Here is a 69,211-nt window from a genome sequence, read left to right on the forward strand (position 1 = left end):
CTCGACCTGGACCCCTCCATGTTGGACTCCATATGGAAGCCCGACCTCTTCTTTGCCAATGAGAAAGGCGCCAATTTTCACGATGTAACTACGGACAACAAGCTGCTACGGATCTTCAAAGATGGGACGGTTCTCTATAGTATAAGGTGAAGTGTTTATCATAATATTAGACATTGTAAACAGTTTTTCAAAATGTTTTCAGTCACACAAAACCACAGTGTTTGCAGTTCTGTCCAATATTTGAATCAGTTATTTATAGAATTGATAAATCAAAAGTTAACTGAATATAACTAAAATAGGTTTGAGTTGGGCACTGGAGGTCTGTAGCTGAGGTAGGATTCAGAGCTCAGTTGAAAATGATGCTGTAGAGAACCAAAAGCTCTGAAGCATAGACCACCCCAGGGCATGTTCACTTATTTCTTTTCTTACATTTCTTCTCAAACATCAAAGAGCCTCAATGTAAAAGACACAGTTTTAAATGGATTTTATCTCATCACAATCACTCCTTTGAAAAGGCATTATTCACTGAACTACAGTACATCCCCATGCGCAATGTAGATTTTCAATAAGGGAAGACTGATTGGAAGAGGGCATACTAATCTCAGGGGCATTGTTAAGAGACCAAAGGGAAGTGGGAGTCCTTTTCATGTTGGTTTCCCCACACCAAGAATACCGGTCTTTTGTAAAAGCATTGCAAGCCTGAAAAATGCAATCTATTCATGATGGATGACATTTTAGAGGCTCAAAATTCTAGCAAAACTAAGTGCAAGATATGAAAATATGTTTCATTTCATTTCAATATAACTTCAATCTCTCACCGCATTCAATTTTCTCTGCTCTGATGTGACATGTAGCAGATCAATTTTGAGTCCATTTATGGAGCGGCTCGAGGCCGAGCGGTGCTCAGGTGTGGAGGCAGAGCAGGTCAACGGGAGAGATGAAAGGTGGTTAGCCACTTTCTCCATTTCTGAGAGAAAAGACAGAGAGAGGACCGTGGACCACAATGCATCACAGAAACAATCCCTTGCAGTAATGAAAGCGTGATAGGAACCTGCTGAAGGGAGTCCTACATGATATGTCACAGGGTATCACACAAGAGAAAGAAGCACACAATACTGAGATTGAAAAAGAAAAAGGAATGACTGACTGGGATTTAATTTTTTTAAGCATTTGATTTTCAATTCATGTGTCCAACCACTAGATCAAGGTTTAATAAATAAATTACTTTAAAGTTAAATTGATGTAGTCCATTCAATGTATCTTACTGTATCTCTTTGTCTTGCTTCTCAGGTTGACTCTGATTCTGTCTTGCCCAATGGATCTGAAGAACTTTCCGATGGATGTCCAGACATGTACAATGCAACTGGAAAGTTGTAAGTGTTACGCCCCTGAAAAATCTGGTGAAATAATCATGAAATCATTTTTTCACAGAGGAACCTGTAGCCTGTAGCCATTTTTTAAAGCACACAGCAATTAACATACGTTACAATTCACTTAACAGATGCTTTTTATCCAAAGCAATGTACATGTTGCTCAGCTGGGGATTGAACTTTCAACCTTTTGGTTGAGAGGCAATGACTCTACCAACTGAGCCACAGCCGCCCAACATATCTATTAGAAGGAAGAGAGAGAGTAGAGATGTAAGCGCTATCATAGCAACCATAAAATAAACAGAATTTACCATCAACTTAAATATAATTTCTTCAAATATTACTCACTCTAAATTCATAGTTTACAAAATATTCAAAATACAAAAAAGCCATGAGTTCTCCTCACTGACCAGCAGGGGCTCTGCTAGCAAACAAACCCTCACAGTACTGCTTTACAACTATCTGCTAAACTCAGCTTTAACCTATCCATAATTCTAGCTAAACACTCAAAAATTGTAACATACCTGAAAAATGGGAGAAATAATCACGAGTCATTTTGTAACATTTTGTCACCGAAAACTTTTGCTGACTGAGGAAAATGTTGCAATTTCACTTTGCTTGTTGGTGGAGACAGAAGCAATCGATCTCAGAACAGAATAAGACCACTGTGAAGATCACAGATTAACTCTATTGCAGTTAACAATAGAGGATGGAGTATGCATTGTACCGTAATACACACTGTTCAAGCATTTTAAGCATTTTGAGTATGTAAAGGTTTTACTGTTTATTCATGTCTGATCTGTTTACCCTTATCAGATTTTAGAATAGTTGCAAACCAGTTATTTAATAGCTTTCAATGCTTGTGTAGCCTATCAGTTAATTATCTTTTCACCTGTCACATGAACATTGACTACTTCTTTTAATTAATTTTTTTTCTTTCTCTCTCTAGTTGGCTACACCATGAATGACTTGGTCTTCGAGTGGCTAGAGAATGGTGCGGTGCAGGTGTCAGATGGGCTCACACTGCCTCAGTTCATTATGAGAGACGAGAAGGAGCTAGGCTACTGTACAAAACACTACAACACTGGTGAGAGAAAACACACACACAGACACACACACACACACACGTGTTTGTATTTCACAGTGCTGTCACTTCTCCTCATTTGGTAACTGATCAAACATGTGTTATCTAACAGGTAAATTCACCTGCATTGAAGTCAAATTTCATCTGGAGCGACAGATGGGATACTACCTGATCCAGATGTACATCCCTTCCCTCCTCATTGTCATCCTCTCATGGGTGTCTTTTTGGATTAACATGGATGCTGCTCCTGCCAGAGTGGCACTGGGCATCACCACTGTGCTCACCATGACCACCCAGAGCTCAGGCTCTAGAGCTTCTCTTCCAAAGGTTAGCCTTGTTTAGTTGTTTCATCAGCTGATATTTTAAATCTTCACATCTGATATGTGGCGCGCCACGCTAATATCAAATCTTTATGTCTTAATCCTCTACTGAAGGTGCAAAGATAGGAACGTAAAAGCACCAAGGGTTGTACGCATTTGGGAAAAATAGTATTACAAAATAATATAAATAATGGCACATTATTCATGCTTAAACTATAAGGTTCACCCAGATGTTCAGACATAAATGGAATATGAATGGATTTTTTTTGGCATGCTATTTTATGTTGTTGCAGGTTGAGTTTAAACCCTTCCAACATCAAAAACCGGGAACAGACGCAGCTTTGTTATAGAAAATAACACAATTTTCTCTCTTGATTTGGTGGCACGAATCACATTACTTTTACATATTTAATATGTATAAGGATTTCTGATGTCGACCAGCTTAAAGCAAGACTAGACAAGTATTGTTTGTAATCATATTTTTTAAAAATTAACTGGTATATTTTAGTATGGGCTTTGACCAAAACTGCAACTTTTGATACTTTCACAGTTTTAGTTAAACATTTGGTTCTGATAAAAAGAAAAACAGAAAAAGGAAAAAAAACATGGAGGCTGACACGAAAGAAAAACAAACCAGGCAAGGGGCAAACAAAGAGTAAAAGTCAGGAAATCAAGCAGTGGTCCCGGCTTAACAAAGTGCAAAAGCCAATAAGGCAGTTACACTAGTGAAAGTCGATCAGTGCAAATACTGCTGGAGTTGTCAGCAGGACTGGTGGGCAGGTGATAATACTGGCACGAAAAGGAAAAAGCCAAGCCAGAAAAAATGAATCATTGAATGAGGGGATCAGGAAGGTTTCATGACAGATAATATTAATCGTGTAAATGCTAATTAAAGTTGAAAGATAAAACAGGGTAAAGCATCAGCACGACACCTAATCATTATTGTTTATGTATCCTTCATGGCATAATGTATTGGGTATAAAAATGTCTAAATATACATAGATAAATATTTGCTTTTTTTAAATGTGCATAATAGGATACTAAAAAACATTTAAAAGGCAAATAAACTATTTCTCAATAGCTGTATATGATGGCATTCCTAGCATGTATACAAAAGTCAGAATAAGATTATACTATTATTTGTGCGCTGTGTGTTATTTGTTTCTCTGAGTATGACATGCTGACAATATTTGACAGACAGAGAACTGAGTCAAAACTCAGACAAGTATGAAGCCAAAATAGAAATCAACACAAAGTTGACAAACCAGCAATCAGTGAAATATATGTGGGATGGTTTATGACTGTTTGAAGTACTTGGGTGGGATCAGTGGTGTTTACATCATGAATATACCCTGCATTAAACATTTGTATCACAGTACTGATTATGTTGGTACATTACTGACAATGTTGATACTGTGCTAGCTTATTTTCAATCAGGGTAAACTGTGGTGCACATACGTATAGTGAGCAGTGAGAACAGTTCTTGATGATCAATCACTCTCCACATCAGCACCAAATGCCTCAGCCATGTCACAGAGGCTCTCATAAAAGACATGTATACCTATAAATATTTAAAGAGAAGCCTTTGAGAGGCTAGATCCATGACAACCATAACTCACTATGCTTCATGTACCCTGAAAAAGCTGAGTTGTTTTCTTCACATGCTAATCAGCCGTCATGACATTAGCGGGTCACACTGATGAGCAGGAAAGGCTCTCAATTGTCTTCTTGTTTGCTCATAGAAAACAGATCAAAACCAGTGCTAGAGGTACTGATGCTACTGTTGCCTTTCTACTGATAATTAAAGCAGCAATTATTTCCCGCTGTGTAAGTCCATGCAATTGCTGACATTCCTGGCAGCTCAAATATACTTGTTGGCAAACACTTATAATTCTAATTACAATAATTAAGGAGCTCCAACTCGCATAAAAATCAATATTTAAAAAAATAATTGTAGATCTAAAAGATCCAGGACTCAGAATGAATACAGAAAGGTGTATACCAATATTTAAAGTCAAAGCACACCTTCATACTGCACTTGAACTGTTAGCTGATGCTGTCATCCTGGGGTTCTAAGAAAAGAAATCTGTTTTCTCTCCTAGGTCTCTTACGTGAAAGCCATTGATATCTGGATGGCTGTGTGTCTGCTCTTTGTATTTGCTGCATTGCTGGAATATGCTGGGGTTAATTTTGTCTCCAGGCAACAGAAAGAGTTCCTTCGCCTGAGGCGAAGACAAAGGAGGAATCACAAGGTAGGCTTTCAAAGTTTACAAGGTTGCTGTTTGGTTACCTAACTTTTTACTAGCGTTGTTGCTCTCTGGATAGCAGGGTCAATTGGTCAGATGCAGCACATTTTTGTCTTGACTGGAATCTCTCAGTAGCTATAGAACTGAATTTTTGGCAGATATACACAATACGCTAATCTCTACAAAAATATATCTGAAGACTTACATAAAATATAAAGGGTAGAAGATTTCTGGGGTTGGAAGGATTCTTGTAGTTATCATAGAGGGATCACTGTTCCTGGATGGATTGGCATGACTTTTTTTACTTGACTAAATGTCATAAAACCAATTTAACAATCCCAATTATTCCCAATGCTTTCATAAGATTTACATTATACTCAAGTGGTTAACCATTCATTAGCATTAGGCTACCTGGATAGATTTTGTCTTTGCATGTTATGAAAGTTCAAAGTGAAGTGACCATAAAGAATCAAAGCACATTTGAACTGCAGCCTTTTAAAAAGCCCAAGCATACTCTCACTGTTTCACATGTGGATGTTTTTTTCCAGGATGATGACATGCATGAGGGCCGCTTTAATTTCGCTGGCTACAACACGAATCAGTGTCTGCCAACGAAGGATGGCTCAGCTGTTCAGAATGCTGCTCCAGCTCCCAACCCTCCACCGACAGTCCCCAAAGACATCGACACCATGAAGAAGAAGTTTGTGGACCGAGCCAAGAGGATAGACACTATCTCTAGGGCTGCTTTTCCTCTGGCCTTCCTCATCTTTAATGTCTTTTACTGGGTTACCTACAAGATCATCAGGCATGAGGACATCCACAGTAAACAGTAAAGACTTCTTCCTGTGATAAACCTTTACTTCTCATTTCTCAGATTGAGAAATGCTCAGAAAGCACAGTGAGATGAGATGAGATAGGAGACTGTGCATTGAGAGGACCATGGTGATTATGGAGGTGTTCTTTCAGGGATTATGTATGTATGTTTATGCATTAAAAGGCGATGCTCTTGTGCAGATTACATGAACAGCTCTTGGGACAAAGATGCTTTTTTTGTTGATGTTGTACTGCTGCATAGTGTTTCCTGACTAAATCTGGATAAATGGTTTGAAGTCAACGATAGCAACATGCTGGAGAACACAAAACAATGTTTTTTTAAAATAATTCTTCCATGGTGTCAGTGCAACCAAGGAACAAAGGCACATTCCATGAATTTGTAAGAATAATGTAGCTTAGTCAGATCCCCAAAAACCTTTTGGAATGGCTAATAGGGTATTTCTTAAAAAGGATGTCTAGGACAGTTTTATATGTCTTGGCAAGTCCTCTCTGTTTCTTCTTCTAAGATATTCAGTCAGAAAGCACATACAGATGCATCCTTCAGACAGTTGGCAGCAACACACGTATATTTCAGGCATCAGTGTGATAAAAATCTGGATTCAGGAATTGGATACCACATTTTTTCTGAAATACCGGAGGCCTTAGATATCAAAGCTAAGATGAGATGAAATGCTGTGCTTCTCTATTTTTGCAAGAATCTCCTCTTGTTCAGTGGTCTCACAGAGCCGAATGCAGTGTTTAAGCTTTTTCTACCTGTGAACAGATACCTGAAAGAACATGTTGTATTATATAAATCATATTCATGGCCAACTGATGTCACTTGAAAGTAAATGTAATTTTATTCAGTAAGAGTTAAAAATATCCTTAATCATTTTTAAATAATTGAATGAATCCACTCCTATGTGTGACAGGTTCATCAAAGTATGAAGGTTTTGAGCAGTGTGTAGGTGAGCCTACAAACCGGGGACATGCACAGCATTTATCAGTGTTGTCATTCGCCCACATTCATATGAATTCATTTATACTCCAGGTAAATATTCCAGGTATCTTAGATATGGTTTTAGAATTTGAGACTATGTTTTGTAGTTTTAGTCGGATTCAATATTTATTGTAATGGAGGGGAAAGTTATGTTCATATATATATATATATATATAAAACAAATGCTTTATGTACTTCTTCAACCTTTGCTGAGGACTGTTTACCTTCACATCGTGTTTTTCCCCAGATTGAAACATCAGTAAAAGACAGATTTCACACTACTGAGCAGCTAAAGGTCCTTACACTGCTGATGTATTGTGGTGAAGAACTCTTTCTTGAATGCTATTTAATGAAAAAAAAACTGTTACACACTGGTCTTTTCATCAATAAAATTGACTGTGCACTATATTTTCTTTATTTCCACGTCTCCTGTGATGGATAAAGTAGAAGATTCAGCTTTGTTTTGTGTTGTCATGCATGTGTTGAAGAGGTGGAACACATTGTTTTCTTCTCTTATAAGAAATAAAAAGAGGGATACCTTTCAAGAAAAAAACAAAAGCACATAAAAATGCTTTCTGTGCCTGGTCTCAGATCAGATCAAAGAATGTGACAAACACAGTCTCTTCTCCTCAGCAGGTTTATAAGTCAGGGTGATGACACACGGCATGGATCGCTGGGTGGCCTGGGGTGACACAGATATGATCTGACAGAGGGTTTCCATTAATGCATGATAATGGGGGTTATACCTACCTTTTCAATAGAAAAACTGAGGATTGTATTCACAGAAAAACAAAGGAATACTTTTATAAATCCATGCTAAAGATGATGCTTTTTTATTTTTCCATCTGCTGTAACTGATGTGAGTTTTGACAAAAACAGGAATAATGCTAATGTATCATTCTAAAAGAGATAGCAGTGGCCACAACTGCTCTTGATAAAATTGATGGTGTTTTGGTCTGCTCGCTTACAAAACAGCGACAAAAACGTCTCCTCCTTACTTTAACTCTCTGATCCAGGTCTACACTCCCTCCCGCCCACTACGCTCTGCCATTGAGAGGCGTCTGATCCAACCTTCACAACAGGGTCCTAAGTCTCTGACTAGACTCTTCTCCTCTGTCGCCCCCCGGTGGTGGAATGAACTTCCAAACTCCATTGGATCTGCAGAGTCCCTCTGCACCTTTAAGAAAAAGCTAAAGACCCAGCTCTTTCATGAATACCTACTAACTTAATGATGATGGTCTCCATATTATTGATGATGATGATGGTAATGACGATGGTTTTTGTTTGATAATGACGACTTATAAGATGGTTTCTATACTGATTAGAGCTCTCAAGAACTGCCGTCAATGTTGTGCTTTGCCTCTGGTCACTTCCTGTCAGCACCTGTGTGTCCAATCAGACTCAAAGCTGATCGTTTGCTCTTACTGACATTGTTCCCTTTTTTCTAGATCCTTGCTTGTGTTGTTCTTACTATCTGATGTACGTCGCTTTAGATAAAAGAGTCTGCTAAGTGAATTGTAGAATTGTAGAATCTACCTGCTGGCCAAGAAAAGGCTTCCAGAAAACTCACATCTTCAAACTTATTTTTTAAAGCCTTGCTTTAAAGGGGCTATATGTAACTTTCAAAAATACTGCATTTGTAGCGGAACCGCATGGCCGTTTGGCAAACTGCACCAGTAACCTGTTGCTCGCTCTCCTTCGCATGCTCGTCATACATGCTCGTACGTACACAAACGAGCATCATCATCGGCCGCGAAACACTGGATATTTACTGACATAATGTTTACAGAGGAGGTAAGTGGTCATACACATGTGAAAGTCTGTGTGTCTCCGGGAGAAGTGTGTGGAAGGCGGCCTCTGGCTATATCGGGAGTGTGTGATGAGTTTGTACTGTTGATCTCTGTAAGCAGAGCAGAGAGAGGAGGACGTTGAGAACATGCATAAAATGTAACTTTCTGGAGCTTTCGCGGAAAATACGACCCGGGGAAACTTTTTATACAGGCAACACAGATAGACAGTGAACATCTACTGTTTCACATCAGTTAACCGTTCGCTTATTAATGGGCGATAAAAAATTATTTATACATTAAAGTTACATATAGCCTCTTTAATGTGATGTCCACCTTTTAATTTAATTGCTTTCACTATTTTAGTTGGATGTGTTTATATCTGTTTTATTAGACTTCAATTGTTTTTCTTTGTGCCTCCTCTACCATTGATCATCTGTCTGTCTCTTCTCTGCTGTGTTTTTTTGTACATATTTTGCCCTCTTGATTTAACTCCTTACTGACTATTAATTGTCATGTTGTGTCTGTATAATGTCTGGATATCTGCTGTGTTGCCTTCAGAGTTTCCTGTTTTTGCTTTGATTGTCAAACATTTTGTAAACTCATTTTCAAAGGTGCTATGAAAGCAGAAGTGAAAGTTTTATCTTAGATGTATATCATATAGCACACTATTCATTGCATTACTTTGAAATGCAATGATCCTCTTTCAAGACGTGTAAGGTAAAATTTTAAAGCATACCCTGTGGTAGTTTAATTGGGAAAGCTGCATAAATCATCCAACTACTTTTTTAATGCTCATTGCACAGGGATTAAAAACTAATCAATTATACTAATCCTCACATGGAAGTACCATCCATTTCACCGCTGCAGCCTTAAATCATGGTCAATTATTATTCCTATTTCAATGTGCAAGGATGCAACAGTCGTCATGCAATCAAGTTCAGTATGGTGGCTTATGACAGGAAAATTATTTGCAGCTTATAATTGTGTTTGGGAGGGAAACAACTTTTCTATGATTCATTAAGATTGAGACAGGCTGCTTTACGAGGTCTGAGAGAGGCATGAAATGAGAGTTGCCATAGCAACTGCACAGTAATTGAGAAGGCCAGTGTGAGAGAAAAGCGAGAAATTAATGGGAGTTAAAAACACTGGTGTACAATTTTTGCCAAAATTGCATCTCTAAATATGACACTCTATTAAGAACCAGTCTATAAAAAGTATTTAAGCAAAAAAAACCTGCAGATTCTGCTGTTTTGTTCGGGGTTTATTCAGAGGATTAAGCTTCCATTTAAATCTTTAAGCCACATAAACAGGCACTGTGTGTAGGTAATATATGGGATACCTGCCTTAAAAATGCTGTAAACACACAGGACTACATGGGCAGAGTCGGTTGGTGGGGGATTGTATTCTAGCTCTAGTTATTGATCTTTACAGGGTAGGCTTGTTATTAATCGCTTTGAAGCAAGTGTCTATTAAGGCACACAGACACAGTTTTGCTCCGTGTGTAGAAAAAAAACTTCAAACACATAAACATAAAGCAGTGTCTGAAAAAACAACTTTTCAGTACAGCTAAACCATCTCCATGACGATTGCTTCTTAGGATGATGTGGAAACAACCCCTTTAATCAGACATAATAAAAAACCCTGCTCATAAAAATGTAATAACTTTTTTTTCTCATTTATTTTTCACAGGGATAGGTGTAGAAAAGTAGTGAGATTTTTGTCTGTTTTCTCTCAATAACCTTTAAATAGTTTATCTATCATTATGGATGTCTTCCTGTCAAGTGGTGTGACTTGCAGCAGGTAGGAGCGGTTCCTCTGCTGGCCAACACTTTGAGGCGTTTAAAAATGACTGTATCCTCATTGCTCTGTATTTTTAGAACTGATGATGAACATGTGCAGTTTTCATGCTTGACAACAGTGTTGTCTTGCTGTTGCTGCTCGGAAAATCAGGTGTAAAAGTGTGTTGTATGTTGAAGTGTAAACTCTTCAATCAGAATAAAAAAAGAATATTTAAACATGAGACAAGCTACAAATATTGTGTATTAGTATGACATCATCATATAGACTTCCTCTTAGCACCCCCCAACTGAACTGACCCTTAGCACCCATGATGATAAACTAAGAAACAAAAATGGTGGACCTTGTTTTTAGAAATGTCTTGTTGTATTAAATGTATCTTAAGCATTGACCCTGTCATTCAAGACAAGTTGTGTTTAATGTTTGACACAACTTAATGACTAAGGGCTTTTTAAAATACATGTCAATTTGATGGGCAAAACTGTCTAACTAATGGCTGCTTTAGAGCTATTATTACTCATTAGCCTCTGTCTTTGTTTGTTTGACTCCATGAGATTCAGAGTCAAGAGGAGAGGAGCGACTGTGACCCCGATCAATAACAGTCGACTGCAGGCTCAGACCAGACCAGTGCCCTCATCACACTGCATTGATTTAGACACGGCTTAGGGATACCATTCATCATTATGGATGTCCTGTGTTATTACCAAAGGTGCAATCTGTGAAACATATGTAAACAAAAAGGTCAACCCACCAGGTGAAAATAAAATGGTACAAAAAACTGGAACCTTATCAAAGTGACAATAGATAAGAACTCAATTTAGCATCATAATGAGTCATACAGTTGACGTTGGTCATGTTTGAAAAACAGCAGTGAAACAAATGTGTAAATTATTGTCTTTTGTAAAGCAAGACCTTTAACCCAGTTTTATTCTAGAACTCAAGCACTTTAATTATTAAGAATATCTGTCCAAAAAAATGAAATAAGAACTGAGTCCTTAAAGATTTAATTACTAATACAATTAAATACAACGATATCCAATGCCAATATTTTTGAATTACATTTTAGTTAGATGTAAATATAGATATCTTGAACCCTTTTCACAGGGTCTCCCGAAAAACTCTGGAGATTTGGCTATCCGGAGGTTCTTTAGGCTATGTGTGAATGCAAACAGACACATTTTTCGCACAGACTTTACCCAGAGTTTCTCCTCCAGACCCCTAGTATTTTATCCGCAGAAAGTCCGAGTGAGCTGACGTCTGAACGTGGCAGCGTATACATATTTCAACTCGAACAATAGAAAGAGAGTGACGTTTACATACAGTGACTGTCTAAAGTGTCTGCACGCCACCACTACGATCTCCGTGCACGCAATTAAACGGCTGCATTCTGTTTGTCAGTATGTTGTTCTCCTCTCTTTAGTGGATGTTGTCATTCCATTAGACTACACATAGTATTGATATAAAGGCAAATATTCTCATTATAATGTCGTGTAGCGGACTCTGTTGCTACGGCCGCTACTTCTGCGTTGTTTATTTACGTCTTACCTCAGGAAATCCCCACCCCACCCCCTGACAGGGAAAGTCCCCCGCTGTGAGGAGCATATGTGAACGGCTAGTTCGGGAGAATCTATAGATGCTATCCGGATATTATCCAGTAGTGCATATGTGAAAACTGCTTTGGTGAGTCCAAATTGCTTAAGAAAAATATTGGATAGTTATGTTTTTTTTTTTGTATTTTCAAAGTTTTTACTGAGTTTTAATCTTTTTTTTTTTCCTGGCAGAAATAGACTTCCATACTAAGGTAACAGTAAATGGCTGGCATCCACAAAAGGTGTGACAAGATGCAGTCGATTGAAAAATGAATGTGTCAACTTTCAGAGAGTTACATCAGTATGGGCTTTTTTTTATACTTTAAAAGCAGTGAGAGTATTTATCTTTGTTGTTTTCATTACCCATTAACGTGAGGGGACTTGAGCGGCAGGTAGAAACCCTGCAGTCTTCTCAAAACACTCAGAGTATTAGAAGTTAGCAGGTGATAAAAGGATGACAAACCTTATATTTGACTCTGGGTGTCAGTCAGCGCTTCAAGAGAACACCAGTACGACAGATTATCTTTTTCACAAGTGAGCCATTTCTTCCAAACCATTTACCACATCAGTATCATTAAGGCTGTGAGACCACGAGTTATGTACTGGACAGAACTCGCAAATCTTCTTTGTTGCTAGAGGTGACAGATGACTGTACAGCAGCAGATAAAGAAAAGGCATGTGTGTGGTTGTGGGGGGTGGGGGCTGTTTTCTGTATTTGAGGGAGTTAGGGGCAAAACAAGGTGTTGGAGTGTGATCAATGTGCTCAGCGGCTGATGTTGAGCTGTCAAAACTCAACAGGAAACGCTAACAGTAGCTTTATTTCCACTCTAATTCATTAGATTTTGTATTTCTGCTAAACTTAATTAATACACAGATGAATTATGTAACACTCTGAGAAACCATGAATATGGTACTTCGGGGTAATTATGCTTCAGGTATGTTTAGGAGAGTCCTCTGGCAAGAAAAGTGATAAATTAAAAGTGAAAAACGGAGAGAAAATAAAAACTTTCTTAAGCTAAACACTACTGTTCATGCTTCTACAGAGTAAGTGCATTCAGTAAAGATGACCTCATATTAAGTATAGCTTGATGTTTACTTGTAAAATGGCATTTAGACTAAAAGTGCATCATTATAGATGACAAATACATCGAAGGACTGTTTTTATTTACATCATTTCAACCACAAATAAATTAACCATGAGGGGAAAAACACTTAAAGCTTTCAGTCAATGCCAGCCACACGGATGTATAACCCCTTGCTCTACCATCATCTGCTGTCGTCATTCAGAGCACAAACTCCAGGATGAAAGCAGTCTCTATGTCTCCTGCTGAATTGCAAACAGCAGCAGAAGAGATTAAAGAGTGTTTTTGAACACAGAGAGTCTAACGGGACATGAACAGAAGAATAAACTGAGGGGTGAGCTGTATCACGCTAGTATTAAGGCTGTGATACCCCAAGAGACTGTCTGGTAGAGTAGGCACACACAGAGCTGAACAGACATAACAAAGCTCGCAACAGGGGCAGCTCTCAGTACAGTTGAAAGGCACACAGCATACATTATGATTACAGTTTGTGTTCACAAACAGAATTCACTTTGGGATTATTAAGCACATCTGCAGCACATTAGCTGAACAAAGTCCTCTGAGTGTCTAGAAGAGTTGCCAAATCTACATCAAGCAACACTTTAAACATATTTTGTGTTAGCCTACGATACCTCTCCATGTCCACCAGGGGGCTCAACCTCATCCTGCTCCTCTCCACATCCTCCTGCCACATCTCTCTGACCTTCTGTAACCCCCCTAAAGAACCTGGATCAGGGCTGTCCTCCTTTCCAAAGCTCTTCTTCTCCTCCTCCTCTTCACAAAGTAGTGATGACACACTCTCTCTGAGAGACATCACTTCTTTTTCCAGGGCCAAGGAAAATATCTGAGCTGCTTCTTGTCCTCTTGTTCCTTTGACGGGCTGGATTGAGCAAGAGTCAGGGAGGTAAGCCAAGAGGGAGTCCAAGAACTGGAGCATCTGTAACTGACTGCAGAAAAATATAATATAAGAGAGAAAAAAATGTATACATTATTTTTTTTTTATAAATTAAAATATGATGGTTGACGTCTCCTGGTGTTTTTTTTCATCATTTCAGTAACTTGTGTTTGTTGTGTCTGTTTCTCGCCCATCAACCTGTTCAGACTCAATATTACAGTCATTTTAAGCGTTCAGCTTGCCAGAAAAACCTCATCACTTTGATATTCAGTGGAATAACACTCTGACGTGCATCCTAGTCAACTTCAAAGCCTTGTCAACTTGGAATCAATTAATAATAATTGAGCAGTACCCACTTCTACTTGCCAAGCTACCTACTTTAGCTCCTTTAGAATAAATTACAATTATTCAAGACAGCAGCTGGTAATAGAGCTTGAACTAATACAAGGAGCCGGGATATCGTCGATTCTAAAGGGAAAGAAATCCTCAATTTACCACATTTTCTGTTTTACAGAGTTTGAGAATGAAAACCAAATCATCTTCTCACAAATCAACATAAAAAAGCCGTTCTGACAATTGAATATAAAAGGTCAAATTAAGTGTTATCAAAAGGCTCTCTCAGCAGATATCTAGTGATGGTGGAGATCATTGTATTTCGAGTGGTTCCCTCTTTTGTTTGTTTTTGTGCGCGGAATAGACAATCCTACTTATAACATGTTATATATCCAAAAACACAATGTAATCCCCACACACGCATGGAAAAAGGGCTGGCAGTGAGAGATATGCATGACAACCATGAATTAAATGTATTTTTAAGACATTAAAGACACACATTATCCATTGTGTTAAGTCCCAATTAAAGTTAAAATAAATTGTTTAGAAAAAGGACAAATCCATAGAACCCTGAAGACAAAAATACATCCTTTTACTGTACCAACTGAGCCCTGAACAGAATCTAAACCATTCAGACCGCTAACTGTGAAGTCAGTTACACTGCTGGTATCTGTAAATAAAAATGATTTACCTGGAGTGGACAGACAGCTCCCCTTGGAAAGGGGTTATCTGATGCCAGTGCAGCAGCATGGGAGAACATGTTACTGCAGAATTCAACAGTGGATATTGAGGGTTCACGTCTACCCTTTTACAACCCTCTCTCCTCTGAATCCAGCCTTCAATATCACTTAGGCTGTAATCTGGAGAGTCTATGTCGAAGACCCAGCGATCCAGCGCTGCCATCAGACTCAGCGAGTCCTCCAGAACCTCATCTGTGCACAAAAAAAGAGACAACAGTGAAAATCCAATGGTACAAATTAGGAAATCAAGTTGTAGGCATTTGTGATTTTACCCATTTTGAGTTCAGGATTTTGCAACAATCGTGTTTGAAAACCATTGCATACGCTCAAAGCAACATCACCACAATGCAGGACAGACGGTGTTTGGTTGCTCACAAGGGCAAAAGCATCTCGTCTCTGGACGTAATGGAGCATGACACGACACTTGACACAGCCAGAGTTCAACAAAGGTGTCAGTGTGGTCACAGCAGTCACAGCCAGTCTGCAAGTGTTGAGATCATTGGATCTGTTGGAACTGTGCTGCCTGCTTTTTTTTGCTGCAGGCTCTGGGAACGTGGAGGCAGAAGAGGAGGAGGATGAAGAGCTGGGAGAAGGGAGCCAGAAGACTTGGCTCTGGGTCTTGATGACTGCAGGCGCTGAGCTCTGGTCTGTCTCTGTCAGGACGGATAAGCTCACACTGGCCAATGGTCTGGAACAAAAATAACACATCACTTGAAATCAGATATCACATGAAATGCAGGTAACCAGACCAGAAATCAAAGAAAACAGGTACAAAAATGCAGTTTGTTTTGTAATATAGATGTCAAACAAAACCAATGTGTCCAGCCGGTGAGGTGCTGTACAAGTGCACCAATCAAATGAACGGCTTTGTTAGTTAAACCTCCATATAATATCAAAGCAAAAACAGGGACACGTAGAAGGAGTAGTCCAATGGCCTCTTGTTTCAATAAAAAGGAATTATGGATTAATTGCTGATATACAAAGTTATACTTAGTAGTACTTAAGTAGATTTTTTAACCTCCGGCCATGATCTAGCCACCTCAACATTGGCTCCATCATGTTTCGGTTCTGACAAACCTAAACAGGCAGCAATGATATAGTTGGGCAGCTACACAGTTGGGAAAAAAATGTTTTATGTAAAAATCGAGATTCTTATCTTCTGAGATTATGAATCGATTCATAACTTCCAAAAATCAATTTATTTATTTTTTTGGCTAATCAGACACTCCCTTCTAAGTGCTAAGGTTAGCTCTTTAACTCAGTAGAAGGCCAAATGGAACAGCAAGAAATTCAGCCAGATGAATGGAGTAGATCCTGAAGTATGTACTAATTCAAAAATAGACTTGAATTCATGGATCCATGAATCCAGAATCATTTTGAATAGAAAATAGATCTGAATTGAATCGTGACCCCCAAGAATAGAAATCGAATCGTGAGACACCCAACGATTCCCAGCCCTACTAGATATAACGATCAAGTGCTGCATTACTGCACAGACCTGGATCCACTCGACTGGATCAATTAATTTTGTGCGATAAGAATTTCAAAAGACTCAGAAACAAGCTTTTAGATAGAGATGAGCAATGCCTCGATTCAAATACAGAAAAATAAAAACAATCAAAATGCAAATTCTTGTTTACACAGAGCTGTCAGTGGTTAGTATCACTCCCACAACCAGTCGATCCTCAGCGATGCGATGCCACAGCTTGTCAACTTGAGGTTTTGAAGACACTGCTGGCATGTCTCGTTTCTTGTCATCCAAGCCTTCATCCTTTGACTCATCGTCACAGTCCCACAGAGCAACAAGGCCTTCCTGGACAAGGAGCGCAACCACTATAATCAGCAATGACAAGTGTGTGACAGCATTGACAGCAATAGCAGTTTGCATCAGGCATTTCAATTTGAACAACAGCCCATTAGGTGCCCATGTAGTGGACTTTCTTAAAGGCTATTAGAGAACAGGGAGTGTGCAGTGTCACTTTCTGACAAAACACAGTACAATCATTGAGGCAAGCATTTAGATTGTGAGGCATTTAAGGTTAGCAACAAAACAGCAACTAATGCATTGAAAACATAGGAAATGATAATATAAGCAAAACTTTAAAAGTAAGAGGAATTACCGTAAAATCCGGAATATAAGTCGCACCGGTATATAAGACGCACCCTGTTTTGAAGGTCTCTTAAAGAGAAAAAAAAGTTTAAACTGTTTTCCTGCGTGACGATTTATATTGTGTTAAGCGATGTCTACAACGTGCAGTTTCTGTGCAGCTGTGTCGTTCTTTCTGTTTTCATGTTCGGGAGTTTGCGCTCCTACTAGCTACAGTACGGTAGTTGAGCTCTCAGCCTGCAGGGAAAGTTGTGACTTGTGAGGCACGGACTCCTAGCTTGTGAGTCGTTCTGCCCGACTCCGCTTGTCACTCTTTAACTTTAATATAGGACTCTTCCAATCAAAAGAACACTCCACAAGGTTTATTTATGAAACAATATACCACTGTTTCTGTAAATGCATGATTATGACCTCGTGAGGGAGAAAAGATGTGGAGAAAGTCGTGCAGCCAGCCCAAGACTGTATGTCTGCAGCCTGGTCTGTGTCGTCGTCTTTCCCAAGACAGCGTGTACTCAGCTTTCAATACACAATGAATGGGGATGGGTTTTTAATCACTTCAGGTCGCAGTGATAGGGCTGCTGCACCCGCGGTAATGACGGCGCGTGTTTCAGTATTTTATACTGGTGTATTGGTTGCACCGGTGTATAAGACGCAGACAACTTTTAAAAGGTCCCATATTATGCTTTTTCTGGTTTTATATGCTCTTTAGTGTGTTTTCCAAGTGTCCTGTGCATGTTTAGGCACATCTATTTGCAAAAATTCAAAGTCCTTCTCCTAGGCTTCTCCTACGTCCTCCTGTTAGCTGCAGCATTAGCTGCATGTAACGCTCGGTTCTAGCCCCCTTCGAAAAAAATTTGCCAGTGTGACGTCTTGTCAGTGTGAGATCACTGATCTAAGCCCATTGGCTCGTTGTGGCAAGCCCAGCAGCTCATGTTGCAGGCCAATTAACTTCTGTAACACGCCCACAATATGCCGTAGCCTGCGGTAGCACAGTAGTGCTAAGGTGCTAATGTTTTTGCTCGTCCCCTCGGAGCCAAAGTGGCTGCATTCCCAATATGGTAAAAGGGGCGGGACATTTCCAAGAACCGTGCTGAGCGACTGACCAATTATGGCAGAGCCGACAGGCTGACCAATCAGGTCAGACTTGGCACACGTGGGGACTCTGAACGTGGGCACTTCAGAGCCTTAGAGAGAGAGTCAGAAGCGTGGGCATAATATGGGCTCTTTAAGACAGAAAAAATAGGTATTAAAAGTGCGTCTTACACACCGGATTTTTCGGTACGTGTTTTTCAGTGCAGGCATTTAGTCTTGTTTTCTCTATTCCAGCCTCATGAAAAATGCTGACTGCCTCAGCCTCATGGGGGATGCCTTTTTAAATATGACTGCTTATCAACATGAAAGACAAGTGTTGGAATGAAAACCTAAACTGAGGGGAAGGAAGGTGGGAATAAGGATTTATTTCCTTTATTGATAGGGGATACCGAGCTTAAGGGAGCCAGGAATTGTGAGATAGTCATAGGCATGACATGCAGCAAAGGGCAGGGGCTGGAATCAAACAGCTGCTACTGCAGCGAGGACTTACCCCCTACATGGGGTGCATGCTCTACCAGGTAAGCTACAAGGGCTCACCAGGAAAATAAATGTTTTCCTGTATAATAAATAGGAAATGGGCCTATTCATATGTGTTTATGTTCTGTAATATGCAGTGATGTGAAATCACTCCTTGGGTTGATTTTGAAAAAGTGTCATGCAGTGTATCCATCTCGAGTGATAAGGAAATTAATACATAGTTTAATGTACTGTTTTTGAACATTTTTGCTGGGTAGATGGAGGTCAAAATTATTGTTGACAAAATTTTAAAATTTTAAATATTCCCTAATGAAAATTAAAAAATAACTTGTGTTAGAAAGTAGCAGCAGCAGTATCTTCCTAAATCCAAATTCTGGGATTTTGGACTCCAAATGCAGAATGTTTCTTTTTATTCTGTTTTAATTATCTGTGAATATGTTTCCTTTAAAGTCTGTATCTGTCTATAATTCAAAATATCAGATATCCATTAAAGCTCTGTTTTTAAATAGAACTTTCAAATGACTCACTCAAAGAGCAATACAATTAAGAAAATAAAATTATCTTGAAAATAACAGAGCTAATACTGGAATCGTATTGTTGTGGTTATTATGTCATAGGAAGTCTTGTCCCAGCACTACAGCACAGGTTTATGTCTACTATACGCTCACCTAGCCTTCTAAAAAAAACTTGCTTAATAATGCAGTAGGGCAGGCTGTTTCTTGCAGAAACTAGACTGTTTTATATTTTTTTACATAAACAATACCTGCTCAGGTGTTGTGACTACAGGTTCTCCTTCTGCAACACCACCAGTGAGGACTCGGAGCGACTGCTGCAGCACCCTCTCCTTCACGCTCTCTTCTCTTTGAAGCTTCTGCAGCACTGTCAATCCACTCTGAATTTTTAAAACATGCAGGGTTTACAGCATATACTGAAAATTTAACATAGTCCCTGAGAAAGGTTGTAACACATGTAAAAGCAATCAGAAGTTCTATGACTATTCTCATAATCATGACTCCACAAAAAACAGTAATGTTATTTCTGCCACTTTAAAATAAAGACGAACAACAAGTGTTCTACAAGCTTTTAGTTACTCACCTGTAATCTAGACTCTAAAGCTTGAAGAGTGAGGAGATGGTTTTCTGGTGGAGGAGTTGTCCTCGGTGCTCTGTTTTCCTGGTTATTCTAAATCACAAGAACACACTGTCACAAATGAACGCTTCATTGAAATAGCATAGCCAATGTGATGAAAAAATTATGCCTTACAGCAAATGAGATGCCACAAAGGTCAGTGAGGAGGAAATTTTCCAACGGGTGTCCTGATATGCCTTGGTCTTTAAAAACCAACAGCATCTGATCCGTTCCACATCCCACAAAGTCATCCACGTGGACAGAGCCTACACCAGACCAATGTGAGGCTATCTGGTAGGGAAGGGAACAACAGGGTAGGTTAACAAATGTACTTACAGTAAGCTATAAGAAATACAAACAGTGAATAAATATTGAAACCTGATTTTTGCTTGCCTTAAATGTCTCCCTCCATACAGCGCATACGTGTCCCTGATGAAAGTATACAACAAACAGGAAGCCACAGCTTCCCGTGTTGACCACCTGGATATTTTCTGGTTGATCAAAGGGAAGTTGGCATGTCTCTTTCACAATACCATTCTCAAAATAAACCAGCTGCTTATTAGAAGTTGCTGCGACCACATCAGATTTCAACACATTTTCCTCTTTTTCAGCTGACAGCACCAGGATGCACTGTGTGATGCATATGTATGGGTGAGGCAAAACCATAGTGCCATCAAACACGTGTCCGCTCTCTACAAAATAGCACAGGATTAGGCTTCTAGGCTGATTATTCAATAACTTTTCTGAAATGTTTTGCTGTCCGAGAATAAAAACCCTTTCTTTGTGTAGGGGGAGCTCTCCAAAAATACTGTGGGAAAACTTAATGGGTATCTGCCTCACTTCTCCAGCCTGTGGAGATGTATAGAATACATCATCAGCGTGACTCCACAACACTGTTGGGCCATGAAGGATAGCCACGTTTTCCTTCATTTGATAAGGCAGTTTAAACTCAATACAGGGCTCCAGGCGATTTGAGCTGCCTAATGTAAGTAGACTATAATGATAGCTATCTCCTTTCTTACTCGTCTTCGTCACTAAAATACACGGTGTTGTGACTCTTTCCCGAACATTTATTACGCATTTACATCCTACAATATCCACATGCGCTGGGGTTTTCCCTCTAATTACAGCCGCTCCGTCAGCTGCCTTCATGAACCTGTTGACATCCCGTTCAAATGAAAGGCAGCAGAATAACAACTCGCCTCTGTCTTCATTTGCGGCTGACGCTTGTTTACAGTTAAACAAGATTATCTTTCCATAGTGGGAAAGTCGATTGGGATTTCGATAAAAATCTCCCAGCAGCATCTCCATTTGGCACTAAAGAAACTTCGGGTTCCTACCAGATTCGATCCCTCCTTATTGGCAGCTCGAGAAAAGGATATTGTTAAGTACGGAGCCGTTACTTTCAGGACAGACGTCTCAAACGGGTATATAAATAGTACAATTGTTGCAGAGCTGATAGAGAGAGAAATATAGAGAAATACATCCGTTTCCTACGTTTCTTATTGACTGTTGTACGCGCCATCTGAAATCGAACGCTTCCGGTTACTCGAAATGCATTATGGGGGAAGTTGGTAAACAGTAGTGAGTTGACGACATTAAGGGAAAGTGTTTAGCTAGCTGAACATATTTAGACGGTCAAACTGTATGAATGATTAGATTCACGCTTTTTTAATGATATCGAATGCAGTTAAACACTCCCTCCGCTCGTCCACAGCAAACAAACAACATAGCGGAGAGGTGTGGCCAAGGCAGGAGCCAAAATGGCTAGCACAGAACGTCAGTTGCACACTTTGCACTGATTCACCCAGCGTTAGCTACCTAACGTGCTAGCTGAACAAGGAACTACCACAGAGAAGGGAACTCGGGGACAGTTGAATATGGCTGAACTTGAGCAACACGAAGGAGAACAGGTATCGTGTTAGTACATTTGAATAACTTAAGGATTTAAACTATCGGACATTTCTAACCCTAATCAACTTATTTGACAGGACCTTGACAAGAAAATTGAGGAGACGAGACAGCGATTCAAGAATGAGTACCTCCAAGGTAAACAGAGTTATTAAGGATAAGCTGAGACTAATTTGCTCCTTGACCCTTCGCTTCTTTTGCATGGATTTAGACTAATTGTAGGCTAGCAGACGTTACTTAAATTCAAATATTAGTAATGAACTGACGACTGTTTTACTGTTTATTTATCTTGTCAGTTTGATAATGTTACGACTTAAATGAACGGCCTTGATAAGTTCTAACAGGTAAACTAGCTGGCGTGTCCTTTGTGTGGCCACATGAAGTAATTAAGATGAATACAGCCCAAAGGCATAACGGCCCACGGTCTGAAAGAGAACTAGTTGAAGTTCACAGCACAGTAGGGTTATTGTGGCTTTAACAGGATTTTACGTATGGAAGTAAATATGGTTGAAAGTGACACATTGTGCTTAACTTCCTTTGAAGTTCATGTCATGTGATTCTACCTGTATGTTATGTTTACAGAGTCAGCAGAAAAATATGACTCCAGAGATGTGGACAGGCTTCAAAGCGACGATGTTCTGGTGGAGGGATACCTCACATGGAGAATTTATGTCGTTGATGATGCCTTGAAAATGATCGATGACAGCTTTCAATGGAGAAAAGAATTTGGTGTGAATGGTAAGAAGTCATGCAGAGTAATTTGTGATATTTTACATGTATATTACATCACCTGAAAAATGGACTGTGCCTAATTAATCATACAATTTCTATTCCGATACAATGCCCATAACATGTGTTTTTTCAGTTCCTTTCAATAAACAAAAGTGCCATGTTTTTAAATGTTGTTGAAATTAAAGCCGTTTTCCAGCAGCGTTGCCTTGGCAAAATGATCTAAAATGGGCAGTATGTTGTTGTTAGGTCAAATCAGGAACTACATGATACCAGAGTAAGTAAACAAGATTATAAATCTGTCCTGAAAGGCCTTCAAAAAAAGCTTTGCAGTTCAATAATGAGTCCTGCTTGAGAAGAAATGTTGACATCCCTATATTTAGATGTTTGCAAGCTTGCAACAGAGATCGACAGTTGACTTTATGTTGCTCTTGGATGAATCCACACAGAGTGTCATTGTGTGTAAAAACACTGAATGCATAGGCTACCCCTCAGAACAATCCCCACTGTATCTGTTTTCTGAAGGAATTTCCCAGAGATGTTATGTGTTCTCTCTTTAATCCCACAAATTCAATTTGTCAATACTTGTTATGAGGAAATTTGATTTATTAAGAGTCATTTGCATCTGGGAGTGTTAGTTTTTCCTATTACCCTTTTGAAAAGGGTTGATGACAAATGAGTTAGTTGTTATCAACTCAAGGAGTTTCAAGAATCCGAACTGGTCCTTTAAAACTTAAAGACATAAAAAGTAGTTGAGAGAATTGATTTGGAAACCCTGGAAAGAATGCTGTCAGGTCATGTTTCAGACAACAAGGCTGTTAAGTACACTTATATGTGCGTTCTGTGGAGAACAGAGATTCAAGAATACAGCTTTTCTGAGTTGATGAAAAATTAAAAGATTACAAAAAAAAAACTGAAGATGAATATACATTAATTATTGCTCTACTGTATTAAATTGATTTATTTAAATAGTCTTACTGGTTTTCCAGAGCTGTGTTGTGTATGGCTTAAATTTGAAATATACTGAATGGTTTAATTTGTTTTTACCTGCTTGTTTCAGATCTCAGTGAGAGCATCATTCCCAGATGGATGTTTGAGACTGGTGCTCTCTACCTCCATGGCTATGACAAAGAGGGCAACAAGCTCTGTATGTACTTTTTGTGTTGTTGACCATAGACCATTTTGCTACACACTTTCTATGGCTGACAAGATATGAGCTCCTCTGAATCTTTTTTAACTCTGTTTACTTTGTGCAGTCTGGTTCAAGGTGAAGCTTCATGTCAAGGACACAAAAACAATCTTGGATAAGAAGAAGTATGTTGCCTTCTGGCTTGAGCGGTATGCAAAGAGAGAACCTGGGATGCCACTCACTGTCGTGTTTGACATGGCAGAATCTGGCCTCAGCAATATAGTGAGTTTTTAATGATAGTGTTTCAATGAGGTTTGTTGTAATGACATCAGAAACTTGCTATTTTTATTTATTTGAAATTGACTAGTCCAAGGTTGTTCTCTTGTTGTTTTATCACAATCTTTAAGACAATTTAGTAAACATCTTTATTCCTGTGAAGTACTTCTCTCTTATGTTACACAAGATAAAAATCCCTGCTGTGACTGTCATTGGAATGCTGTTGAGTGTCCTCGTATATCTTGCTGTCTGAGCTGGCATCTCGCCAAGACTCTTCATGGTTTTACACTTCAGAGATTAAAGTAACCTTTAAATCCTGTTGGTCAATTTCGAGAAGACTGTCTAATCCTCAGACTCACAGTGTCGCAGGCGTTAGATCCTCGATGCAGCTCTCTGTCAGTGAGTGTGTCTCATTGGCAATGGCTAGGCTCTCTCCTGAAGAAATGGCTCAATTAAATACACAAAAAGAAACACAGGCAGGGTAAAAAAGGGATTAATAGTTATGCAACCTAAATATGAAATACCTTGATTAAAAGATCAGTTTGGAAAGCAGCCTTACTGAAGCTTGTTGAACCAATCTGGGAGCAGGAGGGAGGGTAGCCTGTATGATCTCATTAAGACTCCAGGAGTGAGTCTCCTGCATAGAAATTAGGCTTTTAGCCTATTATGGAGCCTAGGCAGGATAGAGAGGGCTGTATCTATTGACTTATCTATCAGCTGTTTGTCTGATGATTGTGATTGACATTTAACATCTAGATGATCAATTGTGTTGAAATAAAAACAGAAATAAGGATTTTGCCCAACAAATTAAGCAAACTATTTCATTGTGTATGTCTTTTTTTAAAATGTGGATCGAATGACGATTAAAATAACTAAGTCTGAGACAGAAACTCTGAACTCCTTCTTTAACTTATTCTTCTATGAATATTTTTACCTTGCAAAGATATAGTAGTTAGGTGAAGGAAGTAGAAATGCATTTAAAGTCATGGTATTATAGAAGAAGGAAAAAACTTGGTAAAATATCATCGTCAGGTTTTTTCTTATAAAAGTATTTGCATGGGATTGTGAAGGGAACCATTCAGAGAAGCTTGTGGGGGGAAAAAAAATAATTTTCTGTAAAGTGGGTCACTCATAACTGATCTGGAAGGTGATGAAAAGTGATCAAACATGTAGCTTTTAGCACAGCTTAAGAATCAACACACCCTTTTTTTGTTAAAGTTGAGGACCCCTGTTTGGTTCAGTTTTTATATTTTTGTCTTTCCTCCCTTTGTGTTTCAGGACATGGACTTTGTGAAGTACATTATCAACTGCTTTAAAGTATATTATCCAAAGTTTTTATGTAAGTAACAAAGTTGTTGTAAATACATCACAAATATAGGTTAACATTCACAAATACAACAGATGTTCAATTCTGTCTTTTTTGTCCAATTTCAGCCAAAATGATCATCGTGGATATGCCTTGGATCATGAATGGTGAGAATGAGCCTCACTCAGCAGACTGAATACGCCTTATTCTTTGTCTATCAGTAGTTCATACAAACTATGACCGTGACATTATGATCATAAACACGTCTTTATTTCAGCTGCCTGGAAGATTGTGAAGTCATGGTTGGGTCCTGAGGCAATCAGCAAGCTCAAGTTTGCGTCCAAATCGGAGATTCAGTCCTACATAGACGCAGAATATCTGCCACCTCACATGGGTGGAACGGTAGGTTATGGCTTTCTGCTCTGTTTGGTTCAAAATGTTAATTGTTTTTTGTTTCAAGTCTGCCAGACAGTTTAAAAGGCTTAAATTCGGCTGTGTTGGCACTATTTTTTCTACCATTTGATGTCAAGTACTGATTTGATTAGAGCTGTACATATTTCCATGTTGGTTCCATCTTCTCAGAAAAAGAAGTTGATCAGGTTCACAGCATGAAATGACCCTGAAATCTAAATTCATCACTTCAGTAAATGATAATCGTTAGTTTATTTTCCTCTCTTAATACATGTCATTATATGCATTCGTGGGACTTCTTCGACCCACTGTGACAGCCTTAATTGAAATTGATAACGCATGTGGTGATGTGACGTATCTGACTACATTCCAGGACCCCTTCAAGTACAGCTACCCTCCTCTCCCTGATGACGACTTCCAAACACCCATCTGTGACAACGGACCTATTGTGAGCGAGGACGAGATGGAGAGCAAAGAGGGTGAAACGGAGGGCAAAGATAACCTCGAGTCCAGCTTCAACTCTGAGGTTGCAGTGAAGCCCAAAAAGGTACATTTTCAGCGTTATTTTTCCCCCTCTTTTCTGTTGCCAGGCTTTTCTAAATAAAGAAGATGTCTTTACCCTTGCAGAGAGTTTGATTTTGCTACAAAATAAGGCAGAACCTCTTCTATCAGTTTGTCAGCAGAAAAATATTGGGGGATTTCTATCTGACTTCATATTTAACTGAATGTAAATGATGAAGTGTTCTATTTTTTAGTAAAATTAATAACAAAAGTAAAACAAATGTACACAACAGGACCAGTGTGTTTGTTATGAACAGTTTAGCTGCTGTAATGTGTAACACTGAGCTGAGTGATTGTCAGATAATCTGTTTTATAGTCAATGATTTTTTTCCTGATTAGTCTTTAAACTGAGCTTGAGATTACAGCATGTAATCAAACCTCTCTGTAGAGATAACTTTGAATAGACTGAATCTGTGATTTGGAAGACCATAAGCTTTTGCTCATTGTCTCTGTGAAGGTGACTCCTAATGTCTGAGGCTGCAATTAAATCCTACCAGCAAAGCCTGTGCACCACAGCTAGTGCTCTGCTTCTCTCATCCTCTCAGCCTCTCTTTTTGGTCTACAGGGGTTTTTGAGTCAGTAACTTAAGCTCTTCCCTGCTGTAGCTAGACTGCTATTCCCTGCCGAACAGTTTTTAGTGAGACGCCCTGCAGGCTTTATCTTGAATATATCTGAAGTCACTGTCAACCATCCTCTCCTTCTGATGTCACCCAAACCTGATCTACTTGCAGCGAGGAGGACTGTAGCTTATGTCACGTATTCTGCTCCTTCCCTACAGGACAGTGCAGCCCCTCGCTTCATAATCTGTTTAGCGTCTTTTCTACCGGCATGCAAAGAAAGCCTGCATGAAAATAGATGGAGGGCTTTAAGGGGGTCATCTCGGGATTTTCCTGTTATCATTGGAGACTTTTGCACATCTACACTTTATTGGCACTTGTTGCTTTGTTTACATGTAGGGTTTCATCTGTTTTTTAGGGATACTTGGTTGTTATTCTGTCACAGTCTGGGAGCAGCAGACCTGAGGTTAACCTACAGTTGATGTGAGAACAAGGACATAACTGTTCTGATGTTTATAGTGGTGGTTTAGGGCTTCTGAAGCCTGCTGCCAATAGGACACAGGCTGTATCTGCTGGAGAAACTTTACTTTGCTGCATCACCCTCAGCTACTCCCATGAGCCTCTTAAGCCCCAATAAACCAAACACTGCTCCCATTGTTAATAAATAACACATTGGTCATGCACAACAGATTTAGGTTTACAAAGCTGGATACAAAATAGTCAATTGTTCTCAACAATAATCTACAGGCACAAAGCTCTTACTAGAAATGATTTAACAAGGAATAACCTTGCTCTCTTTTGTAATATTATTGGTGCAAGTGGTGAAACCCTGCATAACTCCACAGGAAAAGTGCATAGCTTCTTCATAGGGGCTTCAGTTATCTCCAGATGCAAATCCAAAGATCTGTGTTTTAACATGCACCATAGTCCTTAGAGTTTTAGACTTTCACAGCATTTCAGTAAAGGGAATATATACAGTATTAAGTGTCATTTCAGAATCTATTAGCAAAACTACTCCTACTTCAGCCTTGATAATTCGATATAATACTATTAAGTTTGTGGATTTGCCTGATTACAATCAAATAGTCTCAAGGGATTAGAAACTGCTGGTGACATACCAGTCATAACTTCAGAACAGAAACTTGGCTTCACCATGAAGCCAGAAACGCCTTCATTCAAGGCTTCTGTGGTATCAGCATCATAGCCTCCTTTTAAATCCATGGTTTCGTATGGATGTTGTAATGCTCATGCATGTTGGCAAAATCAATTAAGAGTATCTAAAACAATCACACAATGAAAACAGGCAAGGTATGGGCTTGAAATGACGGGAACATGGTGATAAGAGGACGGTAAGGGAGCTTGTGGTAACAGGTTTATTAGCAGTGGTTCCATAAGCACTGCATCTGTATGTTTACAAATATCCAGCATTTATACTTGTAAAGACTAAAGTATTTTCCTCAGGCCTTATGAACTTAACCTGTCTAAACTGCAAGCCCGTCCGAAAGCATTCCACTGAACTTCTTAACAAGAACACCCCCCACCCCCCTCCACTACCACCAAACACCTTCACCTGACTTCTTCTGGGCTCCAGGCAGCGCTGCGCATGATGGCTTCAGCAAGCTAACTGCCTCTCTCTCTGTTTTGAAACAAGGGCTGGAGGTGGTAAGAGAGTGTAGCATCTCCCCCACACATGGAGCTCAGTGTCCAGAAGATTGCACCTCCCTCAGTCAGCTGATGTCATCATCACCCTGACTTGACCTGTCCTGGAACTGACATTTCAGTTTGACCATTTCAACTTTATTGCACTGTTTAAAAACCAAAAATGTGGACTATAGGCTATATGCAGGCTACCTTTTGCACACTTTCATCTTAACACTCAACCAAACAGAACACTCCGAGAGAACATGTCACACAACCACTGCTGCACATTAACAATTCAACATTAGCTTTGTCTGCAAAGACACTAATTAATTGCTTCTAAGATAATTACTCTTATATTTGAGTAGCTCAACCTATTAACCCATAGCACTATATTTATAACATTGCTTTCTTTTGAGGCAGCTTTTCAACAGAAGCCCTCTGTGCCTTGTCCTTTAATAGTTAAATTTACCAGGTCTGTGATTCTGGAGAGTAGTTATAATGAAGATTATGATTATAGTTTATATTACTTGTTCTGTGCCTTTTTAATATGTACTGTATAATCGATAGCTTTATGGAAATTACACTTAAGAGTCTTTAATCATTTCTTTGTATTGATTATCTTACACATTTTGTGTAGAAATCCTGATCAAGTTCTCAATTTTACCGTGGTCTGTTGTATTTCCTTTTACACAATTATTACAGTTTAAGTTGTATTTATTTTTGCATACATTTGTATTTCAAAATAACTTGCTGTTTATTTTGTTATTTTTTAATCTGTAATGTGATTTTTTTGTAAGAGCAATACTAATATAACAAAAGTAGTGCTAATGATACTGATCAAAACACTGAAATCTGTATGACACAGCCTGCTCTTTCAAAGTTGAATTAAACATTGTAAGATTAATTACAAATGTGAGCTTGTCTACTTTATATCTAGTGGCTTTATTACTTGAATGTGTTGTTGCTCTTTAAAATGACAAATAAATGGAGACGTTTCATCAGCAGCTGATTATCTCTTGATGTCTTCATTGTGGCAGTTGCATGACATTCAGCCATTAAATAAGGATGACATGTTCAGTTGCTTATCACAGCGAATGACACACTTCCCCTCTGAGTCATAAATTCCCCCATCACATGCAGAGTCCATTCACCTTTACCCCCCCAACATCCCCCCCACCCCCCACCGATGTGCTCACTCTCCCATCTGTTTTACACAACATATTGTGTCAGCAACACAGTGAAAGCATCCATTTCCCTATCTCCCCTACTTTATATAGAGCATCCAACGCTCATCTGTCCATGTTTTCCAGAGTTTCACAACAATCCTGTCAGCTGGTGTGTGGTCTGGGTCGATGTTAATGGATGACATTATGACTTCAGGCTCGGTTAAACTATTTTTTTTCAAGGATCTTATTTGATGAGAAGTCACAAGTTATTTTTTACTTCTTCTTCTCATGCTGCATGTGCTTGTTCTGAGATGACTAATAACGAGGGTATGGAGTCATGGGGGGGGGGGGGGGTTCTGTTAAAAAAAAAAAAAAAAAAAAAGCTTTTTTCTAACAAAGATTATTTTTGATAACTTTTGGTAACCCTTTACCTTTATTTCACAAGAACCTCTCATTAGTCATTACAGATGACTTACAAAAGCTCTATTAACTGATAGGGTTCTCCACATAAAGGGCAAGGGTCAAACATTTCCTTTTGGAGGAAGGGTCCAGATAAGCGTCACGTGATTACATTATCACTATTTTCAGTCTCCGTTGTAATTAAGTTGCCTTTGTGTTTCAGGTGAACTTTGTGGAAGACAGTTTGAGGTCAGAGGACAATGATAAAGGAGAAGCAAGCGGAAGGACCAAAAGGGCCCTGAAGCCTCTGACCACCTTCAAAGGTCCTTTGCTGGATGTTAGGTACGTCGTCAATCACGCCCTTCATAATCCCCTGAATATCTGCACTTCACTCACAAATGATGGCGGTCGATAGCATGGGGAAAGGAAAAGAAGAGGTTGTGTACTTGTTAACTTTGCAAGATTACAACTTCTGCAAGGTTTCAGATGCAACATATTTGCGACCAACGTCTTCGGACTTCTTTTTCTAATTCTTTATTTAGAGGATGGTCGAGAACATTTAGCTGAGTACTGGGAGTTACACGGAACAAAAAGGTTCTGCAGCGAGTAGTTTTTGCAGCAAATGGAGCATTCCTTGAAGCCCTTTCCTTCCCAAAATGTGTTTTCCTTTTTTGTTGCACTATGCATCATAATAAAATGTTCAATGGTAAATGGACTTGAGCTTATATAGCGCTTTTCTAGTCTTCCGACTACTCAAAGCGCTTTTACACCGCCTGTCACACCCACCCATTCATACCCTTTCACACACTGATGGTAGTGATCGCTATGTAGTATCATCAGAAGTAACTGATCCCATTCATACACCGCCACTGAAGCAGCGGGAGCAATTCAGGGTTTAGTGTCTTGCCCAAGGACACATCGGACATGTTGCTCAGCTGGGGATCGAAACCTCGGTTGAGAGGCGACGACTCTACCAACTGAGCCACAGCCGCCCTCAATCTCTATATGCATTCTATAAAGAAGAATGTGATGACACATTGACATGGTGGGAGACAGTTCAATACATTTTCTAAATATCTAAGCAGAGGATTAAAAAACAGAACTAAATTAAAGGTAGAGAAAGCTAAATATATTCATGACATATACTGTATAAACTAATGCATACACCGGTACTTATGTATATACACAAACATATGGGGGTTATACCCATAACAATATAGCCTCTGTTTATTTGTCAATTCAAAGAATTGACTGATGTTGGACTATATATATTTTTAAGTAAATCGTTGATTATTTGAGATAGGATATGTCTTTTTGTGTCATTTGATCTCCTCTTTAATGGTGGTGCTCTCATTTCATATTGTCTGAGTGTGTGCCATGTTTTTGAATGTTTGCCCCCTAATATAATGGTAGGGGAAACACTGGCTCCACTGTGATCCGCTGATTGCACACTTCTCCCCATCGTGAAGTCAAGTTTCAATTTGTCAAATACATCCATTTATAGGTGAATAAGCACTTTATTTAATACAGTGGAAACTACCAGTAGCAATACTTCTGGCTGGATCAAATGAATTACTATTAGCAGGTGAATTTCATGTTCTTTTTTTTCCTCATGCAGATTACATCTAGTTGACATTTGCATATTAATTTCCTAATTATCAAGTAATGAAGCCAACTGCTTTGATAATTACGGCGTTTAATTGACAGTTGTGAATAGACTCTAGCAATAGCTGTTGAAAACATTTTAAAATGACTGTACAAATTCAATTAGTGCACTCTGTATAATGTTTTTTTTTAACCAAGGTTCCACTGAATAGCGCTCTCAGTGGCAGGAAATTTTAAATTCTCTTGGCTGGGGTGGCTTGAACCGGTTGTGATTTCCCGCGTGTGTTCTTTTCCCTTTCACCATGACCTGCAGCCATGACTGTGACATATTGTTTGGTTAGACTACAGAAGGTGGCCTGAGAGGAAAGACGGCATCTTGTAGCTGTGCATGAAGCAGACAAGTTACCTCACAAAAAGTATCCTTGGGTTGAAGTGAGAAAAACAGTTAGGTGTGAAGGCACTCAGTCTAGATGTACAGCAATGTACCCAGGTGGAATTTGCACACAGTCCAGCTCTTTTCTTTTCATCTGTTTTTAGAATAAATTTGCATTTGGGAGACACGAGAGCTTCAAGCCAGGGAGGCTCAGTGGTTAGGATTTCTTGTTTGATATCCAGAACTGATGCTGTACCAATCTGCTAGATTATTATCCTCTGTCTAAAAAATCTACCAATCCACTTTGAAGAATATAACTCAAAGCTTACACCGTGATACATGTGTTGCTTTGTGACTGATTCAACAAAGCATCTTAATGTCCACTGGATTTCCGGATAATGAGTTTCATAGAGCTAAAACGTCATCATTAAATTCATATTCTTCAAATGGCAAGATTTATTTAGGATGAGACTGCATTTTTTAAGATAATGACTAATGCAATCCATGCTATGTTTATGTTTTTAGTTGCCAAATACAAAAAAGAAAAGGATTACCTTATTGACATAATTTTCCCTTCAGATATTGACTCAGTGCCTAAAGTCATTATTGATGTCTTTGTTACTTTATAGCCTAATTGATCTGGTCACATGTGGACAGGAATTAAGCATGCCAACAATCAATAGTTCAGTGAGAGACACTGGTCATTGATCAATAGAGCAGGTCGCACGTCTTTCACATCCTAGGTTTTAATTGAGCACTCATTGAATTGCAAGAGAGGTGTTGCATTGCAAAGAAGAAATCACACAATACTCTGGTTTCTGGTTAATATTTAGCAGTGCTTCACACACTGTATGATATTACTCTTAATGTAGAATGTCTTTTGAGTTACGTTTTCACAGAGTAACTGCTTTGATGTGAGGATTTTGACAGCTCTGGGCTGTGAATTATAGTGATAAACAGATTTAAATGAGCCTTAAACGCAATTATATTTCTGAGCTGTGTTAGCCTTAATTCTGGGCTGTGGGCTTTAGAGGGGAGAGGGGGCTTTGATCTTGTATTTGCCAAAGGTTTCCAGAGCCGTGAAGACTCTGAGATCAAGCAAGCACCAGACTCTTCAGCTGTTTTACTGGGTAAAAGAAGGCACAAAGACATGAAAAGAAAATACAAATCTTTGTTCATAGCCGTTTTAGTCCATGAAACGCAGCCAAGCTGCATCAATGAGATGCTTTTTACACACAAGGCCGATATTGTAATCCATTTGCAAGTTTCCCCTTGTAAAGCAGAAGTCCCCAATACCATAACTGAATGCAATAACGAATTCAATTCTATTTTTAGCCAAATTTAAATGTTGCAAACTTGATTAGAGTAAGCATTGAGTTCAAACCAAAATCAGACAACAAGGAAAGTGTGTCATTGCTAAAATTTAGACCACAGATTTGCTCTAGATAACACAGCATTGACGCGTGATCAGAGCTCTCTCCTGTTAATGTATAACTAAATCTAAATTGGACTTTCAAACCAGCACAAATATATGCTCTGTAAATCCAATATCCCTGTTTCCATCTTTAAGGAAAAATCTGAAACCAAAAGAGAGGAATTCACTTTAAATATTTTTAATAATAAAAATACATTTTATTCATAACACACTTTACATTTGAAGCAAGCCTATAAGTGCTAAAAACATCTAAAATCAGACTAGTAAAAGCTGGCAGAGTTAAAAACATGACTTAAAAACAACAACGAAGAGCAACATGAGCATAAACACAACAACAAAGATAAATTGTTTTTTAAAGGGAAATGTATTCAATATTTGTTTAAAAGAGTTGAAAGTCTGTGGGGGCCCTTGGGTGATCAGGGAGAGCATTCCACAATTGTGGGACAGCAGAGTAAAAGGCTCAATTCACCCATACGGCAGAGCTTACAGTAGTACAGGGGGGTTGGAGGCGGTTAGTGTTGGCAGATTGGAGGTGTCTTGTGCAAGTTTGTAGTGTGAGCCGTTCATTGAGGTAGGGAAGGGCATTGTCGTGTATGCATTGATGGGTGAGTAATGATGGTTGCTCCATGATGGCACCCCATATTTATTCCATTATTTTGTTGGAAGACAGCTGGGTATGTGTCCTTATAGACTAAATACTCTTTCATATTACCAATCAAACAGACTCATTTGAGCCAATATTTACATAAAGCAATAAAGATGGGCAGACTTTTCCATTAGCTTAATGTTAGGCAACATCCTGCACACAGCATGTTCAGACTCAGAACATAACCCATGTTGACTTTTCTAATTAAGTCTACTTTTTATCTGACCAATCAACATGACCACAACTCCTGTCATACGACTTAGATTGTTGATCAAGTCAACAACCAATCAATAGGCCTAATTTGAGAACAGAGCCGGAGTATAAACCTCAAATTGCATCATGCTATGATATAAAATAAATAAAAAATAATCAATATTTGTTTTGGTTGTACTATTTTGGGAGTCATTAATGCTGATATTGAAAGTTATTTGTAAAAGGAAAAAAATACATGTAAAAAGAAGGGTTAGGGTTACAGTTAACCCTAACCTTAACTCTTAATACACAGTCAGCAGGGTGCAAGAACTATAGAAGAACAATTTGCACTGATAAGATTTGTAATAGAGAAACAATAAAGCCTTCTGTGATCCAAATGAGAACTTCTGTCTGCGTCTTGCAATGCTATCTGTACTTGAATGCACAAATTGAGTATTTCTAAGCCTTTGGTTTTTACCTTGAGAGTTTTCTAATGTTACTCCTGTTTCCTCATTTGTTTTTGTTTTTCCCTCTCTCTCTAGCCCTGCAGAGGAGCTCAGCTTTGGCTCTGGGGAGACAGAGAAAAGAAGCCTCATTATCCTGACCAATGTGACCAAAAATCAAGTGGCATTCAAGGTGAGTGTGAAGGTGTTCACTCACTATACATAGTTTGTTATCAGGGCGTTAGTTGAAAAAGATGATTATAATAATTTGATCTATCTTAGCGGTTTTCATGTGCAATGTGCAGTTTCCCACATTTCTCCCACTGAGCAGTGTTCCTTCTGCAGGGACATCTTGTTACCACATCCTTAGAAAAAACATCTTAGTTTGGGTTGACACCCTTATGTTGGGATGCTGCAAAACCAAATCACTCCCAGCTGACTGAGGAGTTTTTAATGAGAAAGACCTCCCTGTGCCATGCTGTTGTGTAAATATTTTACCTGAGTACTATGAACTATGGAGCTTAGAGAAGACGTGACCGTTCTGTGCTTTAATTAACCAAGTTTAGATTACAAAATTTAGTTTACTTAATGTGCCAGTGGTGTCTTTACAGGTACGGACCACAGCACCTGAGAAGTACAGAGTGAAGCCCAGTAGCAGCAGCTGTGAAGCAGGAGCTTCAGTAGACATTGTCGTATCCCTTCATGGAGGTACTGCATTCTCTTCCACTCACAACAGCTTTGAATGCTGACTCAAGCGGGTCCAGTTTCACTTTGAAGTGCTTTTTTATGAGGAGAGTAAATTATATTCCATTAAATATTACTCATTAATTTCGTCCTCCAGTACACTGTCCTTCTACGCCACCAATTTTAGATGATCTTTTTATTGTCTCTTTACTAAAGCCAACTAGAATAAGAGGTGGCTGGAAAACATCTTCTAGTTCCCTTGACATCATACCCACCAAACTGCTTAAAGAAGTTACTGACTTGGTTTGCCCATCTTTACTTTCTATAATCAGTAACTCTCTTTAATATCTGGTCTGGCTCTATCCTATTTCAAACCTACAGCTGTTCAACCACTCTTGAAAAAAATCCAGTCTTGACTCCTCTTGACCTGATATCTAAATTGCCGTGTATTTCCAAGGTCTTAGAAAAGTGGTTTCTAACCAGCTAACTATTGTCCTTGATGAGCACAACATTTTGGATATATTTCAGTCTGGTTTCTGTCATGGTCATTCAACAGAAACTGCTCTTCTTAGGGTCACAAATGATTTTCTTATGCATGCTGATGCAGGAGAATGCTCAGTGTTGGTCCTTCTGGAACTCAGTGCAGCATTTGATATATTATAGAGACTCAGACTGTGTGTGTGTCTTTGGAACTGCCTTAGCTTTGGTTCTCCTCATATTTGTCAGACATAACTTTTTCAGTTACTGCTAGTAAATTTGTGTCATTGGTAAAAACCCTGTTCTGTGGTGTCCCTCAGGGTTTTGTTCTGGGCCATCTGTTATTTTCATTGAATATGCTCCTTGTTTTTTATCACGAGTGAATAACTGTAATTCTCTTTATACAATGGTCCAAAACGATGCTGCTAAGCTGTTGACAAAAATCTCCTCAAAGCTCTAATGTTACCCCTATCCTTATCCTTATGCACTGGCTTCACATTAATCTCTTGAAAGGTGCTGTTTATAAACCTTAGCTACTTACTTACTTACTTACTTACTTACTTACCTACTTACCTTCCTTAAGTGCCTGGAGCCACTTTTCTTTTCCTTTTTTGTTGAGATACATATTTAAAAAATGATGAACCCAAAACAAAGCATCCGACTACTGACGGTGCTATGTGAGAGAAAACATTTTGCAGTCTTCAAACATTACATTGTCAGCTGTAGGTCATAAAGTGCTGCATTTAATAGAAGAATGCCTGTGAACCATTAGTTTTCCCCTAACCTTGCCTGCATGAATGTGTTGGTTTAATGTTCTGAATATATTTGTGCAGGTTCTCAGGCCTCTCCACAGGACAGATTTTTGGTTATGGCTGCAGAGATGGATAATGCAGGATCACAAGAACTTGCACAGTTCTGGAAAGAAGTACCAAAAGCCAAGATTATGGAACACAGGTACTTCTCTGGGCTCCTTATTTATCTGTGTCAGTAAATATGTCAAATGCAGTCTCTACAGTTGTGACAGTGGACTTGTTGGCTGTGTATCACTTTATGATAGCCCCTGCTCATTACATTATGACTCTCCCACAGGTTGCGCTGTCATGTTCTAGAGAGTGCTAAACTGACAATGAGTCCTCTGAAGGATAGCCTGCTCGAGACGGGGAGCAGCAGGCAGCAGGAACTGAACACAATGGTGAGTTATAGTGGGAAAAAAAGCCCTGTTCCTTTACATTACTACTTGTATCTTGGTCTACTTTTCAGCTAGCCATGACTCAAACTGTGCATTTAACATCACCACAAATCAAAATGCATCTCTGTGTATTTTTGTAGTGTCTCACATCATACATTTTATTCACTATATACTCATTGCTACCATTCCAATAATAATTCAGTTAGGTAAACCAGAACTCGATTTTAATTTAGAAAGTGCTTTTAAAAATCTGAGAACAACAAACTGTTTTATGAAAAGCTTCATTATTTCAATAACAGTATTTGTTTCCCTTCAAGGGACATCAACTTGCCATACACAAATAAAAAGTATTTCTGTGACTAGCAAGTTTGCTGTACAGAAATTTTCATATGAGCTGTCACAGCTTTGAACCCATAACACATTTACTGGATGTGTGTAAGTCTGCACTGGCTACTCATGCAGCGCCTGTGTCAAAGTCTGTTCCTTCAGCACATATGAAGATTGAAAATAACTTGAAAAAAATAATAAATCTTCTTCCTGGTTGTCTAATCTGATTTTGTTGCTCTTAAAGAGACATGAGTATTGAAGAGGACATATTGTCCCCCTTCTCCACCTTTTCAAACAGTCCCCTGTGGTCTAAATGAAACATCTGTGCTGTGCTTTGGTCAAAATATATCATGAATCAAGCACCAGAGGAGGTTTGTGACCCTGTATAAACCAGCTCTCTCAGAACGCGCCGTTTTGGTGTGTGTGTCTCTTTAAATGCAACGACCCCCCCCCTGTGTCTGTAGACACTCAGGTTACTCAAATATATGTTCAAAAACACTGTAGAAGTGGATTTTTCAGAATATGTCCCCTTTAATTTCCATCTGTTTCAGAACCTCATAAAAACTCCTTACAGAAGCTTTAAAATACATGTCAATGCGAGCACCTAGCACTACTGTATAGCCTCCCTGCTGGTTGCTTCACAGCCCCACACAGACGACAAGAGTCTTTGAAGTTACTCAGCCCTTGTCCACCAGAGACTAGATATATTGCACTTAACCATCTCAAAAACCACAAATTCTCTATTCCGATTCTTTTCAATCTTAAAATGTTCTGGTAGGTGTATTTTGGAAGTTTGAAGAAAGCCAGGTTTGTTTTTATCTCATGCTTCCGGCCTGAATGTTAGAAAAAAGAAGCTAATTGCCCTCCTCCTTCAGGCCAATACTTATCACACAGACATGAGAGTAATATCAACTGTCTCATCTAACTCTTGGCAAAAAACAGATTAAAAATATTCCCAAAACGTCAAACTAATCCTTGAATTTACTGTGTATCTAATTTATTTCCACAGCTGTAATTGCAAGTGTGTTAGATTGATAAACCCGGTCAGTGATCCAGTTTTTATCTCACCAGCTCATGCGTGTCATGACGTGCAACTCCCGGCTGGAGCAGAAGCTGAATACGTGTCTATGGGTGCAGAAGGTTCTCATTGTGTTGGTGCTAGTTCTCGTGGTGCTGAACCTGCAATGCCTCTACCTGCTGGGTACCTCTCAGCGACCGTCTTGACCAACCATAGCAGCTCCCTCCACCTTCAATCTGCCGGCCACAGACACACACGGTCTTGTTCCGGCAGCAGAGCCAGAGTGGACCACCTAAGATGCAGTTTGGTTTTGTACCCTCCCCACCCTCGCCCTCCTCACAGGCTGCTGTCAATTCTGGGAGGAGTGCTGACTTTAGGGAACATGGGAGTTTTTGGCAGAGTTACTAAATGAAAGGATTCAACCTGTCCTCTTATCAGACACTTGAGAGCTAATGTAACTTTTAACAATGTGACATCAAATCAATAATGTATTTTTTAAGACAACACAGTTAAACAAATTCTATTTATTGTAAACATCACAATATGTAGGAACAAATATTTTTGTGATCACTATGTAAAATTTTTTATAATGTATAAAGCTAAAGATTATAAAATAAACATCCTTTGTCAATTGATCTCGTTGTGTTCAATTTTCAAATATTCAAATGATTTTGAATGATGAATTCACAATGAACAAAAAGTCCCAAACAAACAAAATATGCAATATGATCTACAAAAGTTCAGTTCAAATTGTCTTTTTAGTCCACAGAAAAAGAAGGACTTTCACTTTGAGATTACCGCTTTACTCCGCTAAACCAATGACGTTTGATCATCCAGGACAGAGCAGCATAACTAGATGTTTTCCTATATTTTGGAATTTTAGATGATTATTCTTATTCCAACTACAAAATGGAACAACCTTATAGGGAGAAATAGCTCATAGCGGACGGACGAGCGAGATTGAGCGAGTGTCATTACGCACAGAGGAGAAAGATGAAACAGACAGACACTTTAAATCGTTCACCTGTTCTATTGTAACTTCACTTACCAGACTGTAGTCTTTGTTAACAGAATGTTGCTGTCAAAACAGCTTCAACGTCCGATGAGTGCGCATTGATTTCTGCACGTCCGCTCGCCACACTCAGTGCTCTTAATTATAATAAAGTGTTAAAACAGTTATAACACGTCTGTGAATTTTTATTTGAGGTTTGCTGTCTGTTGAAGTAAGAAATGTCATATTTGAATGTTAATACAAAGGCCTCTTTCTAACAATTATTAAAATCCCGAAGATTCAAATTAATCAATAGATACAGTCGGCATCGCGTCATAGTTGGGGGCAGGGCCTCCCGTGGGGGAAAAGAATCACAGAAAAAAAAAGAACTACAAAATGATTACTCGAGTACTCGCTTTAACAACGGGAAGAGTAATCGATTAGAGAAGATTTTGCATTTCTGCACCCCTAGTTAAGAAAATAAAAGAGCAAATGTTAATCATTTTTGTCCTCGGATGAAGATGTTTCTGTCACTCAGTTGTCCTGTTCATAACAATATTCACATACTTGTCTAAAGTCTCATTAGCATATGAGTCTAATTGAAAACATTGCAATGTACGACCTTACTGCACACTCAGACCAAGGAGCCACAGGAGAACTCTTTCTCTGCTATCTCTTCTAGTTGTTTTAATTACCCCGACACCAGCAAACTAAATACCAAAGCAATTACTGGAGAGTACAAGGACACAGCACAACTCACTGTAGCTTTATAAGAAGCACTGATATCTAAAACAAGATCTGGCTCGGAGCAATCAGAAAGGGAGCACATGGAATGATCACACTTTGATTATTAGATGTGTGCACATAAGGGGTGTGTGGATCAACATTTGCAGTGTCTTCACAGTAGGTGGTGGCTGCTCGCATGCGAGGGATGATTGGAATGACTCATAACTGCGAAACTAATCCTGCGTTGATTATAAACACAAATGCAAAATGTTTATTCCCTGAAGATTGCATTGTGTAGAATTTCCTGTAACTCATTATTTTATAGAGGCCACATGCTCCCTTCTTGCAAAACTTCTATGAATAGCTCTTCTCTTAAAGAAGTTGGAAAATTCAAAGTGGATCATTTTGGCCACATGTAAAACTTGCTTCACTTTTGCTTCACTTTAACCTTCAGTAAGAAATGCATTTTGCGCCATTTTGCTAGTAAGTGCTTTTGCACTTGGAAAAATAGGATGTGAGTTAATGGAGTGTTTGCCTCATGAGAATAAAAGTAAAAGCTTTGGCATCACACATAGGCTGGTGAATTTTCAAGTGCATCTGAGTGCCACACAGCACAGAAGCCCTTCAGATACGCTGCGCTGAACACAGCAAATACAAAAACAAAAACAGTGCCATCAGATCAGTTGCGCCACAGTAGCTGTAGTGGAAAATAATTTGGGTGGACGTTTGACACTGATTACTAGACAGACTCCTCTCGCCTAATTGTCTTTATGTCAGTAATTACAGGCAGAGGATACGGTATGTGTTTCACGGAAGCTTCAGAAGCCCATCCACAGTATTGATTTAACATGAAGCACCAGTTAAATCAAAACCTTGTTTAATCTGGTCGGCCCCGTGAGGCACTCATGCAATGTTTGAAGGGATGATGATTTAGTTCAAGTTGGAAATTGGGGCTGCAGGGATTGATGAAAAGTTAGTTAGTGCATGAAGGTGTGTGTGAGAGCTGAGAAACTGTTGCTTTTAACACCAAAAATACAAGAAGTTCACAGTGAATTCCTGAAGAGCATGAAAGAGCTCGTAATGTCACTGCTTATAATACAGTGTTGCTAAACACTATACATTACTGAGAAATGTACTCTTATACTTATTTCCTTATCTTTTCATCTATCCTTAACCCTTTCTCCTCTCCCCCTCCATGTGGTGTTTCTCTGTCCCTCTGATTGGCTGTTTACTTTGTACATACAAAGACAAAGGTCACTGAGCCATTTAAGAGTATTTGGTGAGGGTGTTGACAGCTGAAAGTCCAGTAGGATTTTTGAAAACCAAACCAACGATGCTTTTCTGACACTCAATTATTTTGCAACCCAAAAGTGTTGAGAGCGTTATTTTGCATTTTGCATTGTGTCTGCTTCAGGCTGTGGAAAAAACAGATGATCACCATGAAATCAGGCAGGACATTGTAAATAGATTTGGGCAGTGGAGAGCAATGGTGACCTACTTAAGCATTATATCCTTTAGTTTTTAGTATCTAAATGTATATAGAGATCTTCATCGTTTGTTGCAGTACTATGTCCTTTCCTCCTTCTCAGGTTATTATACCAGTAATGGCAGATCACCACATGAAAATACCACGCTGATAAATGCTTTATTCTTCAAATACATGCAAAGCTGTATCTGATGGACACAGTGAAGAGCTGTTTTTTGTTACTCAACTTGAATGAGCTAGAAACAATGACACACGATCATCACGTTCATTTAGAAATGAAGTACTAGTGTCAGTTTATTTTTCTATCAGTGGTTTCCTTATTTTCCTTTTTTTTCACGTGATGTTTTTTTTTTCTTTGTCTTGACTTCTGCTGTGCTTGTCTTTTTTTTAAAATAAACTCCTCAGACTCTGGGGAAATATCTCAACACATCCTGTTTATAACCACAAACCCTGAACATTACAGCCTTTGTTTTTAGTGACTGAAAAACAAGAACACTTTTACAAACATAGTCCTCCACAGTCTTTATGCAGATTAATTTATGTATGTTCATCTCTTCTAATCTGCAGGCAACCTGAAAGTGATAATTTTATATCAAGATTTCATAAATTGAAACAGAACGGAAAAGGGAAAGGGAACTACAGTTCAAAGTTCTAGCTGTTTGTGTGCACTGGGTGATGAAGCCATCCAGCTACACATGAAACATAAAAGTCAAATGTTCACTGATTACTTTCCAACCATCCTTCCTTTGACATAGAGAAAATGCGCCTTCTCCTGATAAAGTTACCATAATCACAGTATAAAATCACTGTGTAAGTGATCATATTATCTACAGTTGTTGTTCCATTCATGTGTTCTGCTACAAACATGCTTCAAAATATTTTCAGAGAAAATGACTGCAGATAACTTATCTGTGTTGTCACTTGTCACTAACAGATATACAGTTAATTATGTGCTCTATAATTGCTCAAAGGCACTTAGACATTTCCAGGAATTCAGTAGCAACAATATATAGTCAATATGGAGAAGATTGCATTCTAAAAATATGTTTTATGTAAAAATCATGAAACAAAATCCAATAAGATAAAAATATTTGCTCAAAAATGACACCTTCTTATTAAAAAAAATATATTGTTTCACTATTTTTATTTAAAATTAATATTACTACACTTACTAGCAGATTTCATTATACAATGTGCAACAAAGATAAAGACAGTCTAATCAATTATTGACTGATGAGCCCTCAACTTTTTCTTATTATGTACATCTTGGAATGTTGAATGATTCAAAGATACTTGCTCCAAGATTTCAGAGTTTTCACAGAAATGTCAAGATTGATTTGAAGAACCAGTTTGTTTACAGATGTCTTTCACAGAGGAGGATTGTCATTAATCACCATCCATTACCAGGAGCCATGATGGAGCCTTTTCACCACCAGATTGTGTAAGTGCCCCCCCTGCTGACCGAGTAGTGAATTATTCACAATCATTTCTTAGTCCATCAGAATTCCCCCTGAGTCTTATTGGTAGCGAAGATACTGTTTCAATGCCATGGGAAGATGGAGGTCCTGAATCCCATCCAGCCTCTGCTTGCCCACAATCTTCCTGATGTGCAGCCGGCACAGCTGCATTAGAAGAGGCACTGCTGAGTAAGTGTGAGGGGAGAAGTAAAGCCATGGTAGAGAGATGTTTGGATTACTAACTGAAGGCACCAGCAAACAAATAAAGGCCATGAAAACCTCACACTACTTGGTTAGTTTGGATTGAATACCTCCGTCCTGTCTCAGCATCCTCTCCACAGGGCTGTTTGGGGCTGTAAGGTGCAGCGGCTGCTTGCCCTCTGAGTTTCTTAGAGAGCTGTTGGCCCCGTGGTCAAGCAGGACAGACACCAGCTCAGGGCTGGACAGACGAGCAGCTATGTGCAGAGGAGAGTCTCCAGACACACAGGTGTTCACAGCAGCACCTGAAGAAGAACACGGACAGATTAGAGGTCAGATATGGTATGATGTCTTTACATTATGTAAGAGGTCTTCTTTGTATACAGTAGGGCATCATATATCCTCTTTATTATTATTATTTATTATTATTATCAACTGATAATGTCCTACAGCTAAATGCAGAAAAAACAGAATTCCTAGTTATTGCCCAAGACAAGTATGTTTCTACAATCATGCAAAACATTGGGCCCCTCTCCTCTGCTGTTCGCACCAACCCCCGTAATCTGGGAGTCATTTTGAATTCTTCATTATCACTAGACAGCCATGTCAAGCTGCTAACCAGATCATGCTTTTTTCATTTAAGAAATATCAGTAAGCTGACAACATTAATGCCTTTCACAGAACTTGAGATGATTTTGCACGCCTTTGTCTCATCTCGTATCGATTACTGTAATGCTCTTTTCACCTCACTTAGCAGGTCCGCCCTAAACCGTCTCCAGTCAATCCAGAATGCTGCTGCTCGATTACTCACCAGGTCAAACAAGCGGTCTCACATCACTCCCATACTGAAAACACTGCACTGGCTCCCTGTGGCATATAGGATTAAGTTTAAAATTCCCATTCTCACCTTCAGAGCCGTTCACGGTCAGGCCCCAGATTATCTGTCAGAACTCATTCACCCACCCGTTCACTAAGGTCAAACCCCCTACACCTGCTGTCTGTCCCACAGAAAACAGACTCGTGGGGATCGTGCGTTTCAGTCCATAGCACCAATCCTCTGGAATTCTCTACCCGCCTCGCTACGTCTTTCTGACTCTGTTGAGTCTTTTAAAAAACAATTAAAAAGGTTAATGTTTAGACAGGCCTATGGGTAATCAGGTCCAACCAGTGGCTATAGCAGGAGTTTATAATGTTGTCTATGACGTACTCATTTGTTCTTGCTGTTGTTGTTTTTTGTTGATGTAAAGCACTTTGTGACCATGGTCTGTGAAAAGTGCTATAGAAATAAACTTTACTTACTTACCTTACTTGGTGTCAAGCAGTATAGATATTGCACAGCCAGTTAAACAACTGAGCATTTAGTACATTTACACAAGTACTGAAATGAAGTTTAATTTTGAGGAACTCATGCCTACTTTTTGGCTCTACTCAACAAAAAAACAACAAAAAATCTACTTTCTATTTCTCTACTTTTGACTTACACATTTCTTTACTGCATTATTTTTCACATTCAAAAAATAAATAGCTTTTTACATATAAAGATTCTGCACTGGTGGACACTGAAAATGCCCACAAGTTAAAGTATTTGTGTAAAAGCAGTAACGTATTTAAATGTGCACATGAATTGTACATCTGTTAAGTACCAAGGATCTTGTTGTAAAGTCAACCCTATAATGCCTGACCCAAGAAATAATGGACAGAAAATTTGAATATTTTGAATCTGAAGTCTTCATTTGGTCCTCTAACAAAATGTAAAAAAAGAAAAAAATAATGTTTTTTTGTTTGTATTATATTTGATACATCGGACATTACACAGGAACTTTACTCCTTGGCCATCTATAACATCTGCATCATTATCTTTTCAAACAGCTGCCCTTTTCAATCCTTTTCTTTTATTTTGCAATGTGGTAACCAGGCAGTACATGAAACTCTGGCAATAACAATTACAAAACACCATTTTTCTTGCCCATCTGTAACATCTGTCATCTTTTATCTTTCATAAACTGCTTCCTTTTTCTATCTCTTTTCCTTTTATTTTGCCAAGTAGGTGAATTGCTATCGAGGAAGGCCAGGACATCTTCCGTACAGTAATTATTTTTAACCATCTAAATAGGTTTTTCAATTTTGAGTCAAAAAATTTGTTCTAAGCACCAAATTTCAATCTTCAATTTGTGTAATTGATTCAACAAAATTTTGAACAAACTGAAGATTGTACATTTACAAACACAATTTAAATTGCATTTGTTTTAAAACATGTAAATAGACTAAAAATAAATCTAAATGGTGTTCTCTTGGAGTACAGTTACTTTTAGAAATGGGCTACTATACCCCCTGGAGAGGTCATCAATTTGTTAGCAATCTTATGAACAAACTTTTCAAACTCCACTATCAGAACAGTTCATATAGTTTCCTCGTTAACTTTAAATAGTTAGTTTACTGGAGAGTTTAACCAAAAGCATTCTCACCAAGTTGAAGCAGTTTCCTCACAGCACCCAGATGCTGATTGGAGCAAGCAACGTGGAGAGGGGAACCTGATTGGTCGATGTAATGATCCACATCTGCACCGTGCTGAACAAGAGGCTTGATGCACTCTGAGTGACCTAGAAAAAAAGAAAGAGTTACCATAATCATCACAATAAGAAGTGATGCACATGAAAGGTTTGCTTTGAAATCTGCTCAGACTCTCCTGGGAAGATTAAGCAATTGTTTTTACTTTGAAGCCTGCAACAACACAGCTTTTTTTCTTTATACATTATACAATTACTAGATGTATTCTGTTGTTTTGGCACTCTAAACAAACTGGTTTTGCATAGATTATCTGAGCATATGCAGCAGAATGTGAGCTCTGACCTTTTGCTGCAGCCCTGTGTAGTGGAGAGCTGGTCAGACTGTTCCCCACGGGAGTCGCTCCATGTTTAAGAAGCAGCGATACACAGGTCACATGACCCTTTGCACAAGCTTCTGACAGAGCAGTTTCTCCATCCAATGTGGACATGTTTACCTGTCATGGGAAGATATTTATTTCAGTTCTCCCGATATCTCTATACAAAACAATATATACTACCATGTTTCCAAAAAGGTTGGGACACTGTGAAAAATGTTATTACAATGACACGTGATGATTATCAAAACATTTAAACTCTATATTTGATTAAAACCCATACAAAAAAAAGAATGTATCAGATGTTGAATCTGATGAGTCCCTTTACTTTTTAGAATATCATATGCCAATTTTAAAATTCATGCCAGCAACATTTTTCAAAAAAGTTAAGGGCAGTGGCAACAAAAGAAGTTGTGAATGCTAAGAGAAAAATGTTTGGTGCGTTATAAAATGTGAGCTAAAACAAAGAAAACCCCAAACACCAGAAATCCTAAATTAAGAAATAATTGTCAAACATTGCATTTTTAAAAATACAACATAAGTTCCCAAATGCTTACAGGTTTTGTTAAAAGAGGTGACGCAACATAGTGGTACACAAGACTCTTTCTCACCTATTTTTAAATGTGTTTCTGGCTTCTAATTCAAAATGGGCAACATTTCCAAAATCATAAAACATTTCTCAGTTTCAACGCCTGAAATGTTGTCTTTGTGCTGTTTTCAGTTAAATATGAAGATCTCTGCGGATCCTCTTTCAAACATGCAGGCTATTGAGGCAGTCTGACAGTTTAAACTTTGCACTTGCAGAATAACTGCTGCATGCATGGCTGTGTCTGCGTGGATGTTTTCAAGATTTTCTTGGTTAATCTCTCACTAAAATCCACCAACATGAAGTTTAACTGAACAATAATTCACACGGTTGTACCTTTTCAACTCCAACATTCAGGAGTGCACATTTAAATTGGGTTTATCTTGAATTCAGTTACATTTACAAAAAAACTAGCCAAACTAGATCCTAATGTCTAACTAACATTTGCGCCATTCTCAATCAGAAGCTTTGCACAAGCCACATAGCCTTGCATGCAGGTTCCATGGAGGGGAGACACCTGGTCAAGAGTGCTCAGGTTAACACAGGAACCCTGTGAACAAATAGCAATGAGGTAAACGATTAATTGAGGCACTGTAGATACAGAGGTTATCTCTAAATTAAATAGGGTCTCTCTTAAGCAGCCATTATCTCAGGATGCTGGTTCAAATAAAGTGGATATGCATGTTATTATAATGGCATAATATTCTTAATCTAGCCTTCAACATCCCCTGAAAGCTTACCTGAGCAATGAGTCTTTGCAGAGCAAGGAGACGTCCATTAAAGGCAGCATCATGAATCGGAGACCAGTCAGATTCAACCTCTAGGTGTCCACAGAAACAGAAACTTTTGTATCATAAATACACATTTGAACAATATAGTACACTTTCTAATCATTAAAAATATTCCCCAGTTGCAGTGTGAGCAGTAACTTACCACTCATTAAAGGGTTGGAGAAGAACACAACAACTCCTCTCTGACATGTACAGCCTCGCAGAGTCTCTTTGTTCCCAGCAGGCATACTACTTCACTGTCGCGTAAAAAAGTTGTTGATTTTAACCCTTGAATGCTTTTCCTCGGAGATTTCTTTTGTTGCTAAAAATGCTACAACATATCAGAAAACATCTGAAAGCCGTTTGATCCTCATCTGTTTTCACTGTATTTGTGGCAGTTCTGGGTGCTATGATGTCACTTCCTCTTATACAAAGGTCTCTGCCATCCAGGAAACAGGCTGGTTGAGTCCAGCAGTTCGCGCTTAACCAATGAAAGTGCAGTGGGGGGATGAAGAGGGCCTGTTGAGCAGGTCTGTGTGTAATCTGACACTGCATATCCACACCCATCCCCTACAGACAGAGTAGGGCGGTGTTTTGGGATGGAATTTGTAAACTTGTTCCATAATGACTTCCTTCATAAAATGTAAACATATATTTAAATCTCCTTTTCTTTGCATGATTAAGTCCTGTCTTAAATAATTGATGATTCAGTGAAGTATAGGATAAATTATGCCTTTTGACCAACAGTAAATATTTACATACAAAACATATTATCATTTCATTCAAAGGGTGGAAACAGGTAAATATCACTTAAACATTAAATGTAATCTACAAGCAAACAAACTACATTTGAAAGTGAGGTTTTTAGATGATTCACAGAAGATGTTTTTTTATCACAAATCTTGTCACCATGATCCTGTGGTGCAAAATGCTGGTTGTCTATTCATTTTCGTTAGATAAATTAATGCTGTAACACAACTTTAAAACAAAATTAGTATCCTATGTCTGTTTCCTTCTTTTTCATTCAAAATCCATCCATCCCATGTGATCCTAAGAAGTGTTTGGGCTTTCTTTGTAGCTTCCAGGAAATCTCTGACTTAAAGTGATGTAGATGGGTGGCCGTCATAATCAGTCAGATCTGATCTGTGACTTCCCCGAGGAGAATGACTTGAAAGAAAAGTTTCTCACAGAGTTCCCACACATGAGCCTCTTGATAATAAAATACACCCAGTTCCACATTGAGCTAATAGCTTTGTTATAGAAAAAAAACTGTTAAGTATTTATTCTGCAAGATGTAGTGCTAAGTGATGTGTATGGATACTCACACACTGCTATTCACTATGTTAAACAACCAGATAGATCTGTAGTGTTTTGAGAGCTATAACCTAATTGTATTCTCACCAGCAGAGGGCAGCAGCAGAGAGCAGACATTCAGACAGTGAGTCAATACAAACTATAATTCCTAAGGGAGCTTTTAATCCGTGGCAGCAGACTACAAACCCACCCAGCAATTGACTTGGTGCCTTGTCAGAAGGTGCGAATGGATTAGAATGCCATTGTCCAAACTCAATGAATGATGATGTGCTGAATGATAAAAGCCCTTGATGATTTGTTCCCAAAATAAATCTATTTCAAATGTCCAGCTGTTTGCTCAGATCTTTGTCCATGGAGTCAGATCCAGCAGCTGCAGTGACCTTTCTAGAATCAGGACACGGTGGATATCACTTGCATACAGATTGGAGGAGGAAATACAGTATATCAAGAATATAGGCTCTTGATCCAGGAGCAAAACTAAGATAACATATGCAAGCAAAGTGCACAAAATGTCACTCTTCTTATCATATACCTCAGGATGGGACTTACTTAAGTTTCCCATTGCTGTGTTAGCTCATAAAACTTTTTTTTCTTTGTTGCACAAATTTGATATTTTTTCACGACTCTTATTCTTAAAACACAGATGTCCGTAAATTATCAGATATCTTTTTCTGTCAAAACCGAATTTATACAAAAGTTCTCTACAGGATTTCTCAGGAAAAATCCAGTTCTGTTCCCACATAAGCATGACCAACAAAGCAAATATGGTAGATATAGAGGTTATCAGTCTACAACATTAACTGTTCACCACATCTACAGTAACTGTAAGTGTGAGAGACTCGGTCTTCATATCAGCAAGGTTATCAGAGTGTCTTCCACAGCGGATGTTTCTGAGTATCAAAGCTTGGCCCACATCCCCCTCCAGAAGCCTGTAGTTGGCTAATGAGAATTTGTCCCATTTTTTAATAACTCAACGGATTTTATTTTATTAAGGAAAACGATTATGCCTTTTTTACTTTGTTTGGAGAGTTTGTTTAACACATATCTGACAACATACATGGCTTGCTGTGCGGTTAACAGACCATCCAAGAAGTTGATGCTACAGTTTTTTTTCGATAAGTGATATAGTAGTGTTATATTTACTGCTTACTCATGTGTCGGTATTTATATTTACGGGGCAAGCTTGTTTAACGTTAGCTTGTAAACTAGCCGGCTAACTGTATAATTGGCTGCAGTGTAGCCCATTATTTACGGTCAATGGTTTACCCGATCTCCCATTCATGCTAAAGAGGCTAATGTTAACATATCTAGCCAGCACTATTAAACTGGAGAAAAAGTAATTCTGAATTGTTAGAAATGTTTGTTGTTAAGATGTTGTAAGACAGAGTTTGTGCGATGTTAGAAGCTAAAGGTTCACCTCGGTGGTTAACCACAGACTGTAATGTAATGATGAATGTTATACTCCACATAAATGTCGACATTAAAAAACAAACTTTGTGTAGTAATTATCCGTCAGTAACATAAACTGAACTCAACTGAACCTCATGCTGTGTAGGTTATAGAGGATGACATTAATGTTACATGGTTGATGTAGTGTCTTAAGATTTGTGCAAACTGTCACCAAATTTAAAAAAGAAATTATCACTTTGTGTGAGTTCAGGGAAATTTAAAGGTCCCATATTATGCTTTTTTGGTTTTATATGCTCTTTAGTGTGTTTGTAAGTGTCCTGTGCATGTTTAGGCACATCTATTTGCAAAAATTCAAAGTCCGCAGAAACGCGGCTTCTCCTACGTCCTCCTGTTAGCTGTAGCATTAGCTGCATGTAACGCTCGGTTCTAGCCCCCCTCGATAAAAATGTGTCAGTCCGACGTCATTGTCAGTGTGATATCACTGATCTAAGCCCATTGGCTCGTTGTGGCAAGCCCAGCAGCTCATGTTGCACGCCCGTTAACTTCTGTAGCACGCCCACGATATGCCGTAGCCTGCGGTAGCACAGTAGTGCTAAGGTGCTAATGTTTATGCTCCCCTCGGACGGAGCCAGTGGCTGCATTCCCAATATGGTAAAAGGGGCGGGACATTTCCGAGAACCGTGCTGAGCAACTGACCAATAACGACAGAGTGGATCAGCAGACCAGACTCAGAGCGGAGAGGGAGCAAGGAGGAGCAGTACATGAAAACAGACACTTTTTTCGGACTTTAGCTATTGTGAACGTACAAAAGTAGGTACATAGATTAAATATACGAACCCCAAAAAGGGCATAATATGGGCTCTTTAATATGGTTATTAATATAGTTCTTAATCGTAGGGGGAAAACAGAATATAGCAGTAGAAATATAAAATGTGCAAGAAATAGTTTGAAGAATACAGCCATGTAACGAGCTCATGTTAATAACAAATGAGCTACTGTATGTTCTGTACTGAAGCACAGAGAGTTGGGACCTGTTAATGATTTAAATAATTCAGGTAATATTTGTTTCATGTTAAGATGAAGTACTATCCACAATAAATTGCTTAATTTTTCCTCACACAAAATCTGAGGCAATTTGATGTGGAATATCATTGTGCAAGTGAGTGAGAGAGCTGAAAGTAGCATGATTACAATAAGGTTTATCTTCTTAACTTTGAATAGATGTTGATTACCTGAATACTGTACCTCCCTCGCAGATGTTGTTGAGGCCTAGGTTTCTTCCTCTGTCTCTGCAGCTCTCTGGGCACCTCGACGGACCAGTCACCAATAATCCACACTGTGTCTATAGGAGAAATACAAAGGTGTTGATGCGGATTTCCGTTGTTGATGATATGTTGGATGATGAAGAAATTCGCCGTTGAGACTGATTTGCTTTCAAACAAAATTGTTTATTAACAAGATACAGAATCACTGAACACGTCTGCTCAGGAGAGACAAGAAGCCAATATCGATCTCTCCTGAACATACACTGAGAATGTTATTTATACACAATGTCACAGGACACATGAGGACATCTGTTTGTTTTTCAGGACAACCCCTCTTACTTCAACAGCAGGGGTTTCTGTCTTAGACATATGTATGTCATAAACTTCAAAGGACAACACAGGTCACAAATACAATCTCCTGTCCAGATGTCCCTGGGCAACTCTCCTAGCTTAGATCTAGGCATTTCCTGACACTCATCACTCATCCTGCGAACAACACCTCTAAACAAACATTCCACTGAAGGAAACCCCTTCAACAGATGTGTGCAGCATACACCCAAAGATCACTACAACATCTCTGTCCTAGATATTTAAGACACTTCATATTTCTGTCTGAGTTAGAGAGACGGCTCTGCACCATTGAGTCAGAGTCATCGTATGCAGCAGTAGTTAGCCAGCCACCTGTAGCCGGTGCGGGCCGACATAGCTTGGCTTTCCCCCCGGTAGCTCCTGAGCAGCCGGGAGGCAGTGGCTGGGTTACTGTCCGAGGGAAGCATAGTCGAAAATCGAAACACACGGTTCCCCACCAACCACTTCACGTTTCAAACAAATTTTCCCCACTCAGCGACACACACCCGCTGAGAATAAAACTCTGATTATTGGAGACTCCATAGTCCGAAACGTGAAGCTAGCGAAGTCAGCGGGCATAGTTAGGTGTATACCCGGGGCCAGAGCGGGCGACATCGCATCTCATTTAAAGTTGCTGACAAAGACTAAAGGTAGATTTGATACAATCGTAATTCATGTCGGCACAAATGACTCCCGACTACGCCAGTCGGAAGTCACTAAGGTTAATGTGGAGTCGGTGTGTACTTTTGCTAAGACGATGTCGGACTCCGTAGTGTTCTCTGGTCCCCTCCCAAATCAGACCAGTGATGACATGTATAGCCGCATGTCATCACTCAACCGCTGGCTGTCGAGGTGGTGTCCAGCACACGATGTGGGCTTCATAGATAACTGGCAGTCTTTTTGGGGAAAACCTGGTCTGCTAGCTAGAGACGGCATCCATCCCACTTTGGACGGTGCAGCTCTATTATCTAGAAACATAGCAGAGGTTATTAGTCCAAAACCCTGACAACAACACAGAGTTCAGACCAGGAGGCAGAGCTGCAGTCTTACACACTTCTCTGCGCCTCCCTTAGATCTGTCTCCCAGTCACTATAGCTGTAATTCTGAATCGAACTGTAGTTATACTATAGGTACTGTGTCTGTCCCCCGGCCCAGACCCGTTTTTATAAGTCATCCAAACGGCGTGAATCGTCAGAATCTGATTAGAATCAAAACTACGAATACGATTTTGCTACAAGATCGGAGGATTCACTGCGGACTTTTGAACATTAGGTCCTTAGCATCCAAGTCTCTTTTAGTGAATGATCTGATATCAGATCAGCACATTGATTTACTTTTTTTGACTGAAACCTGGCTGTGTCGAGATGAATATGTTAGTTTGAATGAATCCACTCCTCCCAGTCATTTTTGTACTCATATACCTCGAGACACCGGTGGTGGAGTAGCAACTATTTTTAATTCCAGTCTTTTAGTTAACCCTCTACCAAAGCTGAATTTTTCTTCTTTTGAAAGCCTTGTTCTTAGTCTTCCACATCCAGTCTCAAGACCCTTTCAGCCAGTTCTAGTTGTTGTAGTTTACCGCCCTCCTGGCCCATATTCTGAGTTTTTATCTGAATTTGCAGAATTTTTATCAGACTTAGTCCTTAGCTGTGATAGAATAATTGTTGTAGGTGACTTCAATATCCATGTGGATGTTGAAAATGATAGCCTGAGCACAGCTTTCATGTCACTATTAGACTCTATTGGTTTCACCCAGGGTGTAAACGAACCTACTCATTGATTTAACCACACCCTGGATCTTGTTTTAGCTTATGGAATTGAAATCCATAACCTTACAGTTTTCCTAGAAAATCCTCTGCTATCAGACCATTTTTTTATTACATTTGATTTAGTCCTACTAGAATTACCTCTGCCTGGAAGAGGTGTGCTCTCTAGAAGTTTGTCGGATAGTGCTGTGGCTAGATTTAAGGAAGCTATTTCAGCTGTTTTTGATTCAGTACCGTGTTTCAACCCAGTTGGAAACTCTTACGATAGCTTTAGTCCCTTTCAGCTAGATCAGTTTGTTGATAGTGCAGTGGATTCGCTGAGAGTTACTCTGGATTCGATTGCTCCCCTGAAACAGAAGGTTGTCAAGCGGCGGAGAGTGGCTCTGAATATGGCGTTCGACCAAAACGGTAGAATATCGTTTTCTCTGGCAGGATAGTCATAGAAGATATATGAAGGCTCTACGTGACGCCCGAGCTGCCTACTACTCCTCTCTAATCGAGGAAAACAAAGGCAATCCTAGATACCTTTTCAGCACTGTAGCCAGACTGACAGAGAGTCATGGCTCCATTGAGCCTTGTATTCCTCTAGCCCTCAGCAGTAATGACTTCCTGAGCTTTTTCAACAACAAAGTTCTAGACATCAGAGACAAAATTGGTAACCTCCTGTCCTTACCTGGTGCAGATACGTCTGATACGGCAGAGACAGTTCCAGGACCAGATATTAGTCTCGACTGTTTTTCTCCAATCGACCTTTCAGAGCTATATTCCATTTTTTCTGCGTCGAAACCGTCAACCTGTATTTTGGACCCAATCCCAACCAAGCTGTTTAAGGAAGTCTTTCCCTTAGTTAGCAACTCCATATTAGATATGATCAATATGTCTTTACTGGCAGGCTATGTACCACAGGCATTTAAAGTAGCGGTAATCAAACCTCTACTTAAAAAGCCTACTCTGGACTTAGGAACTCTGGCTAACTACAGGCCTATATCCAACCTTCCTTTTTTCTCGAAGATCCTGGAGAAAGTGGTAGCTAAACAGCTGTGTGACTTTCTCCATGACAACAGTTTATTTGAAGAGTTCCAGTCAGGATTTAGAGTCCACCATAGCACTGAGACTGCACTAGTTAGAGTTACAAACGATCTACTTCTAGCCTCAGACAGGGGACTTCTGTCTGTGCTCGTCTTGTTAGATCTTATTGCTGCTTTTGACACCATTGACCATCAGATCCTGTTGTACAGACTGGAGCATTTGCTTGGAATTACAGGGACTGCTTTAAGTTGGTTTGAATTCTACTTATCAGACCGATCTCAGTTTGTACATGTTAATGATGAGTCCTCTATGCACACTAAAGTTTGCCATGGAGTCCCACAAGGTTCAGTGCTTGGACCAATTCTTTTTACATTATATATGCTTCCTCTGGGAAATATTATGAGGAAACACTCCATACAGTTTCATTGTTATGCAGATGATACTCAGCTTTATGTATCAATGAAGCCTGATGGTACCAGTCAGTTATGTCAGCTAGAAACGTGCCTTAAGGACGTTAGGACCTGGATGACCAGAAATTTTTTGCTACTTAACTCAGACAAGACTGAAGTTATTGTGCTAGGCCCTAAGAACCTCAGAGAGACTTTTTCTAGTGATGTGACTGTCCTCAATGACATCAGCCTGGCATCTAGCACCACTGTTAGGAATCTGTTAGACGCTTTAACACAATGTGATAAATGATACCAGGTAGGAGACCCTTTAACCTGTACTGCAGTTCCCGTACTGCGAACAACTTCAAATGGTCCTTCACGGCGCTCGTTAAACCACTTCCTCCTAAATACCTTCACAAACACCTTGTCTCCAGGTTGCACTATGTTCCTCTTTTGCTCATCAAGTCTCTCTTGCACCTCCTCTCGTTTTTGCCTATCAGAGACATATGTGTATATTTTCTTATGCAAAGCAGCCATGTAATTAACATACACTCGCATTTCATCTTCTACCAGGGCTAAACTTGGACCCTTTCCACTTGTGCGCAAACAAGGTGTTGGCATCCGTCTACCCATTGCCAACTCATGGGGTGTCATGCGTAAATCACGGAGCCCACTTGAACGACACACCATTAACGCTAACGGAAGTGCCTCTACCCAATTCAGACCTGTATGTTGGCAGATTTTAACAATGCGGTTTTTTAACACACCATTCATTTTTTCACAAACACCTTGGCTTTGTGGATGATAAACAGCTCCTAGACGTTGTTTAATTCCCAATTTTTGCAGAATTAGTCTTACTGTTTTATCCACGAACTCTTTCCCATTATCTGAGGATATGCGGTCTGGGAGACCCCACCTGCTTATAACCTCACGACACAAAAACTTGGCAACAGACTGAGCATCTTTTCACTTGGTTGGACAGGCTTCAACCCATCTTGAAAATCTATCCACAACAACTAGCATATATCTTTTACCTCCTACTGGTCTTATCATATCAACAAAATCCACAACTAACTCATGCATAGGACCTATTGGCGTCCAAACATTGTTTTTAGACAAATAGTACACCTGCCTATGACACAATCAATCTGCTCAAGCAAATACAGTACCCAAAAACCATACTCTTTCATAATCTTTCTCCTAACTCCCCCCTTGCACATGGGCTAAACCATGTGCTTCCTGAATCATCAGACCTAACAGGTCTAACAATTAAATTATCTGAGCATTCACTTATCTCTCTACTTCCTGAACCTTCACTATTCTACCTTACAATTCCTTCAACATAAATCTAACTCCTTGACCTTTCCTGTAAACAACAGAAAAGTCCTCTCCAACCTCAGCATCTATCTATACTCCTCTGAAACTTCCTCTGTTCTTCCTCTTTTCTGTAACATTCACAAGCAAAGTGGCTTAGCTGTCCACCATTATGACATGCTCCCAAAGACTGTTGAAAATTTCCTCCTCTACCTCTTCCTAAATTTCCTTGACCTCTTCCTCTCCATATTTGTGGTTGGCCAAACCCTGGCTGTGAAAAAGGGACATTGGGGATCATGGATAATGGCTGGGGTGGCTGAAACTGGATCTGATCATGCTGTGGTTGTGGTGGCAATTGAGTTGTTTTAGGCTGACTCTGCATAACCACAGCTTGTTTCTTATCCTTTTTCTTATTATCTACCAGCTGTAGTTGGTTAAGTTTTCTAAGAGTTTCCTGGTCCTGTTCCTTCTGGTCATGCTCCTTTTTCCGGTATAAATCAACTTGATGTGCTATGTGATCTGTATACACACCTTTTGTCATGCTACCAAGACCAACTACCTCTGCCAACTTGCTCCGCACTAGTAGGGGCAGTCCCTTCTGCATCTTAGCTCGCAAAATGGATTGCTCCATTTGATTTAAGTCTGGGTCATTTCCTGTGACATTTCTCCACACTTGATGAGCCCTAGACACATAAGCTCTTGGGTTTTCCTGTGGGCCTAATGATTCAATGAGAATATTATCAGGGTGCACATTTGTTGGAAACGTATCTCTCAATGCTCTCCACATCCGACCTCTACTTGCAGCTAACAATTCTGGATCATACACTGCAGTCGCCACATATCTATTAAGGCCTGCTGCTTGCAGGATTTCCTCCATTGCTGGGACCCCAATGAGGCTAGCCAAAAGTCTCTTAATGTCTCCCATGGCAGGCTGTGTTCCCACCAAAACCTCTTCTAACTTTGAAATCCAAGGATGTGCTCCATCCTGAAGAGTGGGTAACTTTTCAAGTATGTTTGACATGTCTGTACTTTGCCAAGGTTTATACTCATTTTATCGAGTCTCTTTTCTTTTCTTGGACATAATATATACCCCAAAGTGTCAGACTTTTGAGACTTCTTCTTCTGTCTTTTTCTCTGTGTTTTTTGCAGTTCCTGTAATTGCTTTCCCAATACTCGCTGAGTTTCTGGACTGGTAGATTCACTTATGTTCAAAAGACATCTATTTATAGTTCTCTCAACCTCTCTTAAAGTGCTGCATCTATCATCTTCCACCCCTGAACCGGCTGCTTGCGGGTAAAGATATGAAGGACCCTCTCTCTCTGAGTCTTCATCTCCCTCACTCACATCTGTGTCGTCCTTTCCTAGATCCCTTCTTTTTACTGGCTTGTCTCCTTTTTTCTCTGCTTTAGCCAACATCCGTCTAACTGCCGGGTCATAGCCACCAACAGCTTCGTCCGAATCACTCTCACTGTCATCCTCTATGTCCAGTCTTCTAAACTGCTGTCCGCTCCAATTTCTCAAACAAGTCTTTTTGTGTTTACTGTCAGAGCTTGGGTACATTTTTATGGTCGTTGTAGCCTTTCCCTTCTCTATTATTTGCTCATCCTCATCTGTGATATGATAGTTGCCCTTCTGTCTAATCACTGGGAGCTGAGGATAAACATCAGTAAACTTAACTTCCTTCTCATAAGGTGGGGGCTTCTTTGCTAATGCAGTATGTGAAAAGGATGTGTTAACCTTTTCCATTAACTTTCCTGCTGCCTTGTCATTTTTCTGTATTTCTTGCATACTGTGGTCTCTTTTTTCTCTCGCAGCTTCTAACAATTTCTGTCCCTCATTCTTAAACAACTGCAGAATGCCAAGTTCAATTTGTCTTTTCTCCTTACGTCTTGTTCCCATTTTACCTTTCTTCTGATTTACCTTATATGTAGACACAAGCACCTGTATTGTTTTGATCACATCCGGGTTCAAAGTCCCTTCTACTGGCCAAGGCTGTTCAATGTCAGGCCAACGCTTGCTCCATTTTTCCGATATTTTTGGAATATTTTTAACTAGAGGATTAGTCTTCTGTACTACATCAACAGGAGTGATTGCTTTTGTAATTTTGGTGTCCATCTTTGACATTACAATGACCCTCTTAGTTCCTCGTATTGTAAGTCAAACTGAAATAGTTAAAAACTATTTTAGAAAGTACCGTGTTACCACACTTGAAAGTGAATAAATTTGCCAACCCCAAAGGAGACCAAAGGCTTCTTACTATGAAAGCAAAAGCACTTGTTTATTACCTAATACATCTAATCACACCTATTTATCTTAAATTATGGCAATAATGTCAATGTTCCATCTCAAAATAGCCCCAAATCAAGATAAATCATACTCAGATAATGAAACCAGCATTCACAGCATTTGAATCAAATCAACTCTTCCACAAATGATCAATCAACTCATCAATACTCCATTAATTAACCAAATGCTTCAATTAGTCAGTCTGTTGCCAAGATTTCCTCCTAAATAATTGCAATGTGATGTATCAGAAGAAATACTGTAAGCCCATGTGTGAAAACAAACTAAGCATGTGTCAAAAATGTTGACTATAAAGAAATGTATACACACATAGAGAAATGGAGGTGTTTGTTGAAAGAGTTTGTGGCCCACAGAGAGAAGAAGGAGGGGGAGGGCTCCCTCTCTACTCCCCTTAACAGGAGGAGTAAGCTAATTGGCTCTCTATGTGAGGCAACGCCTCTTGGACCCGCCTCCTAAATTTAGCAAGGGCTTCCAGTATGAACTGGCTGTCAAAGGGTTAACATCATGTCCAAACCCAGTGCAGGTAATGCACAGAGTCTACAGACACACAGAAGCCAGCACAATATTCTCCCAATCAACAGCCAAATACAAAATGTATCCTCTGAAAAACTAACTTCTCCACCTATTTTAAAGAAGACTATTCGTTCTTTTGAACAGACAAAATTCGCAGCATAATGTGGTCACACACATACACACAAACAGACAGAAAGAGGAGAAAAATTCACACTCCAATCAGCCGGCAGTTTTAACTTTCTCAGACGATTTTCTTTTCTCTATTCCTATTCCCTGAATATGTGCAGACTATCCTCACTGCACTCTCCACTTCTGTTAGAAAACAGATACTATATATATTTATCTATAAACGTCCTTTATTAGGCTCATTAGTATTTATCAGATTATATAAACGTCCTCTGAGGGGCTCATATTTTATCAAGTCGTATATATAAACGTCCCCTGAAACAAAGGGCTCATAGGTATTTTAACACTGATGAAGATCAGATTAAATAAACGTCCTCTGGAACAAAGGCTCATAGGTATTTTAACACTTATGAAACAAAAAATGTCTCCTTATCAGTTACTAAATCACCTTTAACCAATCACCTGCTATATATGCCTATTTAATAATACATCTATTCTATTTATCAATCACACACAAACAAGAACATTTCCAGATCATTTAAACAGCAACAAAAACATCACTTCAGCCTTTTACACACATCCACATCCCAGCGCACCAAGACCGTCCAGCAGCCTTTAGACACACACACACACACACCTCAAAAACCACCGCGCCTTAGTTCAAATTTTAAAGTCGACTTATTTATAATTTTCCCTCTATCAAAAATGTTTTACTTTGGCCAAACTTTTAACAAATTGTCTTTTAACAAATTACTTCACACTGCATGCTTCAATGCACACTGTTCCTTTATTCAGCGCTTTCATTTTCTACTTTTCTCAAAACTATCTTTATTTCTTCTCTTTCACTCTTTCATCTCTTTATTTCTCTTCTTTATTTCTCATCTATTTAATCTCTGTATTTCCTACATTATACGTTTAATTTCTACAATTTCCCATTTCCCTGGCCAGGGATCCCCTTTGTTTTATTTTTACTCAATTTGACTACTTCTTAAAGCCAACTTTCACTTCAGTGTCTAATTTACACATGACTTACTGTTAAAAGGATACGGGCCCTGTCCTTGTTAAACTTGCATAGTTTTTTTAGCTAACTGTTCTCTAGTTACTTGTTGTGCTTATGCTAACTTTACCTTTCAACTTTACTCTCTTTTCTTTTATTTATCTCTTATTCTCTTTTCTTTTATTAATCTCTTATTCTCTTTTCTTTTATTCCCCTTTATTTATATATTTTTTTAACTCAATAAACCCCAATTTAGACAGAGAATTACTCCAACATCAACACATCATTGCACTTCAGTTCTTTGACAGTGGAGCCAAATTTCAGACAGAATCAACTCCCCAATGTGTAAAAACAACACTCACGCTCTGAGGTGATGGAGGAATGCTCCCACTGAAACTCTCGTCCACTGCAGAAGGCCCCAACTGATCCTGTTCCGTGACGCCAAAATTGATGCGGATTTCCGTTGTTGATGATATGTTGGATGATGAAGAAATTCGCCGTTGAGACTGACTTGCTTTCAAACAAAATTGTTTATTAACAAGATACAGAATCACTGAACACGTCTGCTCAGGAGAGCCAAGAAGCCAATATCGATCTCTCCTGAACATACACTGAGAATGCTATTTATACACAATGTCACAGGACACATGAGGACATCTGTTTGTTTTTCAGGACAACCCCTCTTACTTCAACAGCAGGGGTTTCTGTCTTAGACATATGTATGTCATAAACTTCAAAGGACAACACAGGTCACAAATACAATCTCCTGTCCAGATGTCCCTGGGCAACTCTCTGGACATAAGGGTCCATTTGTTCCCATTCCACTGTGGGGGATCCTAGCTTAGATCTAGGCATTTCCTGACACTCATCACTCATCCTGCGAACAACACCTCTAAACAAACATTCCACTGAAGGAAACCCCTTCAACAGATGTGTGCAGCATACACCCAAAGATCACTACAACATCTCTGTCCTAGATATTTAAGACACTTCAGTGTTCAATTAATGCCTCAGACAAGACAAAATGTACAGTTAACTACATGTGACAGCTCAGGGTGTTTTTTTGTTATTAGCCACATCTGCAGGAATAATATTTAACAAGGTAGCTGCAACTCATAATAATAGATGCCAGTCTTAAACACTATTTTTTCTAATACTTAAAGTTTTGGTGTGAAGCTGACACTGTCCACAGACTCCATGACTTCACAGGGTTCTATAGAAAACAAATGTCTTATAATAAATACTAAATAATTATTTTTCAATTTTTTCAATTGTCCTGTTCACCCACATCGCTGTTGACATCAGTAAATATAAGACACAGACATTCCTCTTTTTGTCAGAACAATAACATGAACTGTATGCTTTTTAATATTGATTTCTTCTGGATGTTTCATATTTATTTACAGTCTATGGTCTAACAGTAGTTTTATCAACAACAACGAAAAGAAAAAAGACACCAAAGCTCTCGTCTTTTATCGTTTTAAAACAGACTTCTTATCCTTAAACATGTTCTTACACCCAAGTAATGATTTGTAACAATGTGAGAATTTAAATGTAAAGATTAGCCTCAAAATAATTCTTACATTTTATGATAAAACTTTGCTAATGTGTTGCTCTGCTAACCCGGACAAAGTCTAACTGCTCTGACAAATAACCAGCCATAATTGTATATTTAAAAAAGTGTAGTTTTAAGACTTGAATTAAATATTTGGGTTGAATATAATTAGTTTTAACTGTGTTGTAGAAAAGTTAGATGTTAACTTACTGTTTATAGAGATATCTCCGGACGAGCAGGAAAGCAGTAGGGGATGATAGCAGCCGTAGCCGTTGGCTTTGATGTGAAATGGAACGTCGAGCTGAATGGGCGGAGTTAAGTCCCGTCCGGTCCCGCCTTAATGCTGTTGCTAGGTTGATCCAAAGTGAGGTTGAGACCCCACTGAGACAGCAATTCCAATATGGATGCGCCCCTCGATTAGACTCATTTGATGCGTCCGTAACAGACGGGTGACGTCACTCAGGGTTCGTCCAGTAATATTTACAGTCTATGATCTATACACATGCATACATACATTACATACCTTAAAACGGGATGGCATCTTTGCTGTGGACTTCCAGGTTAATCAGAATTTGTTGGGTTTATTTACACTGGTCACAGGTCACAGGGGCAGTGATACAGGTTGCAGTATGTTGTGCAGGCTTTGAGCCACATGAAATGATGGAATACGCATCTACGAAAGACAGAAAAACTGCTACAAGTCATTTCCACTTAGTAGATGAAGCGAGATTAAACAAGATTTAATAATGCAGCCCAGCGATGTCTTTTAATGTTGTTTAAACTGCTAATTTCAGTCAATATTTTCGCCGAACAGCTTGAACAACGTTAACACTTTTCCCCTGTATTAATAAGTTTAAACCTACTGTAAACCACAATTACCTCACCTGCAAAATCTCTCTTCCAAAACTGTAATAAAGCCGAGAATACACAGTACGCTTACAGAAAAAAAAGCTCGTCCTCAATGAAAGCATACGTAGCTAACACGATTCCAAACGCGCATATTTTATTTTGAAGGCGAGCCATGTCTGTTTCCGGTTGTCGACTTCCTTGGTACAATTTTCATTGTGCAAGTTGGATAATGCAACAAGCTGCGCTGAGTAGCTGTGCACGTCCTTGCTCAATGAAACAGTAATACAGTCAAAGCGTTAACAACGTTAGGCTGAGTCGGCTGTGGGATAATGAGTAAACATGCGTCAACATATATTTGTATTCGGACAATGAAATTAGGCAATACCCCTTAAACGTGCATGTTTCATTATAGAACATGAACTACTGCAAATTAATTATGTAGTGTATGGACTATTTATACATGCGGAGTTATATCACCCCTTGTGCCTTACAGTGCACTTCATAGTTAATTACATTGGCGCAGTGATATGCGTTGCCGGACTTCTTGTAACCTGCCGTTCTACAGTAAAGCGTCATACTAAGTTGAAGCTCCGTCTCCGTCTTATTTATTTAAAAGTTGTTACAGACACAACAAATTATACTTCGTACACGGACCCAGTAGCTCATTTATTATTAACATGAGCTCGGTACATGGTAATAATAATGACAGAAAATATTGAAGTTTGAGTTTGTGGGCCGTCGAAATGAACGTCAACCATGTAACGTTAATATCATCCTCTGTAACATGTTTAACCAGCGGGTATCGTCTGATTAATGTTGAACTTTATACACAAAGTTTGTCTTTTAATGTTTACGTGGAGTATAACATTATAACGTCAGATAACCATATTTACAGTCTGCGGTGGACCTTTAGTTTTTAACATCACACAAACTCTGTCGTACAACATCCTAAAGCCCCAATATGTAACTTTTCAACCTTAAAATATTTGCTTGTAAGTTCGTCTAACACATAGGTCTAACAGCGTAATCATGTTCAACACATAGACTGTAAAAATAATGGACGGGACAAGGTCCACGGTGTTGTGAAGCTTTTATTTTTAGAGCTCCCCCTGCTGACTGGCTGCAGTATAGGTCATAAACCCCGCCTCCTCAATGATAACAGACAGGATGTGGGTCAAACTGTAAAGCTAAAATACTCGTCACATCATTTTTTTCCAAACCTAAACTCTGCTGTGATCATTAGTTATTATCACCCTACATTGTGTTCAAGTGCTAATTTTTCTGTGAAGTTTGTTTTAAATAAGTTATTTGAGGTTGAAAAACAGGATTTTACGTCATATTTGACAATGATTGACAGCCGCCGATCTTGCGTAGCTCTCTTTGTGAATAACAAAAGTTACGTAGTGAAGGAAAGCCGAGACGCCATTGAATTTTTCCGTTCAGTTTTTTCGTCTTTTTTGAGCTGGCAAAATGAGTTGTTCTGCAGTAAACTGTTCTAACCGCCCTGTGGGATCTAAGGGATCTTTGCAGTTTTTTCGGTAAGTAAAAAAGTGTGATTTATGTGTGTTGAGTTTTATGTTCTCATTCACATATAAATATACATGATGTGATGTATAGTTTGACTTACAGTGTTCATATGTATATGTTTTATACAACGTTTATTTTGTATGCACAGTGTACATGTTGAGATCTTATTTTGTTCATGACGTGACTTCCTGTTGTGATGCGTTATGTTTTGCGCCCTTTTTTACGTTAAGATGCGAGAGCGGGAGATTGGTTGTTGTGTTCCATGGCTGCTGACGAAATGCTGTTCCAGTTAGCTGTGAAGAAGGAATGAATAAAAGGTGACGTGATAACACTAAAGTGTGATTCTTGGTAACATGGCTGACGAAGCAGCCGACCCAACAGGTTATGGGCCCAGGCGCGACACGGGAGGAAGATGGCGAAGGTTGGTGTTCGACTGTGATGAAAACAACTATGAATTTTGGGAAGTAAAATTTCTTGGGCAGATGAGAATAACAGGATTGAAAAACGTTATATTATCTGTCGATGAACCAGACCCAGAAAAGAATGCAGAATGCTATGCAGAGCTTATTCAGTTGCTCGACGACAAAAGTCTGTCGCTGGTAATGAGAGAGGCCGCAGATGACGGCAGAAAAGCTCTGCAAATACTACAGGACCATTACGCCAGCAAGGGTAAGCCCCGAATTATTGCCCTGTACACAGAACTAACTTCTTTGAAAAAGAAGTCTGAAGAAACAGTGACTGATTACATTATTCGAGCTGAAAAAGCAGTGACTTCTCTGAAAAATGCGAAGGAAACAATAAGCGACGGACTGATAATAGCCATGATTCTGAAAGGCCTTCCAGAAACATACAAGCCTTTTGCAATACATACAACTCAAACCAGTGAAGAACTATCATTTACACAGTTCAAAAGCAACCTACGGAGTTATGAAGAGACAGAAAAATTCGACAACAAACCAAAGTCGGACAACGTTATGAAAGTGGATGTATCTTCTGTAACATGCTACGGATGTGGACAACGTGGGCATGTTGCGAGAGATTGTCGCCAAAAAGGAGCACCAAAATGGTGTAGCTTCCACAGAAGCTCAACACAGCAATGAGACATGCAGAAGAAAGACCAACTTCAAAGATGACGCAAAACAAACTGCTGAAAGACAAGAAAAGCATGAGGAGGAACAAACCTTTGTATTCAAAGTAAGTCACAACTTTCTACCAAATGACATTAAAGAAAAAGGACTGATGGTTGATTGTGGAGCCACATCACACATCATAACAGAGAAAGACAAATTCACAACATTTGATGAGTCGTTTAACCCAACGAAGCACTACATGGAGCTAGCTGATGGATCCAGGGCAAACAACGTAGCATTGAAACGTGGTGACGCAGAGGTGTATCTACAGGATTCAAATGGAAGACTCGTCCCTGTCACTCTGAAGGAGGCCTTGTTCATACCAACGTATCCTCAGGATATATTCTCTGTAAAAGCAGCCACAAGCGATGGTGCCAAAGTGGTCAAAGGGGACAGAATGAACTCACAACCAAAGATGGAATCGTCTTCTGCATTGAAGAATACGAAAGACTGTATTATCTGAAAACGGTAAATAATCGCATACAATGTGATGACACAGTTAATACTATGATATTCAGTGACGGTGTGAACTTAACTTGTGATGTCAAAACATGGCATGATATTTTGGGTCACTGTAATGTAGATGATGTGCTAAAATTACCAAACGTGCTAGATGGTATGAAAATCACAGGTAATGCTAAAATAGACTGTATTGTCTGCACAGAAGGAAAATTCACTAACAGCAGAAATCGGAAAACCGATGCCAAAGCTAATGCACCTCTGGAACTGGTACACACAGACTTAGCAGGTCCTATTGAGCCGATTAGTCGAGAAGGCCACAAATACGCCATTTCATTCACAGACGATTTTTCAGGGGCAGTGTCTGTGTATTTCCTCAAAAACAAGAGCGACACAACATTAGCAACAGAAAAGTTTCTGGCAGACTGTGCACCATACGGTAGTGTAAAATGTATCAGATCCGACAACGGTACAGAGTTTATGGGCGGGGCTTTTCAGTCCCTATTAAGAGAAAAGAGTATTAGACATGAGACGTCATCACCATATTCCCCACATCAAAATGGGACAGCTGAAAGACAGTGGAGGACCCTTTTTGAAATGGGAAGGTGTTTATTACTGGAAAAGGGATTACCTAAGATATTGTGGCCTTATGCTGTCCAACATGCAGCTCATATCCGCAACAGATGTTACAATGACAGAACAAAAAGTACCCCATACTACATGCTAACAAAGAGAAAGCCAAATCTATCAAAAATGTGGATATTTGGATCAGACTGTTACGCATATAGACATAACCAGAAGAAGCTGGACCCCAGATGTGAGAAGGGAGTATTTGTGGGATACAGTAAGAACAGTCCAGCTTACCTGGTTTACAACCCAGAAACGGAAAAGGTACAGAAACACAGACTGGTAAAATTTATCAAAAAGAACAGTGTTGAACAACAGACACAAACAAACGAATATGACTCAGAAATACAGACATATGAACACAGAAAGTCTGACAGTTAAAACAATGTTGATGTGCCCCAGGATGAAGCTAGCACAGAAAATCAAGTATTACATGAAAATAAGGAGCATGCGGAAACAGATGATACAGAAGTATCAGAACTTAAAGAGAATACAGATGAGTAAGAAAAACAAAGCCAAAACAAAGACTATCCAAGGAGAGAAAGGAAAGCTCCAAAATATTTGGAAGATTACACTTCAAACATTAAAGATGATGATCTAACCCACATTAATGTTGATTATTGTTACAGGGCAGTATGTGGAGTTCTACAAACTTATAGTGAAGCCCTGAAGTCACCAGAGGCGCTTCGATGGAAGCACGCCATGACAGAAGAGATCAACTCACTGAAAGAAAACGACACATTTGAACTGACATCATTACCTAAAGGTAGAAATACAGTAGGAGGAAAATGGGTATATGCCCTCAAAGAACATGCAGAGAATGAAAAAATCTTTAAAGCTAGATATGTAGCGAAAGGATACAGTCAGACAGAAGGAATAGACTATCATGAAACTTTTGCGCCAACAGCAAACATTACATCAGTTCGAGCGCTGATGCAGATAGCAGTTCAAAATGACCTCATCATACATCAGATGGATGTTAAGACGGCATATTTGCATGCCCCAATACAGGAAGAAATCTTCTTAGAACAACCAGAAGGTTTCAGAGTAACATCAGATACTGAAGAAAAATTTGTATACAAACTAAAGAAATCTCTTTATGGCCTGAAACAATCTGGGAGAAATTGGTACAAACTACTAAATGATTATCTAGAGCAAAAATAGCTTTGTAAGAAATCCAAATGATCACTGTGTCTATAAACGTCAGACAGAAAAAGGTACCATTCTTGTCATCATATGGGTGGATGACTTGATCATTGCAGCCAGTGATAATGATCTGTTGAACAGATTCAAAGATACTATGAAATCAAAATTCAACATGAAAGACTTGGGGGAAATATCATATTTCCTTGGCATACAGTTTGAGCAAAATAAAGGAGAAATCAAAATGAACCAGAAAAATTACATCGAAAAGATGCTAGAAAGATTTGGAATGTCAGAATGTAAACCAAGGTATACACCAAGTGAACAAAAACAACTGGAAGATGTCAAAAATGAGATTGTTAATCCCAAAGAGTATTGTGAGATTGTGGGCAGTTTGATTTATGCCATGACTTGCACCAGACCAGATATTAGTTGGATAGTTAGTAAACTATCTCAAACACTGGCAAATCCAAAAGCAGAAAATCTGGTGGCTGCTAAGCATGTGTTAAGGTATCTCAAAGGCACAAATGACTATGAACTATGTTTTAAGAAAAGCGAGGAAGATCTGAACCTGATTGCATTCAGTGACTCAGATTGGGCTTCGTCTGTGGAAGACAGATGTAGCACTACAGGCTATTGTTTTAGCCTAACAAAACAAGGACCAGCAATTTCATGGAAATCAAGGAAACAGCCCACAGTGGCTCTGTCAACTTGTGAAGCTGAATACATTGGACTTACAGCCACTACACAGGAAAGCATGTACCTAACACAACTGTTAAATGGCATGGACAATAAAGTGTACACCTGTACTAAAATTCATGGTGATAATCAGGGAGCCATTGCACTGAGCAAGAATCCCGTAAACAGAAAGAGGTCTAAACACATTGATGTAAAATATCATTTTATTCGAGAAGCACTAAGCGAGAAGAAAATAGATATTATTTTCTGTCCATCGGAAAACATGACTGCAGACATTCTAACAAAACCTGTTACAAAAGGAACAATAATTAAGTTCAAGAAATGGTTCTTTGGAAACTAAAGCCATGAGAGACCATGGTATTTGGGTTAAGATGATGAGAACAAGAGGGGGTGTTGAGTTTTATGTTCTCATTCACATATAAATATACATGATGTGATGTATAGTTTGACTTACAGTGTTCATATGTATATGTTTTATACAACGTTTATTTTGTATGCACTTGAAGAACAGTGTACATGTTGAGATCTTATTTTGTTATTCATGACGTGACTTCCTGTTGTGATGCGTTATGTTTTGCGCCCTTTTTTACGTTAAGATGCGAGAGCGGGAGATTGGTTGTTGTGTTCCATGGCTGCTGACGAAATGCTGTTCCAGTTAGCTGTGAAGAAGGAATGAATAAAAGGTGACGTGATAACACTAAAGTGTGACTCTTGGTAACATGGCTGACGAAGCAGCGACCCACCAGTTGAAGCAGTCAACCCAACAATGTGTCATTGGTTGGTTAAAGTCGTTATAGTCGTGCAGGCTGAAATTCATAGTACTATATACGAGGGTAGAATATTTCTCTATGTATCCAGATAAAACTAAAGGTAAGATCTGATTTAATATAATTGTTACTGATTTAAGAGACTAACCACGCAAACACCAACAACCTGCGGTGGTGTAATGTAATATTAACCGAGCATCATGCTGCTTAAACGTGATAAATATTCTGCATTGTCTTCCACACACAC

At 39.1% G+C, this 69,211-nt stretch overlaps 4 protein-coding genes and 1 long non-coding RNA gene across 10 annotated transcripts in view; 2 read left to right on the forward strand and 3 right to left on the reverse strand.

The window, feature by feature from the left end:
* glra2 (glycine receptor, alpha 2) overlaps positions 1-7,250 on the forward strand; it is a 12,179-nt gene extending 4,929 nt beyond the window's left edge. The window contains exons 4-9 of the mRNA XM_061054610.1: positions 1-146; positions 1,291-1,373; positions 2,320-2,457; positions 2,567-2,781; positions 4,877-5,026; positions 5,569-7,250. The exon at positions 1-146 is cut by the window's left edge and continues 78 nt beyond it. Of these exons, the coding sequence (XP_060910593.1) occupies positions 1-146; positions 1,291-1,373; positions 2,320-2,457; positions 2,567-2,781; positions 4,877-5,026; positions 5,569-5,853 (1,017 nt within the window). The 3' untranslated portion in view covers positions 5,854-7,250. The remainder of the gene's footprint in view (positions 147-1,290; positions 1,374-2,319; positions 2,458-2,566; positions 2,782-4,876; positions 5,027-5,568) is intronic.
* A 5,906-nt stretch (positions 7,251-13,156) lies between these two features.
* Positions 13,157-21,478, reverse strand: fancb (FA complementation group B). 3 transcript variants are annotated; one of them, XM_061054616.1, is made up of 9 exons: positions 21,204-21,478; positions 20,257-20,354; positions 19,999-20,154; positions 19,831-19,917; positions 19,499-19,627; positions 16,700-16,872; positions 15,332-15,747; positions 15,011-15,251; positions 13,157-14,038 (listed from the first exon to the last, which is right to left on the reverse strand). In XM_061054616.1, exons 3-9 carry the CDS (start codon positions 20,083-20,085, stop codon positions 13,633-13,635), a joined length of 1,539 nt encoding a protein of 512 aa, XP_060910599.1. In that variant the 5' UTR covers positions 20,086-20,154; positions 20,257-20,354; positions 21,204-21,478; the 3' UTR covers positions 13,157-13,632. The 3 variants fall into 3 exon arrangements, with proteins under 3 accessions (XP_060910599.1, XP_060910600.1, XP_060910598.1); XM_061054617.1 differs by lacking the exon at positions 20,257-20,354; XM_061054615.1 differs by having other exon boundaries at positions 20,257-21,478.
* A 117-nt stretch (positions 21,479-21,595) lies between these two features.
* mospd2 (motile sperm domain containing 2) lies at positions 21,596-38,973 on the forward strand. The gene is made up of 15 exons (XM_061054618.1): positions 21,596-21,776; positions 21,855-21,912; positions 22,357-22,512; positions 23,564-23,650; positions 23,760-23,914; positions 25,187-25,247; positions 25,343-25,381; positions 25,492-25,616; positions 25,999-26,172; positions 30,173-30,291; positions 34,743-34,836; positions 35,255-35,351; positions 36,638-36,758; positions 36,894-36,996; positions 38,392-38,973. Exons 1-15 carry the CDS (start codon positions 21,744-21,746, stop codon positions 38,542-38,544), a joined length of 1,575 nt encoding a protein of 524 aa, XP_060910601.1. The 5' UTR covers positions 21,596-21,743; the 3' UTR covers positions 38,545-38,973.
* Positions 38,974-42,661: 3,688 nt separating this feature from the next.
* Positions 42,662-47,858, reverse strand: LOC132987494 (ankyrin repeat and SOCS box protein 9-like). 4 transcript variants are annotated; one of them, XM_061054612.1, is made up of 7 exons: positions 47,597-47,858; positions 47,404-47,506; positions 47,106-47,213; positions 46,047-46,197; positions 45,662-45,796; positions 43,310-43,501; positions 42,662-43,163 (listed from the first exon to the last, which is right to left on the reverse strand). In XM_061054612.1, the coding sequence occupies exons 1-7, from the start codon at positions 47,641-47,643 to the stop codon at positions 43,015-43,017; spliced, it is 885 nt and encodes a 294-aa protein (XP_060910595.1). In that variant the 5' UTR covers positions 47,644-47,858; the 3' UTR covers positions 42,662-43,014. The 4 variants fall into 4 exon arrangements, with proteins under 4 accessions (XP_060910595.1, XP_060910594.1, XP_060910596.1 ...); XM_061054611.1 differs by having other exon boundaries at positions 47,404-47,483; positions 47,597-47,857; XM_061054613.1 differs by having other exon boundaries at positions 42,662-43,183; positions 47,404-47,483; positions 47,597-47,856.
* Positions 47,859-56,062: 8,204 nt separating this feature from the next.
* LOC132987498 (uncharacterized) lies at positions 56,063-57,930 on the reverse strand. Its single transcript, XR_009675621.1, has 2 exons — positions 57,549-57,930; positions 56,063-56,265 (listed from the first exon to the last, which is right to left on the reverse strand). It is a non-coding gene; the product is annotated as an uncharacterized LOC132987498 (long non-coding RNA).
* Positions 57,931-69,211: the final 11,281 nt, after the last annotated feature.

The sequence above is a fragment of the Labrus mixtus genome, chromosome 13 (genome assembly GCF_963584025.1).
Source record: "Labrus mixtus chromosome 13, fLabMix1.1, whole genome shotgun sequence".
NCBI lineage: Eukaryota > Metazoa > Chordata > Actinopteri > Labriformes > Labridae > Labrus > Labrus mixtus.

Coding starts and splice junctions, on each gene's coding strand:
- fancb (XM_061054615.1), bottom strand. CDS start 21,174: ATGGAGATGCTGCTGGGAGATTTTTATCGAAATCCCAATCGACTTTCC. Junction 20,155..20,256: donor TATGGAGGGAGACATTTAAG/GCAAGCAAAAAT, acceptor CTTCCCTACCAG/ATAGCCTCACATTGGTCTGG. Junction 15,252..15,331: donor AAATCCTGAACTCAAAATGG/GTAAAATCACAA, acceptor TTTTGTGCACAG/ATGAGGTTCTGGAGGACTCG.
- LOC132987494 (XM_061054611.1), bottom strand. CDS start 47,681: ATGCCTGCTGGGAACAAAGAGACTCTGCGAGGCTGTACATGTCAGAGA. Junction 45,797..46,046: donor ACACAGGGCTGCAGCAAAAG/GTCAGAGCTCAC, acceptor CTTTTTTTCTAG/GTCACTCAGAGTGCATCAAG. Junction 43,164..43,309: donor GATGCTGAGACAGGACGGAG/GTATTCAATCCA, acceptor CTTCTAATGCAG/CTGTGCCGGCTGCACATCAG.
- mospd2 (XM_061054618.1), top strand. CDS start 21,744: ATGGCTGAACTTGAGCAACACGAAGGAGAACAG. Junction 22,513..23,563: donor AAAAGAATTTGGTGTGAATG/GTAAGAAGTCAT, acceptor TGCTTGTTTCAG/ATCTCAGTGAGAGCATCATT. Junction 25,382..25,491: donor TATGCCTTGGATCATGAATG/GTGAGAATGAGC, acceptor TCTTTATTTCAG/CTGCCTGGAAGATTGTGAAG.